Consider the following 72,089-nt stretch of genomic DNA (forward strand, 5'->3'; position numbering starts at 1 on the left):
ACATGCTATAAGCTATGCTTGGAGAAAAAATCGGGAGATTCCATGTTGGCTGCCAGTAAATCATTTGACGGTTGTCCACTTTAGTCTCTTTAAATAGCTTATTTGGAGCACTTCAAAGCAACTAAACAACCTTAGCTTAATCTTCATCTTGTTTTCAAAATAAGCCCTTAGATTTATCTTGGCTCGTAAGTAGTTGCTTTCAATAAGAAGCCTCCTACTAAAAGAGGCCTCGGCAGAATTTTTACAAAACATTGTTTATAAACTTTACATGTAGGCTCCACCCACCTCACAAAACCAAAAGCCCTAGCATGAAAGACCTTCCAAATGGCCACAAAATCAACATTCCTAACTAAATGGCAACAAGGCGGGTTCGTGGGGAGTTTTGTAAATTCTAAGCCATTTTCACCTCCCTAAACCTCCCAATCCATAGCTGCCCCAAAATCCATAGTGGTTTAGATTTTAAAAGAATCCAAACATTCCTTGCATTCAATGGTAGGGTGGGTTGGGTTTAAAAGCCACATCTAATTTTTTATTATTTCTTGTTATATATAAGTAATAAATAAGTAAATAACATAAACAAACAACAAATTTTCTAATTATTTGATTAAAACATATGAAAAAGCATATAAACTATCAATTATCCTCTATATAAAATTCAAAATATTATTAAACTCAACATCTAATACATAAAAGTTTATATGATTTCCAACACTAGTAGGTCAAGGAGGGTCAGGTTCAGGCTAATACCACATACCCTATCTATGCCCATGCGTTGTATAATCCTAAAATCCATCCCCGCCCCAAAACCCATCCTTCAAGCAAAGAAAACCTGCCCCATCAGAGGGGATATAAGGTAGAAATAGCTATTGCTATCCTTAACATCCCAAAAACCATTTTATAAACCATGGCCCATGGGGCATGGGCCCCATGTGGAAGGCCAATTGTCTAGAGTTGGACCCAACACCATGTCGTTCAACCGGACCATACTAATCAAGGCCAGGTATGTCTAGATAGTATTAACTAAGCTCTTTAATTGAACCAATAATAATACTCCACTGCAGTCATAAAATACATGAGCCCACAATCATTTAACCTAACCTCTCGGTATGGATTCCATATAATTTAGGCCATTTTAGAGTTTAGTCCCCCTTAAATTTGTTTTAGAGGAAATTTCTTAAAGTACCCCTTTTGGTTTAGGAAATTGACTAAGGGGTTGTTTGACAAGTCTTTTTGGGAAGATCTTCTGGTAGCTCTAACAATCAAAAGATGCATTCAGCTTTTTTATAAAGATCTGAGGAGCTCGAAGCTAGTTTTGCTACCATGTGTCTTTCCATGTTTTTCTGCATGAGAATAAAGAGAGAAAGACATGAAAAACTCAATTTGGAGTTTCCCAAAATCAGCCAAAAATGGGCTTCTTGTGTCTTTTCGACGCATTGACTTTTGGCAACTAAATCCGTTATGAGCCAAATGGAAAAAGATCGCGGCATGGTCTACCCAACTTGTAAACAGCCGAAAGACCATAAGGAAGGATGCGCCAAACGGACCTAACTCTGCTGTTATTATTTTCATATTGTCTTAAAATACCTTAAGTTTTTTAACAATTGTCTAAAATCTCCATTTTTGTTAACTTTCCATCACACTCCATTCACATGTGATCATATGTGACTGATATTTTTGAAAATTCCTAAAATACCCTTTCTTGGCATCTCTTATAAGAGCTGCTAGAAATGTTGGAATACCCTTGTCTTACCGGAATTCGCTTCCTATATTTGTTGGAAACGCCATTTGATTTCTCCAACAACCATTGGATTTTCCATCCACCTGGATGCCATTTCTTCACTACAAGAGAAACGATTAAAACACGGAAAACACATAAGCAATTAAGAAGAAAGAAGAGGGAAAACAGATAGAGAAGACAAGAGAAACCAGAGAGAGTTTTCAGTAGGCGTTGCGAAAGGAAGCAGTAGGTCAACAATGCATTGTTCATAGCTTAGAACAGGCTGAAGGGTGGGTAGTTCTTTAGGCATTATGGTGGTCTTGCACTTTTGGTATTCATGTAACCTTCATCTTCATCGACTCACCCAGTATAGTAAAGTATAATGGATGGGTCGATGAAGATGGAAGCATTAAATGGACAATGGGTTGTTTTGATTATTGTACAGTAACCCATGTTCCAAGGGAGGGGAACAATATTGCTCAACTCAGAGAGCTCGTAAATATGGGTTTTATGGGGTTCACTTTAGCAAAAAATTCATCCTTGACACGGTGATTGGAATGGACACAACTTCTACCCAATGACAGGAACTTGCAAAAATCCTTTGATAAGCAAATGAATGTTACTGTCCATGCTCATCTGAATGAGGACGACCATGCAAATGAGGAGGAGGAAGAAGAGAGGATCGTAAGTTCCTGATTGCTGAATCGTTCAGTTGAAGAGATTAAGACAATCACCACAAGGTTCAAAATTTCGTCGGTGGGTCATCGATACGCGAAAGCGTTCAGTTAATTCGAATTCAGGTATGTCACATCAATTGACACCGCTGGCTCTAGTGTCTGGAGTGAGCCATCAGTCCATCACCTTCGCCCAATAAAAGATCAATGTACGAATACGACCTGGTCCTGTTTGCTTTTACGCTGACTAGTTTTCAAAAAGCATCAAACAGTAGATGGCAAGTTGATCCTTTCTTCGGGTTTTATAATCTGTAAGTCTGAGGCTGTGACTCGGCTTCTTCCCGTCTAAATTTCGTAATATACGTTATATGATTCAGTCTTTGTCTCTGATCAATGGAGTTACGCGTAGTCCACGTGCCAACTGGTTTTCGGTCTATGAACGCGTAAACGACATAACACCTTATTTCAGACCTCACGAAGGATTGATTTCAATTCAACTTCCTTCCTTCCTTCCTTCTACCTTCTACTCAAAGTTCAAATATGGTGAAGTGGGCGCCATGGATGTCGTCGGCGTCGAAGAAGTTTCAGGTGAAGGTAAAGTCCATGAAGCTCGAAGGCTTCAACGCTCACGATGAGGAGGAGATGAAAGGGGAGAAAGTGGTGGCCGTTAAGATAAGATGGAAAACGCCCAAGGCAGGATTAGTCCCCTTGCCTCGACTGTCGTCGTCGAAGCACCGCCGACGACATGTTTCCACAGAGAGATCTGTAAGGAGAGGTGAAGTTATCGAATGGGACGATGAATTTGAAAATGTCTGCAACTTCTCGATGTTCTGTAAAGACAATTCATCATTCAATCCTTGGGACGTTTCCTTCAATCTTCTATATGTGAGTTCCTGTTTTCTTAATCATTCCCATCAGCTATTTAGAAAATGTGAATCTGTTTCACGTGTTCTCATCGTCCATGGTGCAGGGACAAAGAGGGAACAAGCTCGAGGTTATCGGAACGTTTTCGCTAAACATCGCCGAACTGGCTTCTCGCATGGAATCTCAGGTGGAAAGAGAGTTTCCGATCGCTTTACAGGTCGCCGGTGTTTCCAGCGAAGCTACCCTTTCGGTACGTTTTGCATTTAATATAATATTATTCGACCAACAACGTGGAAATTCAGTCATTTATAAAAACAACAAGGACCCATCTGGGTTTGAATCGGATTTGCAGATATCATTGAGCTTCATTGAGATCAGGAGTTCCCACTCACAGGAATCGTTGGGAATCGTCCATGACGTGTGCATGCTTGACAAAGAAGACGGGTTCTTGAGGAGAGTAACGAGTTACGTCTCAAAGAAGAAGAAGAAGAAGAGTCAAGAGGACGATGAGACGGCTGCAATCGACTCAGACAGATCGCCGGAGAATGATTCGGTTCCGATCCAACAGGAGTCTCTGGACCCCGACTCCATGGCTTCTGAAACAAGCGATGAGTCGTTGGCTTTCAATAGCGACGACAATTTGATGAAAGGAAGTTCTGTGACTCGGTTGGGATCGTCTCCGAGTGCAGAGACTCGCTTGGACTCTGTACCGAAGAGAAAAGATGAGCCGTTGATTGATGATAAGTTGGATCGTAATCGTCGTCAGTCTGTTGGTTCTTCGACGGATGATGACTCGGGTACCGTGGGAGAGGTATGCACAGTTTAACATTTTACAAGACAAAAATACCCTTTGTTTGCTTTGGATAAATGATTAATGAAACGCGTCATAGCCTCTTATGTATGATACGTTGGAAGTAGGAACACAAAATGAAAATGTTAATGACGGAAGTCACCTTAGAAAACGTTGACTACTTCAGAGGACTTTTCTGAAAGTCTAGGTCAAGACTGAAAAGTCAACGCGTCCTACACTGGTTACTTGGTGACCAAACTCGCGTGATGTAATTAGGATTTTTGACTGAATAGCTATATCCTATATATTTGATTTGTTGTTGGAAATTCTAACATCACATGGGACCCAAGCATTCAATCCTCCAGTCCTAATCAGCCTACCACCTCACTTTGCATTCAATGTTTGTCATTTTATGCTTAGAAATAAAAGCTTATTATGGACACGTGGCAAGTTTTTCTGGGTTGAAACTTGCTCCTGAATAGAGACCAATTTGTGGGGCCCTCTTGGACTACCAAACTGAAATGCTTGTTGAAGAATTTTGGGCCATTAAAGGAAGATCAGAGAAGACCCAACTATTGCAAATCCTTAATTATTGGCTTTATGAAAAAGGAATCATTGAAATTTGCCACATCATCTCTCCACATGGCAAACAACCCCTCTTACCGCAAGACAGTAACAAAACAAAGACCTTTTGCCTTTGCCCTTCCAACCAATATGCCTTGCTTTATTGTCCTTTATGGGTATTTTGATTAGCTGGACAAGAATCAATGGGCCTGTCTATGCTTCAATTTGGATTTGGACAGGTTCCTACACTTTTAAAGTTAACCTAGTTGTGTTTGAATCCTAACTTTTAAAACCTTCTTTCATTCTTGTAGTGTTCAATCTAAGTCTCCAACTCTAATTCGCTGGCTTCTATCTTGCAGGAAACCAATGAAGAATCAATAGTTAATGCATCTGCCGAGTCTGAGTTTAGCGATGAAGTTTTAACTGTTGGAGAATGGGAAGAGAGGGAATTTATCAGCAGAGATGGGCAAGTAAAGCTCAAAGCTAATGTATACTTTGCTACAATTGACCAAAGAAGTGAAAAGGCTGCTGGGGAGAGTGCCTGCACTGCCCTTGTTGCAGTTATTGCACATTGGCTTCAATCAAACAGAGACATCTTGCCAACAAGATCTGAATTTGACAATTTGATAACAGAAGGTTCCTCAGAGTGGAGAAAGCTCTGCAAAAACAAGGACTACATGCTTTGCTTCCCTGATAAGCATTTCGATATCGAGACTGTGTTACAAGCAGAACTTAGGCCTCTTTCAGTTATGCAAGACAAATCCTTCATTGGATTCTTCAGCCCTGAGAACTTTGAGTCCTTGAAGGAAGCTATGTCTTTTGATTGTATATGGGACAGGGTTACTAGTAGCACCAGAGATGGTGAGACTCATGTTTATATAGTAAGTTGGAATGACCATTTCTTCATTTTGAAGGTGGAGGCCAATGCTTATTATATCATTGACACTTTGGGAGAGCGGTTATTTGAGGGATGCAACCAGGCCTACATATTGAAGTTTGATCACACCACTTCAATGTATCAGTTGTCAAAGGAAGCAACAGACAAACACAAGGAAATGGTAGACAAAAAGGTAGATGTTGATAAAAGTTGCAATGGCAGCAACAATGGGGAAGATGCCCATGAGCTCATTTGCAGTGGTAAGGAGTGTTGTAGGGAGTTCATTAAAAGATTCCTTGCTGCTATTCCTTTGAAGGAATTGGAGATGGATGAGAAGAAGGGGACAGTTTCAAGTGTATCCCTCCATCAACGGTTGCAAATTGAGTTCCACTTTTGCTTGGTACCATCATCGTCATCAGATAAAGCTGAGGATGGTTTGTTTGTATAAATCAATTGTACATTTGGATGTTTAGTGGTTTTGAGAAAGAAGAAAGTTAACATCAAAGATTTCCCATCTGTCTCAATGAGAAAAAAATCTTCTGTAGATTTTTGGAATTTTAAGAAATGATCTATGTTGAGTGGTTCTAATCAATGAATCAGTCATAAAGTCTACCTAATCAAAGGGTCGTCTGCCTCAGTCATAAACCACCTAGTTGGAGCTTAGGAGGTGAGAACATAGAAATGCTCCATTTACTAGATATCCAATCAACATGTGCCACATTTATCAATAATGGGAGGAAGTCAGATGGTGATGGCTTTCTTATTTGCTTCTGAGCAAAAATGTCACATCCTGTCATAGCCAATGAAAGCAGGGTATGATGAAGACAACTTTGGCATATGGACATAAATTGAATCTGTATTAGAAGGACCATCTTTGAAGCAGAGGATCTTCACTGAAGAGAAAGATCTAGGCTAAATGGCTGATTATATCAAGAGAAAAATGAAAAATTGCCAAATAAATTCAATTTGTTGCAGGTTGAAGGGCTAAGGACAGACCAAAAAGAACATGGGTTGAAGTAGTAAGAAATGATAAGAGTGATCTAATCCAACAACGGGCAATGACACTAAAGAGAACAGAATGGCGAAACAGGACTCATGTAGCCAGCCCCATATAGTTGGGACAAGGCTTAGATGATGATGATGATCCAAAAAACATTAAGTGTAAAAGGACAAAATAAACTTACCATGTCATTATCATAGAGTAATTATAAAACTGCTGAGCGTGGTCTCATTCCATGGACCACAGACCACAGTAACAAATTTTTATATACTCATAACACAGTAGCAGGACTCAGAGCAGAAAACATGTTCCTACCAAAACAGCAAAGACAGAAATTTTGAGAATTTTAGATCACAAGGACTAAACCCTGATGTTATCAATCTGAGAATGCCAACAATCTGTTTCAAGAAAAGTTCCTGCAATCATCCTTGTTCAGTTTCCCCTTCTCTCAAGTATCAACTAAAGAAAGAAACTAAAGGAAGCTTCAGTTATTGCATCTCCATTTTACTTTGGTAGCTACCAGCCAAGCCAACTAGCCAAGTACCTAATGAAGTAACATACACCTAGAAAAAAACAATTGATGAAGTGTCTTTTATGGCTAGCCTGATAAGGTTCCTAACTTCCAAACATCAAGCTGGAATTTCCCGATATGGATTCATTGGAACTAAAATCCAACATACATTGAATCAACCCTAATATTGTGATAGTCAATGCATTAAACATGTGGTTCTCTCAGGAACTGGTTTATTGGACTAGTTCTCATTTTGGTATAGACTATAGACTAGTTTCTTCAGCCCATATTTCCTGATTTAAGCTTATTTTGAATGAGTTGAATGGTCTAGCCTGACCCAATAAGGCAATAAAAAAAAAACGGTTTGGGGCTGTGATAAAAACAAGAGTTCCCTTTTACAAGCAATGCAGGTCCTACACCATGGGCTAAAGCTGGCCCCACCCTTCCCCTCCTGGTATCCAACTATCCATAAAATCAACAACCTTGACTACCTCAAAAAAAAGGAATGGATCAGTTCCACAGAACCAGTTCTGTTTTTTTTTTTTTTGGCTTTCGGAGAAAAGCCCAAAACTGATCTTATTTTTGATGAACCTAAGTGATAAAATCCTACCAAAAGTCAGAAAAAACAAAGAAAGAAAGAAAAAGGAGCAGAATTGAGTGGTTGACACTGATTCCAAAGCTCCCCCATTAAGAAAAAGGATATTCAGCAACTTCCATGATCATGACGCCACTCTTGGCTCATCAGCTGACCCTCCATGGCCCTGAAGAATGATTTTGATCTTCACCCAGAACTTCTATAGCTGGTCTTCTGCAGCTCTTCTGAAGTCTCCAGAAACGCATGTAAAAAAACTAGAGACGATCAGACCGGTGGCGGGGCGACGGCCATTTAGGGCGGGGCGGTGGCTGACGACCGACGAGGGAGAGAGAGAGAGAGAGAGGGGGGGGGGGATGACGTCGGTGTGGTTTGGCGTTTGGGGTGAGTGAGTGGGGATATGTGTTTGAGCTGATCCGGACACGAAACCGACATTCTAATTCAGTTAATTGAGCCGGTTAGGTAACGTGATCCAAACCGTTCCCAAAATGGGCCAGGTGTCCCTCATAAACCAAATTACCGTTGCGTTGCGGCTTGCGACGCAGGAGAGAGAAAGTACTGAGAGAGAGAGAGTCTAGTGGCCAGAAAGTGGACTTGGAGTAGGAGTTGGACGACGTTCGTGCGTCGTGAGAGGAGAACTGAAGACGAAGAACAAATAGAGAAGTAACGTGTCTGTCTGTCGCTCTCGGTAAGTACTTGTCATATCTTCTCTTCTCAGAAAACAGAAAAAATTAGCATAAAAAGAAGAAATTCACAGAGAGGAGCACGAGAGAGCGAGGGAGAGCTACTTTCTTTTTGTTCACTTGCACTCGTTTTCTCTTTGTATTCTGGGGGTTAAATTCTTGCTGTTAGGTGGAAATGGCGAGCACAACAGTTGAGAAAGAGACACAGGCCGGAGCAAAAGAAGAGGTTGTTTCGGTAGAACTCCCAGCACCTCCGGGTTGGAAGAAAAAGGTCCTTCTCTCGTTTTCTCTCTACTCTTACAAGGCTTTGCAACTTCAGTTCTTCTCGAATTACTTTATTCTTGTGCTTTAATTTGTGTTTTGTTCCATTAAGATTATATTATGTATGCGTCTTTTGACTTCTTTAACTTTTCCGTGTTTTTGTTGTAGAACTTGCGCTAAGTAGTTGTAATTTCTAGTTAGGGCATATTGAAGAATTCTTTTCTTGTTTATAACCCTTTTAGAACTTTTGCTCTTCAAATTTTCGTGTTTCCGGATTTTTCTGGTTATTTTGATTAAATATATTATGGAAATACTCGAATGGTAATTGTTTGGCCGTTAGGGTTTCTGCAGTTGTCTCAACTTTCTGGGAGGAAGTTGGATCTCTGTGAAACTTTGTTGTCTTCTTGTTTCCAGCTAATTATCTCCTCTATTTGCTGAGTTGGTCCCCTTTTTTTGCTTGGTTTGAGTAAAAGGGCCTCTGTTTGAAATGTGAACTGTGGTGAAGAATTGGGAGAATTATGGTTTCTGGAGTTGGTCTTAGAGTCAAATTTACCATGTTGAAGGGAACTAATTATAGTTTCTAAAGTGATTAATTCTTAGTTTCTTTTCTATTTTCTTGGCTATGCGCATCTTCCACTCTCCTGGTACAAATTTCTTGAATTAGGATGGTTATGATTGTTATGTTATATAAAAAGATTCAACTTTAGTTTCTCTAGTTGCAAGTCTGCTTTTCCTTTTAACATTTGCTGCTTATTTTATGATTTTAACAACAATAGTCATGCTTTACCTTCTCAGTTCATCTACTTCAAACTTTTGTAGTTCTGGTGCTGAGTTATTATGTGAATTTTGCATGATTTTTTATGTGTGGTTTTAGAGTATATTACACACCTTTGGCCTTCATTTAAGGGATGCTTGTTTATGTCTTCGATTGTTTTAACTGTGCTGCTTACTTATATCACATTAGCTATGTGGGGATCTACTGCATAAGTGATACAAAAATGGGGTTTGTATAATTACTTTTGTTTTGTTGGTTTTCTTTAGGGCTGTCTGAATGTGATTGTGTGGGCACATCTTTGAGATCCATTTCTATCAATCTAATTTTGTAGATAGTATTATTTTGTTGTTTCAGTTCCTTCCCACAGGCTAACTTGTGTTAGTATGGTATGCAAAAATGTGTGGACATGTCACATGTATCTTTAGAAAATAAAATGTATGATTATGCCCTTTAGCAACTGAAGTGGAAACTGTATTTTTAGTGGACTGGATTCCTGAATCTGTATACCTGTATGGGAAACATTTAAAAAAAAAAGTGGACAACTTTGCAAGTGATTTCCCCTCTGGAGGTATACCTGGGTTCTCCTTGAAATTGCACTGTCACTTTATTGGTAATATGGTTCAATTTTCAACACTTAGCATCTCATTAGTTCATGTGAATTAGTTTCCAAGAATTCACTTGGCATTAATACATTTTGGAGTGGGAAAATTTTGGTAATAAGGTAGAAGCAACTTCTAGGCCACACAGCACTACCACCATGATGAACCCTCAAGAAAATTGATTAAAAACTTACTTTTGATGGTCTGATGGCTTGATTTGCAATTTCCTTAAAATTTGTCAATATTTTCCATAAAATTCCCCTTTTAAGTTTGTATGCAAATATCTATCAAAGAGATCCCCAGGGTTACATAGTTTCAATTCAACAATATATATGTGTTATTTTCTGCTAAAATGTTCCATATGTTAATAATTTGGGATGTATCATAGAAAAATTAATAACAGAGCTGAGGATTTACATTAGAATATTACTGAATTGTGTAGAGATGAGAGCTATTTTGAACAATACCACAATTTTATGGATATTATTTTTTATTTTGATATATCCTATTATTGGTCCTTATTAATGAGTACTTTATTATGTAAGACTTCCATACTCATTAATATTTTAGTTTTTAATATGCTTTTAACATTTTATAGTGTTATATATAAAAGGTTTAACCATCCTTAATGCTTTCCCCAAACTGAAAAGTTATGCACCTTGGAGAAATTTTCTACAAAACTTACACTTTTTTAAGGATTGGGATTTTTCTTGAAAGTGGACTTTTGGACCTTTATTGGTAGGTAGTTGAGGAAGCCTAAGGTTTGGCAGGGTTGACTTGAGTTGAGCATCCAAAGGGAAGGTTATACAATTAATTGCAAGTTCTCACAATTTAGAGTCAATTTTGGTGGAATTCAAGATTTTGCTTCTTGGGTTTGAAATTTGATATTTGCTTCCTAGAAAACACGCTTAAGAATGTCTTGTGAAATATAAAAGGTTGATGGTTGGTGCTTGTATTGGATGTTTTAGAGAATGCGATTGATAATGGTTAATCTTTTTGTATTGGATGGTTGGTGCTTGTATTGGATGTTTTAGAGAAATTTCAATATCAAAACTATCAAATGGTAGGAACCCAAAGAAATTTTGCCTCAGTATTTTATGAAGAATGCAATGGGTATTAATAGGGTAACAGGTGTGTCTTGAACAAACATCAGAGAAACAAATCTAGGTTTAATAGTGTTCAATATATTGATATAATTTAAACATGCACAAATGAAAATAATAGCTATATAGGCCCATCTCCATGAATTTAAATGATTGTAATCCATACAATTATTTAATTGATTACAATGAATTTAAATGATTTAATGTTGTTATCAGGTTTCTTTTTTAACTACTGTGGACTGGGGCCTTTCCATATAGGAACCTACAGTCATGCAAGTTTCAGGAATTAATGAACTGCTATTGGAACTGGACTTGATTAAGATAAACTAAGCTTAAGCCTAACAGATGTTTGAGAACCAAATCTGAAATCATCGTAAACTTGAATTAGCTGAGCCTGAAGTTTACGGCTCAAGCTTAGCTGCACAAAGTTTGGTTCAGTTTGGGGAATTCAGTGTTCTATTAGGTAGCATCTACCATATTGTTGTTGTCAATTACATATGCATTTATGTGTGTAGTTAAGTTCTGTTTAAAAGTTTAATTGAATTTTAGGTCATAATTTTTTTATTAGCAATGTTGAAGGTTTTATTGAATTAAATGAGTAAAGAATGAGTTATATACAGTAAACAGCCAATCAAAACCCTCAATTTAGGCTGGCAGTTTGCCCCCAACTCATTTTTTTGGTCATTACATTAGATTTGACCCCAGAAGACTTGCCCCTTGTTTTACCAATGAGTCATCCAAGTAATTAGCTGATCTATACACCCACCTGAAGATTGTTTGCAATTCTCTAGTCATACACTTCAATTTCTTTATGATGCTCCTAATCTTCCATGGCCATTTTTGCCATAATGTCTATATTAACTTTTGCTATTTTTTTGTATTACTCTTCTTTATTGGAGGTTGATGTTTTGAAATACCAGTGCTTTGTTATTTTAAAAAGTAATAGTTGTTAGATAAGGATCTTATCATGCAAGGTTATTGAAATTAATAGTTTTATTATTTGGTAAAGTAGGGGGTCATTGCTTGGTGCAATGGTAAAATCTTGAACTGACAAGTATGAGAATGAAGGTCCAAGTCTAGGAATTGGCCATTTTATTCAGAAAAAAAAAATCCAGAGTTTAGGATCCAGTGCATCCTCTCAAGACCATGGATAATCAGATCAATATATTGTATTGTGATGTAGGTGGGCATAAGAAAGCCTTATCAAAGTCAGCCTAGAAGAGAATGAAGAAGATGATTAAAGGCCAAATAGATTCATGCCTAGGTTGACTAAATGATCAACTTTGACTGGCTTATTAAGCTTAGCTAAAGTAGTTGCTTCTCACCAAATTTTAGTATATTGAAGTACTCCTAAGGTACTAGTAGCTCACCAGATTCCATGGCAAAAAGGCTTCCTTGAAGGTATGTTTTAAGAGGCATATTCGGAGCTGACTTTTTTACCTGCAGGATGAGGTCAAAGTTAAAGTCAACTGTTTAACCAGTGGGTTCCACATATAGGTTCACCACAGCCTATGGAACTTAGGATTTAAATTTAGTGTTAATTAAGCCAGTAGTTCGTGAGTTAAGGTCAATGCTTTGTTGAATTTAGAATTGGGTAGTTTCTTAATTCTAGTAACTTTCTAATTTGTAGCGTTAGAAGGTCAATAAAAGTCTGTTAAGCTGTTAAGCTCGAGTGCACAGATTTTGTATCTTTTATTTTAGTGCCTTACTTTTATTAAGATTAGGATTGTTATATATATATATATATATATATATATATATTGCACTAGTATACTCATTCTGTTCAGAGTTTACTGCTTTAGTAATGAGAAGCTTCTTTTTTCCTCAATATCATATTGCTATTGTGTGGTTGTTTACTCTTTTCTGCTTCATTTCTTCAAGACTTGATTACAAATACATATGTATATATTTGCATGGCATAAGGTCCAAACATCCAATTGAGGTATTATGAAGTTAATAAAATTAAGCATTGTTTAGAGGATGTTGTATTTTTAAATGTTCAATAATAATGGCATTAATTCAAAATTCAGATCCAGATCCACTAGTGAATTAAGTTGAGTTTAGATCTTTGATGGTCCATTACCTTTAGAAAGGCAAATCCCTGGATTGTGAAGAATAAATTGTAAATCTTATTGACCAGTTTCAAGTATCCATTGGCAAGAAGTAGTTACAGTGGAATTTGTTTCCGGGTTAAAGGTGAACTTAGCAAAAAGTGAAATGACAGCAGTGGGGGAAGTTTCTAACATTCAGAATTTGGCTGATCTATTGAGCTGCAAAGTAGGATTTCTACCCACAAGCTACTTGGGGCTGTCTCTGGGTGCCAAGTGCACATCAAAATCCATTTGAAACCCAATTTTGGATAGAATGGATAAAAAACTGCCCACATGGAAGGCTAGGTATCTTTCCAAAGGAGGGAAGGTAACTCTGATAAAGAGTGTTCTGGCCAGCCTGCCTACCTATTTTTTGTCTCTCTATCCAATCCCTTCGGAGGTGGTGAAGGCATTAGAAAAAAAGATGAGAGATTTTCTGTGGATGGATTGGAAAGGCTCGCATTAGTATCATCTAGTGAAGTGGGGGCAAATATTCAAACCCCACTCACAAGGGGGCTTGGGGATAAGAGAGATCTAAAACCCTTCAACTTAGCATTATTAGGCAGCTGGCACTGGAGGTTTAATGCAGAACTGAATAACCTTTGGATGAAGGTAATGGCTTAGAAATTTGGGCTGGACAGTAATGGTTGGGAGTGCGGTCCCCCTCCTTCAACTTATGGCCACAGCCTTTGGAAAGGAATTTATAGAGCTAACACCAAGTTCAGACAGGATATCAGATTCAAAATAGGAGATGGCAGAATGATCAGATTTTGGCTCGACCTTGGACTGGGGAGAGGTCCCTTGAAGAGTTGTTTCCTACTTTATTCAACCTGGCAGCTGACAAAGAGGTGCTGGTAGCCGATTCTTTTGTTCAAAGGGGAGAAAACATTTTCTGGAACCCATCCTTCAGAAGGGACTTTAATGATTGGGAGATTCAACAGATAGGGGATCTTCTAGCTTTGCTTCAAGATGAGACTTTGAAGTTGCAAAGCCAGGATTCAAGAGTGTGGAAATGGGAGATATCAGGAGTTCTCAGTTAAATCCTTCTACAGATATTTAGTAGATGGAAATGGTACACATTTTCCTAGCCGGGTCATTTGGGGGACAGTGGCACACTAGCACCCACGAGTTAAATTTTTTGCTTGGGTGGTAGTTTTAGAGAAATGCCTAACAAAGGAGATGCTGTTGAAGAAGGGTTTTCAATGAAATGACTTGAGCTGCAGCCTGTGCAGTGGGGAGATGGAATCAGTTAACCATTTGTTTTTACCAATGTATTCAACTTGCCATTTAACCGGCCAGTCAAACCATCACCGGCTAGGATTTCGGGTCCGGCTCAGTCAAGAACCTTCAGACAGTCAAAAACCGTTGACTTGGTCAAGAACCGTTCAACTCGACCGGTTCGACTGTTGACCCGTTTGACCCGATGACCGGGTCATGGGTTGCACACTCAATGCATGCAAAACTTTCGGAGGCCATAACTTTGCACTCTGATGTCCGATTGGGATGTTTTTTTTCAATTTTGGGTAACTTTTCGAGATCTATGTGTCCAAGGACATATAACATATCTAAAACATATTTATACATTATTTATTGCTAAAATATATATTTATTCACACACACACATATATTGTTATGGGGAAAATTTCTTAAACTACCCCTATTGTTTAGCTAATTGTCAAGCTATACCCTTATTGCTTATAAATTGTCTTGGAGCACCCTTACTATTTTTGACAATTGTCACCATAGTTAAATTGTAATGATTTTATTGAAATGTCATTTATGCCCTTCTGTTAAGTTGGACCAGAATTTGCTCGAAAAGAAAATTACTGTATTAACCCTCAATGGCTAACTATTAGGTGGGTGGGCGATCTTATTAGCTTCATTCATGAAATCTAAACCCTTCGTTGTTCGTTCCGAGCACTCCATTACCGTTGCAACTTCTGGTCAGTGACCATAAACTTTTGTCTATAGGTAAGATAGAAGAAAATGATGTTTAACATGACATATATGAGTTTTATGGTTTGTAAACCTCGGATCTATAGAAGAAAACGCCATTGTTTTTAAACCCTAGTCCTTTCGTTTTATATGGTTGTACTGTCAATATTTTATGTCTTTTTTGTAGCGAGTTCTGCTGTACAAAAAGTTTTTTTATTGACTGGTTTGCCCAAAATCTTCCATCACCAAGGCGTTTTTGTAGTGAGTTCATCTTTTTAGACATTTCACTGTGAAAAAAGTTCTACTTCTGGGGGGACCATTTACAGAGATTCAAGGTCTAAAGTCAATCTTGGTCAGGGACCATTCACAAAGATTTGAGGTTCAATAGTCCCTCGAATGTTTGTGTCATGTTTGGGACCCATGTGGATGAGGTGGGTGGGCATGTGAGCGGGCGAGGCAGGCGAGCTGTAGGGGTGGGCATATGAGATGGTGAGGTGGGTGAGGGGCTGGGGGCTGGGCATGCGAGTGTACGAGCGGGTGAGGTGGGAGGGCTAGGGGCTAGTCGTGCGAGTATGCAAGCGAGCAGAGGGTTGGGTGTGTAAGGGGGGACTTTCAGGAATTTCTTCGAACAAATGGAACTGAAAATCTGTATTTTTTCATAATCGTTGTGAAATGCTCCATTCACAACAAAAAGTTGTGTTTACATCGTTCCTAAGCTTCCACCACTGCGTCACTCTTTCATCTAGTGATGGTTTTATCTACTCATAGTTAGTTGATAGAGCTCACCTTCCATCAGACCAGTTGTACTTGAAGCTACGCCGATTATTACCAACGACACCAGAACTGTCTCGTGGCTGTAATATAACACAGGTGATGATCATGACTCCAAACAAACCTGAGACAATACCTTCCTCCACTCACAAAGGATGATCGTATTACCCAAACAAACCGAAGACAATACCTTCGGCCTTGTCGTGTTGATATTTGTGTGATGCAAGTGGCTCAAAGAGGATGGTCGTGACAATACCTTCGTCCTTGTCATGATCATCACCAGTTGTACTTGAAGCTACGCCGATTATTACCAATGACACCTGAATCGTCTTGTGGCTGTAATATAACACAGGTGATGATCATGACTCCAAACAAACTAGAGACAATACCTTCCTCCACTCACAAAGGATGATCGTATTACCCAAACAAACCGAAGACAATACCTTCGTCCTTGTCGTGTTGATATTTGTGTGATGCAAGTGGCTCAAAGAGGATGGTAGTGACAAAACTGAAAGGAACCAAACTGAAATGGGCTAAACTGAAAATGTCCAAACCGAAAAGGTGCATTTTAGATCGGTAAAGGGTAATCCAGGAATTTTTGAATAATATACCCATCACGTGATGTCACATGTCAATGGCCCATGATAGATAGTTGATGATAGGGGAAGTTTGTGACAATCGTCAGAAACAGTAAGGGTGTTCCAAGACAATTTATAAACAGTAAAGGTACATTTTGACAATTAGCTAAATAGTATGTATATATGTGGTGATGTGTCATGGTCTGAACCATTCAACCTAGCCGGTCAAACCAGTGACCCGCGACCTGGAGGCAAAAACGGTTCGGCCTCTGGGTCACTTATAAACATTGGTTTTTACATTGCAAGTTTGTAGTAGAGATATGGGACTATTTTCTAAAGTGCTTAAAGGTCAGTTGGAGTATGCCTGCCTCGGTTAAAGAATGCTTGGAGGCTTGGCACATACCAGGGACGACAAAGAAGGGGAAGTTATTAATCGGGGTTTAAATTCCACATTCATTGCATTGGTCCCAAAGAAGAAAGAGGCATCACAACCAAGGGATTTCAGACCGATTAGTTTGGTGAATAGTCTATACAAGATAATTGCAAAAGTGTTGTCTCTAAGGATCAAGAAAGTTCTTCCAACCATTATTACACCCAACCAAGGAGCTTTTGTGAAGGGAAGGCAAATCACTGATCAAATTCTGATTGCCGATGAGAGTTTGGAGAGATTTAGGAAATCCAAGAAAAAGGGAGTGGTATGCAAACTAGACTTAGAGAAGGCTTATGACCTAGTTGACTGGTCCTTCTTGATGGAGGTGATGAGAAGTTTTGGCTTTGGAGACCAATGGTGTAGATGGATCTGGGGTTGTATTAGGAGTTGCCATTATTCGATCTTGGTGAATGGAACTGTAGTGGATTTCTTTCCGGCCGTGAGAGGAATAAGACAAGGTGATCCACTCTCCCCCTTTCTTTTCACTCTGATTGCAGATGTCTTGGGGAGACTAATCCATAGAGCTGATTCTAGAAATTTAATAAGAGGATGGAGAGTTGGAAGGAGGAAGTACCACTTACACACTTGCAGTTTGTAGATGACACAGTCATGTTTTGTGAAGGTGGGGATCTAAATTGGATCAAAAACTTAAAATTGACAATACAACTCTTTGAGCAGATGTCTAATCTTAAAGTGAACTTCAATAAGAGTTGTGTGGTGGGAATGAATTTGGAGAGGGAAGTAAGTGATTGTGCAGGTGTATTAGGGTGTGCAATCTCGGATTGGCCTATCATTTACTTGGGCCTCCCCCTAGGAGATAACCCTAGGAATTAAAGCTTTTGGAACCCGGTAGTAGAGAGATTTGAGAGAAGGCTTGCTTTTTGAAGGAAAAATTATCTTTCTCTTGGGGGGAGAATCACCTTGATTAGGTCTACCCTATCTAATTTTCCTGCTTCACGTCAGTGTTTAAGATTCCCATAAAGGTCTCCAACAGGGTGGAAAAATTAATGAGGGACTTCTTATGGGAATCAGGAGTGGAGAAGAAAAACCATAGGGTGAGTTGGGAAGTGGTAACTAGGAGCAAGAAGCTAGGGGGCTTGGGATTGGGAATATCAGGAAAAGAAACATGGAATTGTTGGGGAAATGGTTGTGGAGGTTTCCTTTGGAAAGGGACAAATTGTGGACGAAGATTGTGGCTAGCATACATGGGTTGGATGAGAACGACTGGGATCCAGGAATTTTGGCAAGGGCTACTACCGCTTCCCCTTGGAAAGCAATTCATGATCTACTTCCAGTTTTCAACCCTTGGATTAGATACGATCTGAACTCTGGTAATCAAATAAAATTTTAGGAGCAAATTTGGGTTGGGGACTTACCCCTGAGAGACCAATTTCCCTCCTTGTTTGCTTTGTCAGGTTTGAAAAATGAACCCATCTCTTTCTTAGTTCCTTCTAATTCTTCTTCTGGTTTTGGGTGGAATCTGGGCCTGAGAAGGGCAATTAGGGATATAGATTTGGGGTGTATTTCATCTCTGCTATCCATCCTTGAAAATTGTTGAGCAGAAGGAGAAGGAGAAGAAGAAGGGAAGAAGGAAGAAGAAGAAGAGGCTACAGAGTTAAGGCCTCAAAAACATAGCTTCAGTCAAGTGAAGCTTTGCATTTATACTATTCTGGCCGTACATAACAATATGCCTACAAAATTACAAAAATACCCCTGCGGGTACTAAGTCTGTGAACAGTACATATATTACACCTGTTAACACTCCCCCTCAAGTTGGGGCATAGATATCAATCATGCCCAACTTGTCACAAAGACCTTGATGTCTGGAATGGTTTAGCCCTTTTGTAAATAAGTTTGCTAGTTGGTCTTCAGAGCTGATGTATGGAGCGCATACTTCGCCTGTGATGATTTTCTCTCTGATAAAATGCTTGTCAACTTCAATGTGCTTTGTTCTATCATGTAGTACCGGGTTGGTAGCAATACTGATAGTTGCCTTGTTGTCATAGAGTAGAGTCATAGGTTTACCAACTGGAAAACCCAACTCTCCCAATAGATTCTTTATCCGCATACCTTCGGCTACTCCGTGTGCCATTGCACGGTACTCAGCTTCAGCACTAGATCTAGCTACCACGGTTTGCTTCTTACTCCTCCAAGTAACAAGGTTCCCTCCTACAAAGGTGCAGTAACCACTAGTAGACCTTCTGTCACTTTGGGATCCAGCCCAATCTGCATCTGTGTAAATTTCAACCCTCAAGTGTCCATGTTTCTGGAATAATAAATCAGCACCCGGGAACTTCTTAAGATATCGAAGTATTCTCTATGCTGCTTCAAGATGGGTGGACCTAGATGCATGCATGAACTAGCTGAGGACACCAACAACATATGCTATGTCTGGACGAGTCATAGAGAGGTACAACAATTTTCCTACAAGCCTCTGAAATTGCTTCACATCCTTAAGAGGTTCACCCTGGCTGTCACTTAACTTATGGTTGGGGTCAATGGGAGAGTCAGTTGGTTTAACCCCAATCTTTCCAGTGTCCTTAAGAAAGTCTAGGACATATTTCCTTTGGGAGATGAAGATACCCTTTTTTGATCGGGCAACCTCAATTCCAAGGAAGTATTTGGCAGGACCTAGATCTTTCACTTCGAACCGAGTGGCAAGGAAGCCCTTCAAACTTTGAATTTCATCCTCCCAGTCACCAGTAACAATTATGTCATCCACATATACTATTAGGGCAGCCATTTTACCTTCTACCCTTTTTACAAACAGTGTGTGATCTGACTGACATTGCTTGTATCCCCTCTGATGAACTGCAGTATGAAATCTGCTAAACCAAGCTCTTGGTGATTGCTTCAGCTCATATAAAGACTTCTTTAACTTGCACACTTTCTGTTCACTTCCTTGAGCCAAAAAACCGGGGGGTTGAGCCATATAAACTTCCTCTTCAAGGTCACCATTCAAGAAGGCATTCTTGATGTCGAGTTGATGTAGATCCCAATTCAGATTGGCAGCAAGAGAGAAAAGTACTCTAATAGAGTTCATTTTGGCAACAGGGGCAAAGGTTTCTACATAATCAACTCCATATACTTGAGTAAAACCCTTTGCCACTAAACGAGTTTTATACCTCTACACAGTTCCATCAGCCCCATGCTTAACAGTGTACACCCATTTACATCCAACTGGAACCTTACCCTTAGGGAGATCAACAAGTTCCCACATGCCATTCTTATGAAGAGCATCAATTTCTTCCTTCATGGCATTTATCCATTCTGGTACTGAGAGAGCTTCTACCACATTCTTGGGAATAGGGATACTGTCAATGGAGGTAAGGAAGGCACGAAATGAAGGTGAGATGTTCTCATAGGAGACAAAGTTGGAAATGGGGTCTTTTGTGGTGCACAACCTAACACCTTTCCTGTGAGCAATAGGAAGGTCAAGATCATTAGCAACAGGGAGGTTAGGACTATCATTGGGAGTCAAGTTACCTGAGAGGGTATGATCTTCCCCTGAGGAGTTTGATGGCACTTGAGGTACAGCTTCTGGATTCTCCACAGCTCTTGAACTTGGTTGGCCTTTATGATGACGAGAAAAAACACGGAAAGGTGGAGGATCAGGAAGAGAAGGGGGAGAAGGAGAAGGATTAGGAAGAGGAGGAAGCTGAACCAGTTTCTCCTCATGCCTACACTCCCCCTGAGGAGAAACAGGAAAGAATGGCCCATCTTCAAAGAAGGTAACATCCATGAAGACAGAATCTCCAAGAAACAGGATCAAAGCAACGATACCCTTTCTAAGAGAATGAGTAGCCAAGAAATATACACGGGATAGCACGAGAGTCCAATTTCCCTCGGGTGGGAGATAGGTTTTGGACAAAGCAGCGACAACCAAAAGCACGAGGAGGGATAGAAAGAAGAGGGGCCTTAGGAAAGAGAAGCTGATGTGGGGCTTTGTACTCTAACCAACAAGAGGGTATTCGGTTAATGAGGTATGTAGAACAAAGGACAGCCTCAAGCCAAAATCGTTTGGGAACATTCATGTGGAGTAGTAAACCCTGTGCCACTTCAAGGAGGTGTCAGTTCTTCCGTTCAGCCACACCATTTTGTTGTGGCGTACGAGCACAAGAGCTCCGATGAAGAAAGCCATGTGAAGCAAAGAACTTCGTGAGGTCACTATGAAAAAACTCTTTTGCATTGTCTGACTGGAATATTTGAATCTCGGTCTGAAATTGGGTGAAGACCATCCACTGAAAATCTTGGATAATTTTTGGTACTTCCTCACGGGTTTGTATTGTATATACCCAAGTGTATCTGGAATAATCGTCAATGAAGGTAATGAAGTGCTTGTAGCCACTCTCAGAAGGTAAAGTAACAGGGCCCCACACATCAGAATGCATAATGTGAAAAGGAAACTCAAATTTACTATTTCTTTGAGGGAATTGAGTTCTACAATGCTTGCTTAACTGACACGTTTGACAGGAAAAATTAGAAACAGACATTGACTTACACAGTTCTGGGAAAACCAATTTCAAGGTTTCGAAAGACAAATGACAAGGCCCCACACATCAGAATGCACAATGTGAAAAGGAAACTTAGATTTACTATTTCTTTGAGGGAATTGAGTTCTACAATGCTTGCTTAACTGACACGTTTGACAGGAAAAATTAGAAACAGACATTGACTTACATAGTTTTGGGAAAACCAATTTCAAGGTTTCGAAAGAAAAATGACCTAGAGGACAATGCCACAAATACATTTTACTCTTTTTGAACCGACTCATAGACTCTGTAACATGAAGGCCAGTCGTATTCTCCAACATGTAGAGTCCATCAACTATACGACCCCTACCAATCGTCCTCCCCGAGGCCAGATCTTGAATCACATAATAGGTAGGGAAAAAAGTACAGAACAGCAGTTCAAGGAATTTGTAATACTACTGACTGAAAACAAATTCATAGGGAATTTTGGAACATGAAGAACATAAGAAAGAGTAAGGCCGAGGGGAAGAGAGAGTTCATTGACCAGCTATGGAAGTGTATGATTCATTAGCTAGTCTCACTTTATCTCTTCCATAAAGAGGGTGATAAGTTTGAAAGTAAGAGGACATACCAGTCATATGTTTTGACGCTCCATAATCGATGATCCATGGAAAGTCAAGGTTGTGTGAGGTAGCATGGAAAGCAGTGGCAGAATTACCTGATATGGATGCAAAAGAGGTGGTAGAGTTTACAATATCCTCCCTTGGGTTTGATCCAGAGTAGCTATGTTGGTTATGTGGTGTTTGAGGCACAGTAGAAGTGGATGGCTGATTCTTCTGAGAAACCATATTTGCCATGTGGTGTTTCTTGGTACGTTGTTGCCCGGGTCTTCTAATTACATCTGAGCCTTGCTTCTTAGGTAAATCCTGAACCCACTTTGGTTTCCCATGGAGATCCCAACAAGTATCTTTGGTGTGTCGGGGCCTCTGACAATTAGTGCACCACAATCTTTCCTTATTCATGATTCTGGGTTTAGAAGTACTTAAAAAACATAGGTACACTGCCTTACAGAGTTGTTACAGTCCACAACTAGGCACTTGCTGATTTTTAGTTTCACAGAGAACCAAACACAAACACTGCAGCTGCAGTACTAGGATGTATGACCTACATTGTGTACGAGTCCATAGAACAATATACGAACTGCTCTTGCAGTGTAACCAGGTTTGAATGATCTACAGTTTTGCAACTTCAATACAGTTTCTCAACCAAGAGAGCAAAAAAAAAAAAAACAGTAGAAACAGCAATACAAGTGGTGGCGCACCACACCTAGTCGGCTGATATCCACTTTCCAGGACAGCCGAACAGTCACTTAGGGTCTAGGGTTCAACCACAGTCCCTTGGAGAGTTGAATAGAGCAGCATACACTCGGAGGAAGGGGAACAATCCCTACACAGATTTTGGGACATTAACAGTCATGCAAGAAGAGAGCCATAAACAGGAAAAAAAAGTTTCAGTCCCTTTGTCACCCGAACTGTGAATAGGTAGAACAGTCATGGATTCAAACTTCTCTTTAGGACAGAACCTTCCTTTGAACATCTGGGACGGATTTCCATAGACTTCTAAGCTGAGCAACACCAGCAACCAGCACCTAAGGCTGGAAGTTGAACAGTCAGTAACAGAACCCCTTGTTTCTGCGCCAGGAAGTTGAACAGTCAGCTTTCATGTAGCAGAACCCAACTTGACAGTGGAGACAATCCACAGCACTAGAGAATGCTTCCTCTCCTTGTCTTTGAGCATCAGGACTATAGCTTCTATGCAGCAGTGGAGAGAGACCTCAGCTGGTTGTTTTCCAGGCCTGGACGGTCCTGCTTTGATACCATGTTGAGCAGAAGGAGGAGAAGAAGAAGGAAGAAGAAGAAGAAGAAGAAGAAGAAGAAGAGGCTACAAAGTTAAGGCCTCAAAAACTTAGCTTCAGTTGAGTGAAGCTTTGCATTTATACTATTCTGGCCGTACATAACAATATGTCTACAGAATTACAAAAATATCCCTTGCGGGTACTAAGTCTGTGAACAATACATATATTACACCTGTTAACAAAAATGTTTTCTTAAACCCCAATAAAGAAGACACCAGAATCTGGACCCCTTCCTTCTCTGGCTCCTCTTGTGCTTCGTTTTTTGAGACATTAGTTCAACCTACTATTCCTCTTGGATTGTCATTCCCTGTTAAAGAGATTTGGGCCAAACCCATTCCTCCTCGGGTTGGTAGTTTTTGTTGGGAAATTTTCCTGGAAAGAATTAACACAAATGATTTGCTCCAAAGAAAGAGGCCCAATTGTTGTTTACTTCCCAATAGGTGTATTCTTTGCAAAGCTGATGGGGAAACGGGTTACCACATTATAGTTACTTGTCCAGTTACTAAGACTGTTTGGGAGTGGGTGTTTTTTCTTTTTGGGTGTACTTGGAATCCCCCCCGTGAGTGTGCAATGCTTGTTCTCTCCCTTGTTCTTTAGATGGCCTAAGAAAAGGGGGAAGGTTATGTGGAGAAGCATTAGGGCTGCAGTGTGCTGGTCAATATGGGAAGAAAGAAACTCATGAATTTTTTCAGACAAGGAAAGAACCACAGAAAACCTAATAGACTTGATACACTTAAGGGTAGCTCATTGGCTGAAATCAATGGAGATATTCTCTGAATTTTCTATGGCTGACTTGTTGAGAAAGTGGAAAGAGGTAGCTACTGCTGCTCCTTGTAAGAGGACCTATAGACCCCCTTGGACCCCCCCCCCCCCTCCCGCTGGATTCATAAAACTGAATTTTGATGGATGTAGCTTAAGGAATCCAGGGCCTTCTGGGATTGGGGGTGTGTTCAAGAATGAGGAGGGGTATATTATTGCCATGTTCTCTGGGCCAATTGGAGAGGGTGACTCTCTTAGGGCCAAAATTCTAGCAGTTCTTGAAGGAATCCAAAGAGCAAGAGAATTAAGCATCAGATGCTTAGTTATTGAGGGGGACTCGGAGGTGGTGATTAGGTGGCTGAAAGGAGACAACAGTGGTTTGTGGAGCTACAGCAATGAGAAGAAAAAATTTAAATGGCTGAGTAAGGATTTAGAGGTGAAATACAGCTGGGTGAAGAGAAGTGCTAACTCAATGGCTGATGGGTTAGCTAAGCAAGGGGTGGCTAAGGATTCTTTGTTTTGGGCTAATTTTTAGTTTCTTCTTTGTCCTTTTGTTGTTGGGGAATTAAGATAGTTTACCTCCCCTATTCTGTAATTAAATTTCACAAATATTATTCATCAATAAAGCTTTCTGTTATTGATAAAAAAAAGAAGGGGAAGTTGTGCTGGTCCTCTTTAACCTCTGGCTATTTTGTGGGCAGTATGGACTGAAAGGAACAGCAGGACTTTTGATCACAAAGCCTCTACTGAAGCTGAGGTCATTAGCAAGACTATTCAGCTTCTTAGGAGCTGGTTTTCTTTACATACAGGTTTTAAAGAAGATACAACTGACTGTAATTTTTTGAAGGCGGCCTTTTTTTGAGGTCCTTTTGTTTATGTTTTGCACAGTTTCTCATTGCACAAAGGACCGGTTGTTTAATATAATTATACTTTACCTTTTCTCAAAAAAAGAGTAGTTATAGTGGAGGTTCATTTTAGTAAAGCCTTAATTCTGACATTGTTTACTTAATGCAGTCTATATTTTTCTTTTTTTCTTTCCTTCTAAATTTCAAGGCTATACGTGGTTTTGATTTTGGAAATACCAAGTTTCCCTTTCATTGAAAGCATTGATCATCAACTACTTCTTTGATGATCTGTTATTGTCAAAGGGTTAGCCCTAGGGTGTGAAGGAAAATTATGTATCTTATTAACCAGTTTTGATTATCTACTAGCATGAGTTTTTTTTTTCCATTTTTTGAGCAGTGAATTCATTATAGTGTAGCCTTGTTTCTACCTTCAGTTTCTCAATGCGCTTTATATCTTGCCAGCATGATGACTGGTTTCCTCAGAACATTATCTGATTTGGTTTGCAAGAGCCTTCTTTCCTTCTTTGTCGAGGCTCTGCTTGGGTTGGAGGGGGGGGGGGACCCCCTCTATTCCCTCTTGTTCATGACTTCACAGTAATGGTCAATGTGTTTAGTTACCTGATTCTTAAAGCAGATACCTTTGGTGATGTCGCATCATGTGCTTGTCTTGATCAGTTTGAGCCTCTTTAAAAGCTGAATAAGATGCTAATAGATTTGAAAGGAAGGAAGAAAGGGTCTGAAAATGTGTGTAGGCTTCATTCGCATTCATAGAAGAAAAATTGGCGACTACCAGCCAGAGGTTCCCAGTTCCCACAATGTCTGGATGGGCTAGCTACCTCAGCCTTCCTGTAGGACATGCCTGGACATGTTAGATGATACAATTAATAGAGAAAAAAATCAATCATCTGAGAAATGTCTTAAATCTCTCTCTCTCTCTCTCTCATTTATAAAAGATTTTTTTCTTATGTTGTTTATTATGTCAAGTCTGCTTAAGATGGAGTTTACTAAAGTTGTAGGTTTGTTACTTTTCTTTCAGCCTATTATCCAAAGATCAAAACTTATCCATTTTGCATGATTTTGGTGTCATTAGGTAGGCAATTGAGTTATCTAACAAGACCAAGATTAATCGATACTTTTTGTATTGATTAATCGATACAATATTTTGGGTAGAATTCATTCTTGGGTTGCAGTGCACAGATGTTTTACAGATATACCATGCAGCTCTTTTTTGAAAGTTCTGATTTGCTTTTGTGTAATGATTAATTGATACTTTTTTGTATAGGTGGAGGTTGTATTGGCACAGCTCCTTGCTGTCTAGGTGCAAGGGTGTAATTTTTTTTGTTATTAATAGAATACTTTACCTCTTTTCAAAAATAAAAAAGACCAAAATCTTATAAATCTGACATGTTTTGAGATAGTTATGGTATTTCACTGATAGAGTGTATTGGTAACGAGAATTAAACCTTTTTATTTTTTTAGAGTTGTAATAATAGGAAAAGTGTCTTTTGAGGGCTGGAAAACCCTCCCTTCTACAAGTCTTTTTAAGTGAGAAGTGAGAACAAAAAAAAAAGAGTGATTGATTTATGCAATAAGGTTGTATTCAGATTCAAGAATTGGTGTTCTTGAAGGTATTCTTGTTCTTAGTTAAGATCTAAATCTTCTTGCTTGTTTTGTATTTCTTTGTATCCTTTGAATATTGGAATGTTTTTGATTGATCTAGTTTACTTCTTGGTTCTTTTCTTGATTCCTTGCATTCTTGCTGGATTTTCTTGATTCCTTGCATCCTGTGAACCTCTTCGTATCTTTTTTGAAATTGTTGTTAGAAAACTATTCTTCCATGAAATTTGTGCTTGCTGAAACCTATTTTGGTACAGTATCTGTTGGCTTTTGCTTCTGTTTGGCTCTTAAAGTTGATCATAAAGGGAAAAGGAGACACTCTTTTATCCCTAGGATAAATGATTTTATCCTGTAGGTCAATAAGTATCATGTTAAACTCATCCAACACCCCAAAATTGCTATTTCTCCTGCCTTTGTCACAGACCTAAAGTTATCCTTAACCTATGTGAAAGCTACCATATGGTTGATACTGAAGTTCTCTATCAGGGGTGATTACATACCCCCCATCCCTAGGGACAACTTTTTTCTTGGGAATGTTCCAAGCCTTCCCTAAATCTTAAAACCCAGTCCTAAGTTCTTCCTCTCTCCTCTGTGCCGTTATTTAATCTCTTTCATGGCTTTAGAGGAAAAGTTACCTCACTAGTTGACCCACTTGTATTTATATCAAATAAACTAAGTTACAAGAAAGACAATATTGTCCCTTACAAGTGATGGAACACATAACTTAAACTTGAATAAAACAGACCTTTCACTCTCAAATAGATAAACCTAAAAGACCAAAATACCCCTGTTCTGTGAACTCTAACACTCCCCCTCAAGCTGGAGAGTATATGTCATATATTCCCAGCTTATCACAAATATAATCTACTCTGCCCCGAGACAGCCCCTTTGTAAAGAGATCTACCCACTAGTTTTCTGAGCTCATAGGAGATGTAGTTATCACTCCACTCTTTCTCTCTTACAAAGTGATAATTGACCTCAATATGCTTTGTTCTCTCATGAAAGACTGGATTAGAAGAGATATGTATACAACTGCTTGACTATCATAGTATAGTCTCATGGGTTTGTCAACTGAGAATCCCATCTCCTATAGCAAGTTCTTCAACCATATTAATTCACATGTGGTATGAGCCATAGCCCTGTACTCAGCTTCTGCACTACTCCTTGCCACCAATGTTTGTTTCTTATTCTTCCAAGTTACAAGATTGCCACCAAGGAAGGTACATACCCTATTAGTTGATCTCCTGTTTGATACAGAACCAACCTAATCAGCATCTGTATACCCTACTATCTCAAGAGTTCCTCCACATTTGTATAGAAAACCACGACCTGGAGCACCCTTCAGATACCTAACAATCCTTAGAACTACTTCCCAATGAGGAATCCGAGGATGTTGTATAAACTGATTCACCATACTCACAACAAATGATTTATCTAGTCGAGTAATAGTTAGATAGTTCAACTTTCCCACCAACCTCTTGTACCTTCCAGGATCATCGAACTCTTCACCTGCATCAACACTCAACATTCAGTTCCATAGGTGTCTCGGTTGGTTTAGCACCTAACAGTCTTGTTTCTTCAAGTAGGTCAAGAACATATTTTCTTTGACATAAGTTAATTCCATGCCTTGACCTTGCAACTTCTATTCCCAGGAAGTACTTCAGTTTACCCAAATCTTTCGTATTGAAGTGGTCCTGTAGGAATTTCTGCAACCTGTCAATCCCATTACTATCACTCCCAGTTATGACAATATTGTCCACATACACCACTAAGTGTCCAAGAAAAATGGGACTGATTCAAAGAAAATGACATGGGAACACACAAATTACTTATGAGAGTTAGGGTTATTGCACTTATACCCTTTTTGAGTCCTGGAGTATCCAAGGAAGATGCATTTAGTAGCTTGTGTGTTTAACTTGTCTAAACCAGGCCCCAAATTTTGAACAAAACAAAAACACCCAAAGACTCTCGGGGTGAGAGGAAACGGAAACAAAGTAGGAAACAAAATTGAGAAAGGGGATTGACTTCCAAGGATGGACATGGGCATCTGATTGATGAGAAAACATGATGTGAGGACAGCATCACTCTAAAAATGCTTTGGGACATTCATATTAAGCATCATAGACCGAGCAGTTTCAAGTAGGTGTCGATTTTTCCGTTCAGCTACATCGTTCTGTTGTGGGGGTAGGAACAAGAAGTTTGATGAATTATCCCATGGTGCTCTATGTATTGCTGAAATGGTGTTGATGTGTACTCTTTTGCATTACTGGAGCGAAGAATTTTAATATGAACACCAAACTGGGTACGTATTTCAGCATAAAATTTTTGAAAAATAGAGAACAATTCACTGCAATCTTTCATAAGATAGAGCCATGTCATCCTTGAAAAGTCGTCAACAAAAATTACAAAATACTTATAACCATTGTATGACATTACTTTATTTGACCCCAAACATCAGAATGAACTAAAGAGAAAGGACTCAAGACACGACTATCAACTCTTGAACTAAAAGAGACTCTTATGTTTCCCATGCTGGCACGACTCACAATCCAACGATGAAAGATAACTTAAGCACGGAACCAACAACTTTAGAGCCTTGAGAGATGGATGACCAAGTCTGCAATGCCATTGAAGAGGAGTAAGAGATGACTGAAATGCTACTGGCGGGCCACCACCATCAAGGTAATACAATCCACCTGCCCTTCATCAATCTTCATCCCCGTCTTGAGATCCTGAAACACACGAGAAGGGGGATAAAAGGTTATAGAACAATTAAGTGGCTTGGTTAATCTACTAAAATACATAAAGTTATAAAAGGGAACTTGGGAACATATAAAACAAATGATAAAAATAAGGAGGAAAGATCAACATCACCAACACCACAAATGGGAGATGTAGAACCATTAGCAAGAGTAACTGTTTGAGATGTGGAGGACGGAGAAAGTGGAGAAAATACGTTTGGAGTCCCAAACATATGATCTGAGGCTCTAGAGTCAATGATCTAGTGTGAAGGTTTGGAAGCTAAGCAAGCCATACCTGAATGGGCAAGAGTACCTGTGCTTTGCTGAGAGGATGTATGAAGGAACTGCTCATATACTGCACGTGGTACACTCACCATCTCCTTCCTAGAAGCACTAGTAGATGTGGTGGGAGTCTGATCAGTTTGCTGATTTTCACTAACTGTACCACTACCCCTAGTCACAACATGGTTAGCCCAAGTGTTGGGTGGACCATGTAAATTATAGCAAAAATTAATAGTGTGCCCCTCTAATCCATACTTTGTACACTTCCTAGGTACATTACTCCTTACTTTACCACGACCTCCCCTTGAGTCTCGACCTCCACTCCGACCACCAGCACGGTTAAACATAGGACCACCTCGGTTTCCTAGAAGTCCACGACCAACACCTCCACCACCTCTATTTCCACGACCTCCCCCTCTAGTCACCACAAAACCAGATCTGTTTGAGAGAGAATACTCTGTAGACTCAATAGATGTCCTCCTAAGACAGGCAAACACTTCTTCAAGCGAGGGAAGAGCAGACCCTCCCAGTATTTGTGCTCGAACAGGTTCATATTCAGCCTTCGGACCCACCTGAACATCTGGTGTTAGAGGATGATATACATTAAGCTCATTTTGGATATTTCTCATGCTTGCATAGTATTCCTCCAAGCTTTGGTTGCCTTGCTTCAGATTAAGGTACTCTTGGTACAACTGATATACCCTAGTTGTATTGTCTTGTCCGGAATAAAGTTTCTTAGCATGGTCCCAGATTTCTTTAGTTGTATTTAGGAACATAAAATTCACACCGATTTTAGGTTTCGTGCTATTCCACAACCTTGTCATAATTTGAGCATCCTCCTCCCCTCCCAATCACTGAACCCTAAAGAATTAGAGGAAGGTTTTTCCTCTCTTACATGCTTTACCTTTTTCTTGGCCTTTAAGAACACCTCCACTGACTTGACCCACGGCACATAGTTCTCACCATTCAACTTAATAGATGTCATTTGAACATTTAAGTAATTTGGAGAGATCATAACACCTGTTTTATTGTCACTTGCATTTCTGGTTGACATCATTTTCAATTAAATCTCCTCACTTCACAAAGGAATCACTGTTATAGACAAGGTATTTACCTTCAACTATTCAGAATCAAACCACACACTACTCAGAAAAGTATAAACATCACCACACTACTGCTGTCATGAACTCAGCAACTGAAAACCCTACTTTCAACGCACATACCCAGGTATAAACAGAAGAAAAAGGGACTGATATGCATACTAATCACTTCACACCACCAGAGAAATATATTCTAGACCAAAACACAGCAGTCGCAGTCCACTACTTGGGCGGAAAAAAAAAAAAAACTGTTCATACCTGTCCACAAACAGCCCTCTTCGTATCACAGAATAGAGGGCATCTAGTACACCACTTCAACAACCACCACCACAGCAACCGGAGGCATACTTACCTCCAAAAACAGAAAATGACCACTCCTTTTTGGCCTCTTGCCGAGCTTCCAATCAGTCTAGGAGAAAAATGAAGAAAACTGATATGGCTGGCGGCAAACCCAGGAAGAAGAAAGGGCGACGAGGAAAGAAGAAAAAAAAATAGAAAAGAAAGCTGGTGTTTTATTGCTCTGATACCACGTGAACAACCCTGTTCATTTCTATGTTTAAAGTAGAGAAGAAGAAGAGGAAGAAGAAGAAGTAGAGAAGAGGAAGAAGGAGAAGGGCTCGACCATTAGAGGAAAAGTTACCTCACTAGTCGACCCACTTGTATTTATAACAAATAAACTAAGTTACAAGAAAGACAATATTGTCCCTTACAAGTGATGGGACACATAACTTAAACTTGAATAAAACAGACCTTTCACTCTCAAATAGATAAACCTAAAGACCAAAATATCCCTGTTCTGTGAACTCCAACAGAGGACAAGGTTCAAAATATTGATACACCCAATACATTGGAACATTCATATCAGGGGTTTGACCAACACAATTCCTATTTGTTTAAGTTTTTTGGTTCAGAATTTTATTTATTTATTTGTTTTTTGAAGAATCAAGCAAAATTTTCATTAAAAGAAAAAGATCACATCATATCACCCTTGGTTGTCTAGATGACACAAATACATTCTCAAAGCTTTAAAACAAAGCATTACAAGACTATAAATCAAGGAAATTTCAGAAATTTTCAATGAAATCAGCTTTGGAGGCCTGATCAGATTGCCCATTCCTGCCAGAAAAATTCAAATCTCCACCCATGAAAATATATACATGACAAAATTTTGAACCTTGGTTAAGGGATTATGGATTGGATGATTATCGTAAACTTTTATCTTTACTAGAATGGGTTTTCATAGATCTCTTTAGTGTTGATTGTTAGGTCTCGGCTAAATCCAATGAAAACTTCTCATGTGCACTGTTCTTCATTGTTCTTTTCTCTTGTCCCTATCCTCCTAGGCAAGGTTTTAAAAACATTGTTGACCTGGGCGGTTGAACCGTTTGACCCACGAACCGGTCATATTACCAGTTCCATTTATCACCCAACCCATTTTAGACTAAAGAACATTGATTTGGCCAAAGAACTGCTGACTTGGAGGGTTGAACCATTAAACTATTTGACCCAGGCAATGTTTTGCAGGTTGAAATCAATGAATCATTTAATCTTCTTAAAATTTCACTTTTTGAAATTTGGTAAACTGACTCTCATGTATTTGATAAAAAAAAAACTGACTCTCATTCTCTCTCTCTCTCTCTCTCTCTCTCTCTCTCTCTCTCTCTCCTTTCACATAACAGACCTCTACTAATGTTGAAAGAAACCTCTACTGTCTATCTGTCTTCTATCACCTCTCTACCTCTAAGAGTCCATAGCCCTGTACTTTTTCAATCATTCCAATTTCAGCCTCTAACCTAGTGGGACCCAACATTGTAAATTGGAATGCATGTCTGGGGGGTTGTATGGTGACTGTGGTCAGATTATATAAAATCAACATTCAAAGGACCTAGGGTAACGGGTCAACCCATTCAATCAAAATGGTTGAACCACTGACCCAGAAATGGAGACAAAAATCGTTCCGTTTCTGGGTTGATTTTTAAAACATTGCTACTATGAAGTTAGCTCCTAGTGGAAGCAACTTGCAATTTGGGGGTGATCCACTTAAAAATAACACTTGTGAGGTCATGTAGAACAGATGGCCTCTTTGGTGCCTTTCGCCTTGTATGTTTTTCTTTTCTTTTTTTCTTGGGGGGAGGAGTGAGGCAAGTTGTGAGCTTATCATTTTCTAATCTCCTAACCTTTTGTAGATGGAATTTGGGAATACTTCCTTTCCCTGCTTGGTTTTAAATGGACAGAACCACGGGACATCGATTGTCTTTTTAGACATCTCTTTTCTCCCCTACAAAGGGAAGGGGAAATGCCATGTCATGGATGGTCTAAGAGGATATATAGTGCATATAAAAAAAAAAAAAAGACAAGCAATTCCAAGAGGTCATAATCAAGTTGATGTCCATCTGTGTAACTACACTAGTTACAGAAAATGGCTGAACTTGAATTGTCTAGCATGGATGATATATTAAGGTGTTGGCGGATTTCATCTTCTAGAAGACTAGTAAGAATTCATGATTGGATACCACCATCGTTTGATGTTATAAAGTTGAACTTTGATGGCTGTTCTTTTGATGTCCAGGAATTTTAGGAATAGGTGGTCCTTTTAGAGACTGCCAAGGCAATATTTTGGTGCATGCAAGTTCTGTTGGGGTGAATGGCACCACTAGAGAAGAACTGTCCCTCTTGCAAGGTTTATTGGGAGTTTCTTTGGGTTATATGAGGTGGAAGGAGACCAACAAGTCACCATTGAGTGAATGGCTTCAAAAAAAAAAAAAAAAAACCATTCGGTGAATGAGAAACTTGGGGAGCCTATTGGCAGTATTATTATCAAATAAGAGAAGCAAGATCATTGGCTATTAGTTTGGATGCCTCATCCTAATGGGTCCTAAGGTCTGCATGTTGGAATATGTTTTGATGATAGCGATATAGATAAAGCTATGAAATGCTCTAACCCTTGTTTCATGTCTTTTAGTAAGTTACAGGTACCGATCATATTAGCTATTATTGCAATATTCAGAAGCAATCAATGAAGAATCAAGAATCAATTTGATAAGATCAAGAAAGCAGGTTGATCAAGGCCAGATCAAGTCAAGCCAAAGTAGTGAGTCCAGTGTCCATCATAGGATCATTATATAATTGGCTCAAGTGGAAGGACCTACTTGGTTTGCTAGATTGAACCTTAGGTGGTTTACCATAGGAAACCTACCCACTGAACTGAAATAGTTAAATAACTGAAATTAGGCTAGTAGAGTAAATAATTGGAAAATCTGTCAAACTCAGGAGACAACACATAGAGACATAGAGGTGCCTCTTGTACTCAAGTTGTTCATATGGTCTTGCAAATTGATTCCAAAGTTCAAATGGACATTAATTGTTCTCTTGGTTTGAGAAATTTTCCGATATGGTAAAATATTTGAAAATGGGGTCATTGCATTGCATGTAAAAGAAGAAATCTCTATTTGGAAAAGCAAGGATTTTCTCTTTCATAAGCATTTGTAGATAAGATTTTCAAAAAGAAAAAAGCTAACTTTCCATATTTGTGAAAATCCAAGGAAGCAATCATATTTTGTCTTACACGTGCAATAAAGACAAAGTTGTCTTTGGGAGACAACAACACATCCCTCATTAATTATAATTTGAATGTATATTGATAAAAAAAATATAATTTGAATGTAATCAAAGCTTTTTGTCTTGTATAAATAAGTAGCATTATCTTTTAAGAGACAAAAAGTAATCATCCCACAAAAGATAACGTGTGGAATACAAGCTTCTTGCCATTCTTGTGAAAAAGAGAAAGTGCTTTCAAAAGCATAAAGTTTTCCTACTTAGTATAAAGTCTAGAAAGGACAAGTTTTTCATTCTTATCTAAACCATACTCGAATTGGCAAGTCGTGTGTATTCCAAATATTTGGAATGTTAGAGAGATAGAGACCTCTCTCTTGAATGTTAGAGGATGTGGGTATAAAAGGCTTTGACTTCAGAGAATTAGTTGGGATGGGATAATGGTTATCTCATAGCTTCATCTCTTCTCTACTTGGCATACCCAAACCAATAGAGACATCCCCACCCAGTAGAGTAAGGCAGCTCTATTTCCCAAGTCAAGCTTGAATAGTTTGAGCTATATTTGTGCTTCAATGTTGTAAGGAAGCTGTGTCTCATGTGCTTCAACTGTAAACATCTATCAAAGGAAGAAGTGTTAGAGAAAAACAAGAACAAGGGTGTTCTTGTTGTTGGTTTGTGAAGGGTTTGGATAGGACCTGTGAAAGGCTATTCATGGAGGGTTAGGATAGGACCTGTGAAGGCTATCCAAGGTGCATTGAGTCTTCAATGTGTAAAGGTGGAGGCATGGCGTCGAGCCCTCTTGGAGGGAAGACAAAGGCGTGGTGTAATGGTTTGAATAGGACCCTTGAAGGCTATCCATGTACTGTGATGTACATGGTTTAGTTGGCGCAGTTAAGCCCAACTAGTTAGTGGATGAAACTCTCAAGGTGGTGACCTTGGGGACAGGATGTAGCCTTGGGAAGAGCCATGCCTATATAAATTGAGATATCTCCTTGCTGTTCTTCTTTATCTCTTGTCTCTTACATTCTCCAAGCAATTCAGTTCAGGCTTGCAAATGAAGTTTGATGAGCTCAACTAAACTTTTAATTTGCATAATCAATTTATGAATGCTTGAATGTTTAGGTAATCTCTTGCATAAGTTAATTAATCTTGAATGTGTTGCTGAGCTCTTGCAAATAGCCTAGGCCGAATAGGGTTTCATGTGCTTGAATTGATTACTGAATACGATTGCATGCATTGTTTAATGATTTAATGTGTTGTGCTGTAGCTGTAAATCAAAGATTGAATCAACTTCAGGTATTCCAACTTAGAAACTAAGAAACCCAATTCACCCCCTCCCCCTCCCCCAGCTGATTCCCTTACTATAGAATAGACAACAAATCAGGACTTGTATTGGGGGTCATACAAAAAATAAGGTGAGCAGCAAAGTTGGTGGTTTTGTTTTCTTTTCCTTTCCTCTGTTTCTTGCCCTTTTTGGTATGAGTCTACACAGTGCCTCATGGTCGTAGTTCTACTTGATTCTTTGTTAAAAAATCCATGGTCAGTTATGAAGGGATAGGATATATCCATCACATAGACGCCCAAAGATTGCGGAATAAGGGGGCCAATTTCAAAAATTTTTCTCTCCCTTCAACTGGGAATCGAATTCCCTATTTAGAAAATCATATTTTCAATGATCATTCTTGAACAATGAACCGAACCAGATCTGAACCAAAAGGAGTAGGAAGGGATTATACCTGATACAGAGAAACAGTATCTCCCAATGGAGGTGTTCACGCCCAAGGAAGGATTCAAAATCTGCTCCCACTGAAAATGGCGCAGTGCAGGGTGGAGTAGAATTAACAGTGTTCTTCCAAAAGAACTTGACCCTTCGCAAGAATCAACTGGATGGCTTGTGAATACAGCTCCAACCAATCTTTTCTCCAAAAGATTGGTATCAAGATCGAATCTTGATTACTCCTGTAGAGAGGAGATCGAACTACTAGAGGCGGTGGCTCCAGGAAGGAGGCGGCAAGAGAGTATTCGCAGGGTGCAGAATTCTCTTTTCTTGTGATTTCAGCTCTGAAGACAGGAGTTGTGTATTGCATGTCTAAAGGTTGCCGCCCCCTCCTCCTTTTATAATCTTAAAGGGATCAGCTCCTAATCCCATTAGGAGTTGCTAATCCAAATCATAATTGGATAAGAAGTCCCTTTAAGTGATAAGGGATAACCCTTATCCATCTCAGAATTTGCCCCTTTAAGTGACTAATCAAATCAGCCCAGTTCGAAATGGGCTTAAGGCCCATTTAAGGTTATGTATTCACTTAGCCTTCCAAACTGCTACCCAGTTGGGCTTCCTTGTATGGCGTGGGACTCAAACATTGATCTACACATCAGCCACATGGGTTCGGCCCAGCCTTTGTTACAAGGCCTGGCCGAATACACTGTTATGGACAGTGCACCCCCTGAAACCCATCTTATTGGCTCTATGGGCCCAACACTTACCCTAAGTGGTCCTTGGGCCAAGTCACCTTGTAACACCTAGGGACTGTGGGCAGATGCAAGATTAGCCCATCGGGTATTATCCTCAATAGTCTTACACTTAACTTCTCAGCCCATAATGATCATACACTGCCCGACAAGAGAGGACCTCTCCCTCGGTTGCAAGGAACAGTGTTGCACTCTCTACTTATATGGATCCCGGGAATTAAAACCTTCTTGCAAATCATTTCGAAACCATAATATATATACTTTTATATCTCATATAAAATATATTTTGCAAAACAAATCTCAATGATTGAAATCGGCTGCCGGCAATCTTGGTTTCCATCAGTGAGAGTGCATCCCCGATCATTACTTTTGTCCGACAAAGGGGTTGATCCTGTCACTATAATCACCCACTCAGATGAATTCTCAGGTTGTCCCAACATACCCAGGTTTTGATCCCCGCTAAGGATCTCACTGATTGGTATATCAAAGACAACCCAATCTGACACCTAGTGCAACAGTATCATAATCGAGTCTAGGGGTCGGGTGTAACTTTCCAGTTTTGCCCATCAATCTCCAAGGTCCAGGGCAATACTGGAAATCTGGTTCAGTTCAAAGATTCAACTAATCCTACACTGTATGTGCCTAGGGTCTCACCCTAGCAGCTGAGATAGGCCACCTCAACCGACTTGGTGGCACCATGGTGTCAGCCTTGTCAGGATAGGTCTCCCTAGACCGACCCACTGGCTGTGAACATTCTAAACTAACACGAGTCTCATTAAGTGTCCAGTTTAAGGGTATTACACAGAAACATACCAAGGGAACATGAATCAAATATGCACTTTTATTCATTTACAATAAACTCATAAAGTACATCATCTTGATTGAAGCTAAGGGCATACAAAACTGTTTAACAAGTTACTGATAGCATGACTGATTTTCTTTTCCATCTACTTCTGGTATTTTTGCCTCACCAACATGCATGATTGATGTCAAGGTTGATTTCAATGAGAATATTTGATAACAATATGGTGGAATTTAACAAGGTCTTTCAAGCTCTGTCTGTTTCGTCATATATAAAACTTCTCAAAATCAGACAGTAAGGTGCTAGTTAAGAAGAGACGGAGTTGTTGATGGTGTTTCCATAGAAGAAGAGTTAGGCTTTGTGACTTAACTTCAGGAATAGGTCATATATTCAGGTGTTGGTGTGTTGCTGCAGTTCAACAAAAAGGAGGTTTCTAATTTAAGATGAAAGCTGCAGCTACTTTGACAAAGCTCACAAAGAAATAGAAAGAGGAAGATAGGTGCGAAGAAGAAAAGCAACCCTAGTCATGAAAATTTTATGTTCCAGTAGTGGAGATTAGAGGCAGACTGATGAGAAATACCTGGACAAGGTGTTGAATCTGAAATGTACACTAAAATTTTAAGTTTCCAACACAATGTGGCACCTTTATACAGGTTTTATAGGTATGTAGTTTGTACTTCCTAATGCTTCCTTGGCACATGGCATGGGTGCAAAGCATTCAATGTTCACAGGTGTCTGGACATGTCAACCTTCAAAAATTACATTAGGAGGGGCATGTTATAACTTATATAATTAAACATTTAATTGTATAGTTAATTTGAATATATAGTAGAGTAATAATGTTAAAAAAATTGAAAACCAAAGTATGAACTCTTTATAATAATAAAATTAAGTGGTGACTTTTTATTGGATGTGTTTTTTCTTGGGATATCTTGTTTAGGAGTTGTAGATGCTGAGCTGTTTTTGCTGACTTCAGCTTGGAGCATCGTTGAGATATTATAAGGATTGGAATGGTTTTCAGCATGCCCAGACACTAGTCTTACAGAATCCTAGTAACTAATGCATTGTACTATTTACTTACCCATTTACTAGTGGTCCAAGAGAACTGCATCTGGAAAAAGAATAGGAAAAGCTAAATTCACCATACGATCATATGTCCTGGTCTGTTTTTTTTTCTTTAACAAGGACATGAAACAATATTCTCTGTTAGGGAGACTTGGATTTAAGAGAGCATTATACCTTCCTTGGAAATACCTCTCTGAAAAACAAAGAAATAACCTTGCCATGAAACATAATATAGGTATCATGATACGAAGATAACCAAACAAGTATCAAAGTTTGAAGAGGACTAATGTAGTCATGAGATAAATAGCATTCCTGATCATGAAATTGCATACAGCAGACCTGGACCTCTAGTTGGGGGAAGACTTAATATGCCATTTTGGTTGTAGCAGAGACTTGGGATCAAATCCCACCTTCACCAGGGTTTGTCAGTATGGGCTACCCCTGGTTGTGTAATTAAAACAACATTGGAAGAAGGGTCTTCTGTTTGAATCCATGTTTTCCAGCTTTCTGAGTCAGACTCCCTAGTATGCATCAGATAGCAATTTCAGTGTTCATATCCACACAACTATTCTGTTTATGCAACATTTTCTTTTTCAAATATCACCTTAGGATACACTACAAAAAGGTAAAGTATCATGTGGGTCTCAAAACCCATAACTCAGGCCACCCACTTTTAGGGTACAATTTATTTTTATCAATACTTTTCGGTACATATCCAGCCAATTTATATGGGAATTTCTGTGTCAATACACTTGTGTTTTAATTTTTTTCTTTCAGTTTTATTTGGTATCTATTATTGTGATAATTGTAAATAGACAACTAACTGGGTGCTACCCTACTCCGAATGCTAATATTCATTTTTATCCAAAACAAGCTTAAAGCCTGTTTTTCTAGGAAGTTTAGGAGCCCCGGTTTCTCTTATTGGACCGGGTAGGCATCTCTCTATTTAGTGCCACAACTCTGTGGCCTTCAAAAACTTCCCAAGTTATATCCTTCTCACAGCCTACCTACATGTAAGGCTGTTGATCTTTTCCCTTTTGAGCTAGGGTTTGAATCAATAGTTTGAGAACTGGTTGAATTTTCAAAGGAACTGAAATAGTTGATACTTGTGGGGATTATAGTAATACTCAAAGGTTAAACACTTAGTAAAAGTGGTTTTTCTTGTAGGGATTTATTTTATTTTTATTTTTTTCTTAGCATCATAGAATGGAAAGGGGCCATTGCTTAGTGTAATGGTAAAATCTCAGGCAGGTGTGAGAGAGAACTCAAGTCTGAGGGCAGCCACTTCGTGCCAAAAAAAAATGCCAAAGGTGGTTAGGACCATACTGAGTCTACTCCTCCCAAGACCCCAGATAGCTTTTTATTGGCTGGGTAAGACCCCAGATAGCTGGGGCCAACATTGGGCAATGGCCATTTTTATACATTCTAATGTTTGGTAAAGCTAGCAACTATAATGTCTTGAATGAGTTCTTGAAGGAAAACCTCAAATGAGTAAGGATTTATAGATGGAGCATGACTTTGAACAATAATAGAATTCAAGTATTGGGGAAGTATTTATTAGTGTTGATAATAAAGGGGAGAAAAAAGAAAAAAAAAAAAGCAAAGTTTTGTGATGGTCTTAATGTCTTACCAGAAAATTGCAGGGACAGGATGGAAAACAACAGAAGATAAAAGGGAAATGAGTAATGATATTTGAACTTTGGGTTTTCTAAAGTTATTTTATTGCTGAGAGTACATTATATCCTTGTTACATAAGCATTGTATGTTTATTTCTTTATATTTTCTTTTCTTTATATAACTTTTTCAGGCTATCCTCTTCATCTTCTTTTGGGATGGTTGTGTTTTCTCTTTATATTTATTTATTTTATTTTTTCATCTTTTTTTGGTGGGAAGTGGTTTGGATAAGGCTAATCTTTTCCCTTTTTTCTGTAAATGTTAAAAGCTTGAATTCTTTTGAAGAAGCATGTGATCATTCATAGACAGTTAAATCCATGGCAATTCTTACAGTACCGTAATTATTTCTGATCTGGTCAGTGGTCACATGTTCTCACTTGAAATATTGAGGAAGGCAAGTATCAAAATGTCCAGGACTTCATTTGAGCTTTCTAAATTCCTTGACCTTTTCTTCTGTTTTTTTTTTTTTTCTCTTTTTGATGTTCAATTATCTTCCTTAATTAGGTTGTCTTGAATGATCTACCCATTTATGTGTAATCTCATTATGAGTTTTTGAAATTCATAAAATGCTTTAGGTAAGCTCTGGACATATTGACAACAGAAGATTAAGTGCTTGAGGACATTTGTCAAGAGTTGGAACTACTTTCAATTTGTGAATCAATTTGCCTTGCAGTTATTTATTTTTTTTAGCAACTTTGTTCTATTTGGTAATTTCAACTGTATGTCTTTGCTCCTGATGTTCTTTTGCAGTTCATGCCCAAGAAAGGAGGGACACCCAAGAAGAATGAGATCATTTTCATTGCTCCAACTGGGGAAGAGATCAGTAATCGAAAACAGCTGGAACAATACCTTAAATCACACCCTGGTGGTCCTGCAATATCTGAGTTTGATTGGGGCACTGGTGAGACACCACGTAGATCAGCAAGGATCAGTGAGAAGGCAAAAACAGCTCCACCACCAGAACTTGAGCCACCAAAGAAGAGAAGCAGGAAGTCATCAGGATCAAAGAAGGATACTAAAGAAACAGAAGCCCCTCCTGAAGGGACTGATGGGAGCAAAGAAGTTCAGATGCAAGATGCAGTGGAAACTGAGAAAGATAGTGCTGAAACAAAGAAAGAGAAAGCTATAAATTTAGAAAATCAAGGTGAAATTGAGAACAAAAAACAAGAAGATACAGAGATAACCAAGGATGATACTGAAGTGGAAGAAGCTGCTGCAGTGAAATCCCATGCTGACAAGGCCAAGGAGGAAAAGGAAATTCGAATTCAAGAAGATGCAGCAGTTAACAAGGAAGATGAGACAGAAAAAGAAGTGAAAACCGAGGAAGTGAAGGTTCCAGAAATGGCAGAGCAACCAAAAATAGAGACTAGCAAAAATGAGGGTCCAAATAGTGGTGAAGGGAAGCCAGAGACGGTTGTTAATGAAGTGAAACACAAAGAAGAGGCAAGGGAGAAAGAAAAGAAAAACAAAACTTCATCGGAATTCATTGGAGAAATCAAGGAGAAACACTCCGAGCATGAAAACAATGAACAGCATAGTTCACAGGTGGAAGAGAATGGTAAGAAATTGAAGGGGCCTCTGATTGAGAATGGCTGCCGTGATGGTGAGGATGGTGAGACCAAGACTCAGGAGGTCAATCAAATTGGACGAGTTGGTGCACAGCAGCCTCCTGAACCCTCACCAGTCAGCTGCTGAGTATATTTCCTCTTTACCATCTTTCTTTCACTTCAATTGCCTACACCTAGTTCTTTGGATGACTGTAATGTCAGTTTCCTTGATTGGGATCTGGTTTTCAGCTGTATCATGGTAGATTAGGCCTCGGATGCATCATCTTTATGCTGCATTGGAAAGATCTTAGGTTGTACCTTATAACAATGGCACTAGTATTGTGGTGTCGAAAACTACTACTAATATATTACTACTGTACACGACTACTAATCTCCAAACTTATGGACAATATGCATGACCCATATGGTTTGAAATTTGGCAGATTTCTTTGAAGGGAGGAGTTGCTTTGTCCTGATTAAAGAACAAAAATGGGATACTGCAACATAGCATGCTTCTGGGATGTTGTTACAAATGTGCTAAGCATCATTCACTTTCTTTAAAAATAACTTCATGAGCAGGTTAGGTATCAAAGCTGGTTGTTTGAATGGGTTCGTGCCCAAGATTCCATACCAATGCCATATATAGCGTCTTCATCTTTGGAATCTGAATCAACACATGGTCATAATGCACACTAATGCAGGTGCAATGCTTGTTACAATTTTGCTCTTATCGAGAATAGCCAGCATCTAAGGATGGACCATGGGCCTATTGGCAAAATCTATTAAGAAGAAAATTACAAGGTTCAGGAGGTATTGGGAAGCCATTGCAACACTACATGGTTGCTGAGGATACCTCATTACTGACCAAGGCACAATAGATTAGTACCTATGGTCTATGCCAAGCCAGAGCCCAGAAGGGAGGCATTAACTTGTTAGATTGAGTTGTACAACTTCCACACACCAGATAAAAACTTACAAATTACAAGCACATAATCTGCTACACTTGATTTAGGTATAGCACCAAGCAGTCAAGCACCTTTGACAAGCATGAAGTGACCTTCAGCTTAAACACTAAAGAAGGTTTACACAGGATAACTGCATAGCAAGGTTCAGAAGTATCATATCGTATTGCATAGCTCATCCCCCAAGCCAGGTGCAGACGGGATTTGACCCCAAGTCTCCGCAGTGTGATTTCATGCCTTCAAATCACAACGAGCAGCCACATAAAATAAGGGGAGCGTGTCTTTGAAACCTGAAAAAAAAAAAAAAAAAAAAAAAAAAAAAAAAAAAGAGATTTATGGCGAAGAAAACTGTACAAAGTGGAGAATGTCCTTTGAAACACCCAATACGCATGAACAATGGTCAAAACATTAAAAAAAATCAACTATTAAAATAGGGAGCATTGCATAAGTGTGAGAATACCGGTTCAAGTCAAAGAGTAGCCACATTGTGCAAAGAAAAATGCTGAAGGTTGGGTATAATGGCCTTTTCATTTTTTTTCTTTTGAAAAAAGCATTTATTTCAATCAACAAATTACAACACCTATGCATCCAAGATAACTGAGGCAATGCATTCAAGGGCCTCAATATCCCATTGCCGACTCCGGTTTTGAATATGAACTTGTTTTGTCAATTGGTGAGTTGCATTATTACCATTTCTTTTCAACTATGATGCCAGAAAAGCTTGCAGCCAATCAACTGCTATCATAAAAGAGGTGACCTACTAGGTGCTATTCACCAAAATTTATGGGGTGTTTTAATTGGTCAAAACTCTTATGGTATCATATCTTTCCGGAATTCCGGTGTCAAAGATTTTACCAAGTGTTAATTATGTATATGATAACAAGTATCTTGGATCTTTTATGCATTTGCATCTCTACCCACTTAATTAGGTAGTAGGCCCCTAAATTAGTTTAAAAGAATACTAGCAGAATGCCCCTGTGTTGTAGGGCTCGGAGAAGCTAAATTATTGTATAGAAAAAAAGAAGTTGAAAAGGTATTTTTTTGAGTGAAAGTATTTTGAAAAAAAAAGATTACTTAAAATAAATAGAATATTATGGATAATAATATATTTAATTTAATAAAATAAAACAGCAAATAAATAATTAAATAAGTAAATATTTATTTATTTAAAGAGAGTGAAAGAGGGGAAATGACTTCTGGCAACGTATTTTTATTTTATAAAGTAGTATAACCGTAAATAGTCAAATAATAACCTATTGAATTTAATTTAATAAACAAATAAATCTAGTACAGTAAATAAACGACTTAATGTAACTTAAATAAACAATGTGTGGTTTAAAAAGTGGGGTTTTAGTAAACTGATAAGTATTCTAATGGAGTTGGCACTATTTTGTATTTAAAATTATTTGAAGCCAATTGCCGCTTTTTTTTTTTATTAAATGAGAAGGTTATTAGCTTGGCGTAATTTGGCACGGCTGAACCAACAAACATTAGATGTGCAATTACAAGAAGTACTCACCATAATGCACATCAGCACACATTAAGAGAGTAATAAGTAAGAAAACAAAAAAGCAATAGCAAGAGAAGAAGAATAACAAATGCAAATGTTGGCGACAAAATGGAATAGTAAAATCAGAGGAGATGTGTCATAAATTCACTTGAACAGTCACTGCATTGATGGTGGGTCATAAATTCACTGGAACCAATGTGGGGAAGTCTAGTCAACGAGTACACGTGTAGATGAAACAAGTGTCGAGTTCGTGCGGGTTCGAGATCAAGGCACACGTGTAAATGGAGCATTGGGATTGTGTGGGTTCGGAATCAATGCACACGTGTAAATGAAGCAGCGGAGCTGGAGAAGAAGAATTCAGATCTGGCCCCACAATACATCCTTGTCTGTCATGTATTAGGAACATCTTGTGATGATGATATCATCAATTTTAATATCATCATTGGACGATATTCTCAATACAAAACGGAGATGTTGTGGGGCGCCCCTTTGTGGGACTCAGATGTGAATCGGGAAAAGAACCATAAAACGAAAGGGGGTGGCGTTGTAATTAAGTAGATGATTATCGAGAAATATGAAAAGAGGAGATGTAAAAGGGCACGAAGAGATTTAAAATATTGGTATAAACGATAGAACGAATAGAAAAAGAATGACAGGCAAGAATTTAACAATGGCGTTGTTGTAATTATGTAGATGATTAGGGAGAAATATGAAAGAGGGGAATAGCCTATCATTTCGTCTGTCTTATTCAATGGCAAAATTGTAAAAAACTAAAGAATTAAGTAATCCGCAACCCAATGCAGAATTCTGAATGACAGCCCCCCATAGTCTATTAGTAGTCCATTGTAAATCGCATGCCATTTGTCAAATTGTCATCAATTCATGCTCAGGATTTATTCTTCTTGTACTGTTGTGTTACAAAATTCCAACGGTCAATCATTCTCCCAAAACCAAATGTAAAAGGCAAGGGATGCAAGCCAGCAAGGCACTATTCACACTGCCCTAAAGTTTTCATTCAACCTAATTTGGAAGAGAGGCACATTTTATATTCTTCTTTCTCGCTCATTTTCTCTTAACTCTTATCTCTTAAGAGTAATCTTTTAACTTTAAGAAAAAAATATTTATTCGTTTCCTCTTATTTATTATCTCTTAAAGCGCAATCATACAACATTTTATTTTCTAATAATACCTCCAAGAAGACAAACAAAAAGAATTTGATCTATTGTTGTTGGCACTAAAAATAAAACCTATACTCGTGAGAATAAAATGTAATAGTGCGAATAAGAATCATTCTTATAGAGAGTATCTAATCTGAATTATGTGCTAGGTGAATCAAAGATGAAGGGGGGGGTGTAACGATCAGATTTAAAATAAGGAAAATCACAAGTAAAGAAAGAATGAAATTTAAATGAGAAATTAAGCAACTTCGAGTGCTGAAATTAATCAAGGAACAAATCTTGGTCTAGGATAGCATCCACCATCAAAATTACACTACTGTTCATCGATGCAAAAATAATTCAATTCAGACTTCAAATATTCATCGTAGGAGTTAATTTCCTGCATTTTCCTATTATCAGTTAATCGGAAAACAAGCGATTCTCTTAACCCTTACTACTAAACAACCCCTAAACAAGTGTTATAGATTTAATCAAACAATAGCATTAAGCATTAGAGATCGATGAAGCTAAACAACACAAGTACAAGCGATTGCATTTAATTCAGTCGAGTGGCTTTCCTAGGATCTAACAATTTCTGACGTAGCAAATCATTAAACCCTAGTTGCTTTGCAGATTAGAGGAACCAAACAATTATGGATTTGATATCTAAACTAGCAATAGATTGTAACGAATAATAAACTAGTAGGCCTTCCTAGCAATCAAACGAAACAATCATAGATATAAACAACTAAGTTATACACGACTCATCCATCAACCACTATTTGAATTGCTGGTTAGTAAGTGCATTTTATGCTCCATCCTACTATTGAATTGCTTGGTTGGTAGGTGCATTTTATGCTCCATCCTACCAATTGAATTGTTTGGTAAAATATTTATCCTATTTACTTAAACCTGGATTTAGGACTAGCTTAAAAAGGGGATGGTTTCAGGTGAATCCTGTATTGCCTAATCATATTTCTTTAATCAGTTCACAAGAGTTGTCCCAGAACACTGTTTCAATTGATTCTAAAAGAGTTGAGTTTTTTTTTTTTATGAACAAATGCAGAACACAACCTAAATTCTAACCTAAATCCTAAATCCCCTCCCCCCACACTTAAAACTTACATTGTCCCCAATGTAAGGTGAAATGCAAAGAAAAGGTGGAAATAACTAATTTGTAAATGCAAAAACAAAAAGAAGAGAAAAAGAAAATAAAAAACTTCCCTATTTTTAATCACCATAAACTGGATCCTCTAACTCTAGTTGTTGCAACTTCCGATGCTTTCCCCTTCCATCCATCATGGGTGGGTTCAGCCTTCTTTGTGGTTGATAGGAAGGTTTTGCTTGCTCTTCAGGTAAGATGCGATGCATGCATGTAGACGAGCTGCTTCCTTTGATATCCACAATCGTCCAACCAAATCATTTACTTTCACAAGAGCATCCTCAACTACACCCTTAGGATAGGCATTCGATCTATCAGCCAATTGAATCACTACACCAGTCTTATTCAAAGGTCCTAGTTTCAAAGAAGCATATATAGAATATGGCATGACATTAATAGAAGCTCCTAAGTCTAACATGGCCTTCTCAATTCTAGTGTTACCTATCATGTAGGGGATAGTGAACATACTTGGATCCTTACATTTTGTAGGGAGTTTTTTAATGACTGCAGAAGCATTCTCCCCTACTCTCACATTTTCACATCCTTTTAGTTTTTGTTTCCTCTTATATGTACACAATTCTTTCAAGAATTTAGCATAATGAGGTATTTGTTTAAGAGCATTAAAAAGGGGAATATTTGGCTTGCATCTACGAAAAGTCTCATAAAAATCTTTATACTGCTCATCTTTTCTAGAACTTGCTCATTTAAGTTACCTTTGATTACAACATTTAATAGCATCATTAAATGTTATTTAAGTGAAATAACTTGTTAAAAATCACAAATCAAATGTACCAAGTTTTGAACCCAAGTCATTTGCTTATAACAATAATTAATTAACCATTATGCCAACATTAATTACTTATTACAAAGACATGTTTTTTTTATTTAAAGTAATATTTCTTGCCTTGGTGGATGTTTCCCAACAAATGCTATAAATTTGATTATTAATATTTATATAATAATAATATGAATACAAATTATATTGATTTATTAAAAATTAAGGTATATATTAACTTGTATACATAATAAATATTATCTAATTCTATATAATAAATATTAACTAATAAATATTAGTATATATACAAACATTTTAGTTTTATTATTTTGCAGTGGTTACTAATTATATTCCGATACTTTATATAAATCATTAAAGAATGATTTTTATGTTTAAATAAATTAGTTATACTCACATAAAACTCATTTTTATTATTGTTCATATTTTTAAGGATTTTTTTTTTTATTTTCTAATGTATACATGTGTATCTTGATTTTTCGTCTGTATTTATATGTTTCCAAAGCGCATCTCGATACATCTCTTAAAATTACCTTTCTGATACTTTGAACCTTGATATATATATTAATTGTCCCCAAGTCCCCAGCAACTCATTAAACATTTAATGGGCTTATTGCTGAACCCAATTTAAATGGGCAGTAAAGAGATGGTTTCCCACTTCTTTAAATGGGATGTCACTTGCTTTCTCATAGAGAGGTCTCCTTTCCTAAGTTCCTCTTCAAATGGGATAATTCATAGCACTTAAGAAGGGGAGTGAGTGTTCTGATTAATAAATGGATTGCAAGGTGCCAATCAGCTGGTTGGTAATTCATAGCACTTCTCCTATTGATCGTAGTGGAGATTTGGAATCTAATCCCGACTCTACCTGGGTTGACGGGGTCATGGATTGGGGAATGCCCCCTCCTCCGGTTGTGTAGCCCTTCAAAATAAAAAAAAAATAAAAAAAAATGAATTGCATAGCCAGGTTGGTGCTTAACACTGGCATGTTCATTCATGATTGGTCACATAGGTTTGCACATTTGTATTTGCAGCAGATCCTATACCAACTGGACCAGGCCAGGCTGAGCACATAGGCGCTGCCGAGTTGCGACAAAGGAAGTAGGAACAACCCCTGTTTTGGCACAACTTATGAAGTCGTTCCTATGTCTTTGTCTTGAACCTGAAACTTGCTGGCCAATGGTGGATTAGCTAACCTCTACCCGTTTACAAATTTATTCTTCTGACTTCACAGGCTGCAACCTATTTTCAGAATTGACTTCTGCCTAGTAAATCTATTATCTATATAGTGAGACTCATTTAAATGGTGGGGCCTGATCTAACCTGATGGTTGAGATAGTCACTCAACATCACTCTCACTGTGGGCCTCTTGTGCATTTTGCTCTGTCTCCATCCCTGAGCCCTTGACAACCTTTATGAACTTTTGACCACCGACTGTTATGAGATACCAAAAAGAAGAGTGGGTCCGGATGAGGCACAAGGCAAAATTTAGGGCCTAGAATGCTTTTTTTTTTGGTCTTGTGGCCCCAGATCCCTATCAAGTTATTTATCCTTAAGAGCCTGTTTGAGAGGGTCAGTTAAGCTGGTTCAATTGCTTTGAAGCGTTCTAGATAAGTTATAAGTTATTCAAAAAGGTTGAAGCGGATAATCCATCAATTGACTGACTGACAGCTGATTAGCCTGATTTGTGTTCTTCAGATTTTTCACAAAACATAATTTATGGATTGTTCATGTAGGGTCCACTTCAGAAATTGGTTCAGATTCTTTGAAGTACTCCTGACTCAAAAAGGTCGAAGCTGACATCCCTTCAAATAACTGACTGACAGTTGATTTGGGTTCTCTATATTTTTCACCAACATAGCTTATTGGTTGTCCGTGTGAGACCCACCTTGAAAAGCAAGAATCCATTGATTTTGAACCCACCCAAACGGGTATTAATGAAAAAAAAAAAAGAAAGAAAAGGTGGTAGTCTGAGCATACCTAATAACCAAGTGCAAGAGATCAAAGAAAACCTTTAAGCACTTCTGTTATAGGTCTACTTAAAATTTTCTCAAGCCAATCTCTTTCACTCACGGATTAAAATAAGAATTGAAAGTGATCCAAAGGTAGTCAAAGTGAGACTGTTTATTTGTTCTAATATATACAAAACAAAGGTGATCAGGACTGAAACTGAACTGATAATATGTAAAAACGAAGGAATGAAAGTGAAGAGTTGAAAGGAAAGCTACCTCAAACAAATTTGAGTGGAAGCTAGGCAGATCCTTCTTATATCTTAGCAAGACTCTTTGCTTGTGTTGATGTATGGGTCATTTTAGCTTGTAGGCTATCTCACTAAGATATTTGGACTGACTCTATCTATCTATAGTGAATACTTGCCTTCGGTATCAATCTTATTCAAAAATGTTTATTCGATATATATATATATATATAATTGGAAAAAAGTACAAATATAAATATATACTGCAAATCTGTATTTTGTAATAGGTCAAAAATTCCAAAGATAAAGACCATGTTCAAAAGGTTAATTACATGATTCTTCTTTCTGTCAGTCGCTTTATCTATGGACCATATTTGTCTGAAAACTTTTGTTTCCATTAATTAGTTGTGTCCTCTGACCCTTCTCGAATGTAACGATGCAAACCAGGGAGGTTCTTCGCATTTTAAATTGGCTCAGTTGAATGAAATAAATGAAATTTTGTTATGAACATTTTATTTGAATATATGCCACTTTAATTTTGATTTTCCTTTCTTGGGCCTTTGCCTTTTCTTTTGTAATAGGTTTGGCTACTTTGCTGAACCTGACCCTCTTTTAGACTTTTACTTGTTAACCTGGATAATTTGTTCATTGTTATTGATTTCATATTTAGGGGTTCTTTAGTATGGTGGGCATTTAATAAAAGAATAAAAGAATTCTGAATTTCATTGCAAATCTATAATAATTTAATATTTCAAAAAACTTCATCTATAACATTAAATCCGCCTACGTATTGATATCAATTTCGATCTGACACCTATCTTAATTGTACGGTAAAGCTAAGATTTGCGTGGGTGGACTGAACATTAGAAACCCCTTTAATAAATGTTTAATACATTTTTATTTTGAAAAACAAAAAAATGGGTGATAAATGTTTTATACTTTTTTATTTAGTGTTATTTGATAGATAGGGGACATTAGGCATCACATAAGTTCAACAGTAAATAAACAGTTGGATGTTAGGAGAAACATTAAAAATTGTGTTTCCTCTATTGATTAGCTATCACACAAACCAAGAAAGCATTTATTTAATAAACGGTCTTACCAAATAATAGTATTTCCTCTAATGCCTACATGATGATGACATAGTATCCTTTTTCAAATAAGTAGCCACGAAACAAAACACCATCTTAATTAGGCTTTTAAAGCTTGGTCACTAGTTAATACTACTCTTTCTGCCTGAAATAATCAGCCCCATTTCCACATTTCCAAAACTCTGCACACATCTATTTTACAAAATTAATGCACCTCCCCTTCGTAGATCGATTAGAGAACTGTTACAGACTTCATAATTATAGTAACCCCAGCTACAACCTCCAAGCCCGGGTCTCTTCCTCTTTTCACTTCTTTGCCTTGTTCATGTGTGCATTTACATGGACAATGGATCGTAGGGACGCGCATGAACACGAAGAAAATTGTCTCACAAAGTAATAGTTTTTGTGGAATCCGTAATAGTTAGAGACAAAGTATGTGTTTGGTGTCATTTACGTTTATTGAATAAATGGTACCACATAGGTGCCCTATCAGCAAATGCCTCATTATGCACATCTGTACGTATCGATGTTTATTTGATTTTTGTGCACTTCTCCCATATCAAGAAGTTTCATTTTAGAACTTCTTGAAACGGATAAACATTTATTGGCACCTTGCTGATGTAGTTCCTAATGGCGCCTATGGATCATAAACGCCTTCATTAATTGATTTTCTCAGTTTTGCAACTACACAAATACATTTACTCAAACGACGTAAACAAAACCAAACACCCTCAAAATCATAAGCAGCGACTTAGGCAATTTATCATGAATAAATACGTCAGTATTTAATATGCATAAGGTGTGGGTCCCATGCGTATAGAGCACCGGCATGTCCACTCAGAACAATTAGATTGCCCATCTTGCTATGCATGATTTTGTCTTTAGCCCATGCAATCTCATTTTTGTACACCAACAGCCCTACAGCCACGAGAGCAAATGAAACATTTCACTTTGAACATACATGGAGTTAGGGGTGCAATTTGGGTGGGTTCAAGTTAGAATATTGTCAAAATTTGAATTGAAAAAACAGAGCGAGATGTAGTGTAAAATCCTAAAATCGGGTATCCAACTTGTACCCTTACCGGCCTACATGGGATTCATGACGAAAAAAGCTACAAGAGGAGGTTTGCTTGTTTGAAGAATTGCTTATAGGCTTTTTAAGGAGAGCCTTACCTTCTAAAAGACTAAAGCCCACTTGGGACCGGTGCAGGTTACCTATGACTATGAGCGAGATCCCTTGTTTGGAAGTTATCCTTGAGGGTGTAAGCATAAACTGTCCTTTGATTATGTAGTTTGTATGTACACACTCAAACGTGGATTCTTATATTGGGGATCCGGCAATGAATCCCTCGGATAGTTAACCAATATAGCTTCTGACACCTTAAAACCAAAAGTGGTGGCATGAAAACCCACCCTAAGAAAAAAGCCCCCTATTGTAGTCATGGTTCAATTCAAAGTATCAATTCGGTTGATACTGTTTTTTCATGTATTGAGGCAAAAAAAGAAGGAAAAAACATCGATACTCAATGTTTTTCATGTTTTCATGTGGTGTATATAATACATATCAATGCTTTGAACCTTGATTGTAGTTATAGAATTCAGCCTTGGCATACACTATAGGTAGGGGCGTATTTGAGTCAAGGTTCAATTCGAGCTTGAAACCTGAGCTCAAATTTGGTTCAATTTAAAAGTTTATATGTTCAAGTTCAGCTTAGTTCGAGTTTGATAGGCTTACAAGCTTCACAAGCCAAATTTCATTGGGCTTGAGCTAAGTTTAAACTAAAATGAGTCAAGCTTTTCACAAGTTGAGTTTAAATAATTCATAAAAAGATTGATTCATGTCCACCCCTAACTACAGGAAAACCAAAGGGCAACAGAGGTTGAAATGATTAGATGGATCACTCATCCATCCTCTTAGTAAAAATCATTTAAATTGTTGTATGGTTGGGAAGTCATAAAACACCCAGGATCAAAAGATTCATACAACTATAAATGGAAGAAAATTTGATTCTAATTGATGATTGTTTGGTGGAAGAACCCCGACTCCTTAGAAAATCTACTCAATTATCAAAAACACACAAAGGATGGCCCAATATAACAATACTTAAGTGAAAATTATGCACTACCCCAATTCCCAAAATGAGTAAAGGTGCATTCCCCTTTTGACAGGCTGACTCAATTAGGTAGAATACACTATCAAGGATCATGTCCCTGTTTTATTGGAAGCCTAAGAATTTGTGGGGCAGTGGTGGCATTACATCATGTCACACTGAAAGGGATTTAACAAAACCCCAAAAATCATCTAATCTAATACAATGTGCTCAAAGATACAACATGTTAGCAACTTCTTTCTCATGCTCAGTTGCATGCACTTTTTTGAAGAAGGCCCATGCACAGTGAATGCCAAAGAGGCCTTAAATCATAGAAAAAGAAGGCTTACCAACCCCTTAGAGTCCTTGTATTTTACTCAACAGAGAAACCAACATACTTTACAGGGGAGTCTAGGGTGGATGCATTTGAGGCCCATACCATGGAGAGTCTGTTGTTTCATGGATTTGATCCCATGCCTCCTTTTTTTTTTTTTCAAGCGACCCCTGAATGACTAACTTGATTCATTGGCTCAATCAGGTTTGGTTCGTTTCTTAAAAGGATCAAAACGATCAAAATCTAGGGATTGGATCATCTGTACTAATCGTCGGTTCGACCATCAGCTCACAAAGTGATTGGTTTAAAGGGTGCGAGTGGTCATTTTGAGTAAGTTGCAACTTGGATAGGCTTGGGTTGACCATATGCCAAATTTGAGTGGGTTTGGCCCCACGGCGGGGGACCAATGCTGTGTGAATTCTTCAAGTTGGATGCCTAATTTGCACCTTTAATAAACAACTATATAAATTATTGTTGTTCATCAATCGTTGGTCCAAAAAAAAGAGGCACTTAAAATTGTGACAATATCTATGATGTTGAAAGAACATTATAAATTGATCCAAAAACGGATCTGCTTTAACCTTTGGTTTTTGGGTTAGTGGTTCAATTGTCTGGGTGAAATGATGATGATGATAAAATAGATGAACCATTTGCACATATTATAGTTGTTCCAACACCCTACCAACATCATCTGACACCTGACACTACACATGCACATCTAAGATGTGTAGTGTCAATCAAGTTGGTACTTGGTAGGGTATTGGAACATGTTTTGTTGGTGGGAGATCCCAACTTTGTTGCAAGGCCTAGGTTGCCATTGCAAATGCAATTGCTAAGCAAGAGGTAGGAGGACTAAGGGAGCTGATGGTTGGGTGTTGTTGCAAGCCCTAGGTGACGCTGCAAATGGTAGTTGTTAAGCATGAGAGGCATTGAAAGAGTTGGTAGTTGTCATTGGGAGCCTTGAGTTGCTGGTAGGGATGCAAGGCATAGAACTGGAATGGGTTTTAGCTCAACCCAAGCCCAACCCTAAGAATTGGACCTATAGCTCGAGCCTGACTGAACTCGAGGTCAAGCCTAAATTATCCAACCCAAGCCTAGCTTGTATACTAAAATTTGATTTACTCAGGTTGACCTTGGGCTTCAGTCAGGCTCGAGTTGGTCAATTAGCCCATACTAAAAATTGATATACATGTATGTCTATATGCATATAGACATGTATATATATGCAAACATGGTTTATTACAAAAAGTTATGCAAATATGTGTCTTTATATGCATATATACATGTATATAATCGGGTTGGACTTAGGTTAGGATAAGGTTAGGCTAGATTCCGAGTTACCTGAGGGCTAGATAAGCCCGAGCCCAACTTGAAAAATTAAAAGACCTGAACTTTTGGGCCCAAACCCAACCTAAGAACCAAAAATCCAAGCCTATTCCATATAAAATTGCAGGCTAGGTCGGTTTGAGCCCGCCTAAGTCGCAACCCTAGTTGTTGTTACAAATGGTGGTTATTGGCATAAGAAATGGAGGAAATGGGGGAATTGGTGGTCGCCGCTACAAGCCGTAGGCCGCCATTGCAAGCCCTAGCCCTTGGGTTGTTGTTTGAGCCCTAAGTCAATGAGTAATTCTTCTCCCTCAAGAAAAAAAGACTCAATAAGGAAAAGAAAGATCGAAAACCATCGAAATGGATTGGTATTGTGAGTCTTTTATTTTTGCTTTAAATTAATATATTAATCTTAAACATGACATGCTAACCACTACCATACTAGGATCAAACAGTTAAAAAATCCATATTAGCATTCTTTGACCAGTTGGATGTTTTTTTCTTTTTTTTGTGTGAAAATTATAATCTACCCCACCTCACAATTATTTATTTATTTTTTATTTTGCAAAACCCTCACTTATCACTCACCTACTCTTAACTTGTGTTAGATTCCTCCACTTGTCACTTATATAAATAGTGACAAATTTGTGAGGTGGGGGAATCAATAATTTGCCTTCTTTTCTTTTTCAAAAAAGCGGGCACAAGGATAACCGGAACTAGGAAACATGATTGGTTTCTAAGTTGAATGGTTCAACCATTCAGTTAATGCCATTTTTTAAGCCTTGCCAATCACAATCCCTGTGAATTTTTATTCATGAATATCGATCGATTGATTATTAGTTCTATGATATGAATGAATTTTTTTTTTAGAAAAATACGAATGGATTGATTATCACTTTTTAGGTATCATAGCCAAGGATTAAAATATCGATACGATACATCTGATACAAGGTGTACTGTATTGATATCAGTAGTGGACGATACTGGATATTCTACAACTGGTATTGTATTGTGTCAGTCATGCGTATCAATATGATATGGTGCTATATCAATGCATATCGCATCATATCAACCGATACAGGTCGATATGTGTCAATACACAAAGATATGTAGCACAACTCCTATATTAAAAAATGCAGTTGACACAACTTGAACCCAAGCTTAATTAAATAAACATTAATCGCTAAGTTGTCCTTTAATTTGTAATAATAAGTGAAATAAAATAAATTTTATAAACTTAATCGTAAACATACAGTCTAAATAAAATGCCATATTAAATATTAATATGTTCAACAATTTCAACTTAAAATTAAATAGAATAATACTAAAAATTAATATTTATAATTATAAATGAAATAAAAATTCTACCAATTTTATATTTATATTAAAAATTGATTTTCTACTCTCAATAAATTTATACAAAAAAAATATTAATAATAGAATAATTATTTTAGTACTTAAAATTCATGCATTTATACATGTATGTATGTGTGTGTGTGAATATATATATATATTATAAATAAATTCATACATTTTACATGTATGAATTTGTTATTATCTAGTGTAAATTTAAATATCAATTAATAATTTATATATATATATATAAATTATTAATTGATATTTTATTTTACACTAGATAATAACATATTTATTATTTATAAAAAATAAAAAAATTATTTAAAAAATATTCAAGCATACAATATTATATGGAATCTATCAAATACACTAATTTAAATTTATATAAAAATGATTTCTTATTTCGTAAAATTTATTAAAATAAAAATGTTAATAATGGAATAACTATTTTAGTAATTAAAAATAATGAATTTGTGCATGATATGTATTTTAAAAAATTTTAATATATAGATATGAAATATTTTAAGTTAAAATTATATATTTTATCAATAAAATTTATTATGTACAAAAAGAAATATATTGTTTATCAAACATTTCAAAATTTAATATTTAGTTGACTTTTTTTTGTTAATGTTGAAAAGTAAAAATAGTAAAATAGAAAATAATTGATATAGTAATTAAAATATAATAATTCCATATATTTTGTTTCTTGGACTTAAATAGAATATAACATAATAATGGTTTTATGCATGTATTAATTTGTAAAGATCTGTATAGTATGAGTCTTAGACTCTTGATTGATGGATTATCAACAAAATTGTATGATATCTATGCATCCCATTATATTAATTGTGGTCATTTTGACCTTAAAGTTAGTGTAATTAATGTATTTATGAAATTTGTATGTATTTTTCTAACATATTTATGTTTTTTCATATATTTCGTCCATATCCATGCATTTCCGAAGCGTTTACGTATCCGTATCGGTATTCAAATTATTTGATATGATACTCGATACCGATATTTTGATCTTTGATCATAGTCGGACTAAAATTGTAGTAGCTTTTTCATTAATTTTGGACCAATGAATAATCAAGCATCATTTACTAAAACACCCTTCATAGTTTCAAGTATTTACTAAAACCTACTCTATAGTTTGTAGTTTACTAAAACACACACACACCTATAGTTTACAATCAATTTTCTTAATCAACCTTCCATTAGATGGAAATGGAAAATAATAGTTTTGACCTTATCATCCTTGGGAGCAAATCTATAGAAAGTAAAAATGAAAACATCATTATTGTCCCTAGTAAAATGTGGGAAGAAACTCTATTTAGTAAAATTTGTTATTTACTTAAAACGGAAGACATGCCATTAATGATGAAGAACCCTAGATGCCATTATTCTCTTGAAGTCAAACATTTTTTTGATAGATTTTAAAATCAAACTTTGTTTCTTTTTAGAAACTTGTATGAAATTTTAGGGGTATTTGTGCCTTTAAATACTTATATGATCACAAAAGATCGATCAAATAAGTTGGTTGCAAAACGTAAAGAATACTTTAATAAAATGCTAACTATATGATATATTTTAATAAATTCATGAAAGTATAGGAGTATTTTAATAAACGACCCCATAACAAATACAAATGAAAACACTTCATTTACTCAGGGACAACGTTTCGCTGATTCATTACCCCCAAACAATAATATCGTATTTTAAAATGTGTTGGCTTTACAAACTTTAGGAAAAAATAAATAAATGAGAAAAGACATTATCTATGATGCCGGAGGGTTTATATTTTACAACACGCTGAACCAATCATGATACGCCACATCAGCCTAATAGGACCCACGATTGGTCCAGTACTACGACGATTTGAACTCTGGTGGCTCCCGCTGTGAGACTCAAACTCAAAAAGCAAAGAAAAGAAAAAAAGCAAAGCTCCCGAAAGAAAACCACCAGACAAAACCTTTTCCAGTTAAGTCAGGCCGGCTGCCCCAGGTGGCGGCGATGGCCGTGGCCCGGTGGCGCCGCTGCTAGTATTGCCATTCGCCCTCTTAAACTTTTGAGACGGTACACGAAAGGTATAAACTAACAACTATTTTCACCACGGAAAAGGGAAACATAAACTACAAAGAGAGAATTACACTAAAACGAAACAAAACGAAATCAAAAGTTGAACAGAGAAAGGAAGAAGAAAGAAAAGGCATACTTTGAGAGAGGGAAAGAGTGAAAAGGGAATTGATTCGAAGCCCCCAAGAAGCTCTCAAGCCATCTTTGGAGGGGGGGAATCTGGTCTATGGCATGCCAACAGAAGAAGCATTGCATCGAAGGAACTGGAATTGAGGTTGTCGTCGTCGTCGTCGAGGTTGGTGCTTTTCTTCGCTTTGTATTAGTTGTTCACGCTAATTGGGGTCCCTATTACTACAAATGGAATCCTCCTTCGCCTTTTCCTCCTCCAAAGCAATGGGGAGTTCTTCTTTCTTCCTCTTCTGGTCTCCTCTCCTCTTCTCACTTATCTTCATCTCTCCTATAGGTACGTGCTTACTTTGATTGGCCTTATTTGACTTAGAATTCTCTTATGGATTAGATAATTTTGCTATTCTTGGTCCTGTTTGGCTTCGACTGTTCTAGACTTCTCAACTATGCAATTTAGTGTTGGGCAGATTTAGGATACCTAGCTTGGGAGGTTTTGATGGATGAATTGGAGATCATGTTGCTGGATCAATATTATTATGATCCACAGTTTGGATAATTTTATGTAGTTGTCTTTTTTTTTTTTTTAATTTTTAATTTGAGATGATCTTTTTTGTTATGGAGAGAAGTAATTCAGAAGTAAATAGAGTTATTTCTAAATTTAAGTTGTGCTAGCACTCATTCATGTAGTTGCTTGTCGGCATCTGTTTTAAATGTTCATAGAGATTCCATTCCCCTCATTTGCTTTTTGCAGAATGACGAACATAAGATAAAAGAAACATATTTGTTTAATTTGATACAGTTGTGGGGGTTGGTTAACTGGTGTAACAATGGAAATTGTATGGCACTACAGATTTGTGTGACTTATTGTGAATTCCCTGATCTTCCCTCTGTTTTGGAATCTAAGTTTGTTATTTTAGTGTTGCTTCAATAGTTTGAAGTTTGTAACTTGGATAACCTCATTTTGTAAAGAATTCTTGTGGTTTCGAAGATAATAGTGGTTAACAGAGCGATTTCTTTCATTTCTTTGTGCAGCAATAATGACAGTGCAAGCATTTACTGGAACTTATGGAATAAATTATGGCAGGATTGCTGATAATATCCCTCCTCCTGAAAGCATTGTGACCCTTCTCAAAGCAGCAAAAATCAAGAATGTTAGAATTTATGATGCTGATCACAGTGTCCTCAAGGCCTTTAAAGGTTCAGGCCTCGAAATAGTGGTTGGACTTGGCAATGAATACCTCAAGGACATAAGTGTGAATGAGGAACGGGCCATGGATTGGGTAAAAGAAAATGTTGAACCATTTCTCCCTGGGACACAAATCCGTGGGATCGCTGTGGGGAATGAAGTTTTAGGTGGGAGTGATCAGGATCTCTGGGAAGCTCTATTGGGTGCAGTAAAGAATGTTTACAATGTCATTGAGAGGCTTCATTTGACTGATGTGATTCAGATCTCAAGTCCGCATTCAGAGGCAGTGTTTGCAAATTCCTTTCCTCCATCCTCGTGTGTTTTTAAGGAGAATATCCTTCCATACATGAAACCACTTTTGGAGTTCTTCTCACAGACTGGTTCTCCTTTCTTCATCAATGCATACCCGTTTCTGGCCTACAAGAATGATCCTGAGCATATTGATCTTAACTATGCTCTCTTTCTGCCAAATCCTGGGATCCATGACCAGAAGACTAATATTCACTATGATAACATGTTTGATGCTCAGCTGGATGCTGCTTATGTGGCTTTAGAGGATGCTGGATATGGAAAGATGGAAGTCATTGTTTCAGAAACTGGCTGGGCTTCTCATGGGGATGAAGATGAAGCTGGGGCTACAGTTAAGAATGCAAGAACTTATAACTATAATCTGCGTAAACGGCTAGCCTTAAAAAAGGGAACCCCATTCAGACCAAAGATGGTAGTAAAGGCATATGTCTTTGCTTTGTTCAATGAAAATTTGAAGCCTGGACCAACCTCTGAGAGGAATTTTGGACTATTCAAAGCTGATGGAAGTATTTCATATGATATTGGGTTTACAGGACTAATACCTTCATCTGCAGCTTCATCTCTTCTATCTGTGAAGGTATGGGATTCCTCAGTACCTCTTCTGTTTCTTTTTCTATTTAAGTTTTGAAGGTATTGCTATGTTAGATTAGCTTTTTTAAATTGGGAGTCTTTCCTTGATATATTTTAATTCCCCAGGAAGTAGCAAATCCTTGAAAATAAAAGAGAAGAAGAAAAAAAGGGTTTGCTATTTTCTTCTCCCCTCTTCCCCCTTCTTTCACTAGTAATACAATGCTTTGAAACTATAGCAGCAGAATGTTAATAAGATTTAATATTCTAGCTGTTAAATTGAATTTATGAACCAGTGTAGCAGATATTACAGAGTATCAGTCAACTTTCTTTTGCTAATTTTGCACCAAAGGATCTAGATTGTCTTAGGATGGTATTTTTAGATTACTAAACTGCCAAAGTAATCAATATTTCATTCAGAGTCAGTTGGTGGGAGATCCATATTAAACAAAATAAAAACCTAGTCAGGCTAAGTAGGAAACATAAGAAGATAAGAATGCTATAAATGTTTTTCCCCTTATGTTTATAGTTTTATGTTACATAGAGAGGAATGATTAGATTTCTTTAGATTTATATTTCTCCTGTGATTTGGAGAAATTATTTGATGAGTATGGTTTTCCGTATTTATTGGGTCAGACATCCTAGCTGACCCCATTAAGGACGAGGCTTAGTTGAGTTGAGTTGGGTTGTACATCCCATGTCCATGTTAATAACATGTACCCTTGTTCTACAGTGCTAAAGTTGAAATAATTCATCAAATGTCTTAAGTAGCTTGAGGATAAAAAATCCCAACTTGTAGGAGTTTAGAGCTATCCATTGCTGACATGCATGAACATAAAAACAGATGGAGATATTCTTCTTCAGCCAAGCTGGATTAATTAATAAGATCATGGTAATATAATACCATTTTAGTGCGAAGGAACACATATCCCTTTCACTAATTATCCATATTTTGTGCTCAACCTAGCTGTAATATTAGCTTTAGTATTCTGGATAATATATGATTCTACAACATCATCAATGATCTTGCTCATTGCCACAGATTCTCTTTAGCAAGTGCACTTGTCATCCAAAAAAGTTTCCTTGTTAAACATCTGAAAACTTATCAAGACATAATCCTAATAATTTATTTTCTAGTTCTCATCATTATCCTGACGTGTTATTCTCATGGTCCCGCCTCAGCAGCTTTATGTTTTAGAACTACAATTCAGGCATCCCTTATCAAAATTATGAGTCAGGAATTGTTTTCAGCATTGGTGAATCTACCAAGGAGGCATCCATTGCTATAATTAGTCACCGCCATAACTGCAACCCAGGCCAGGTTATGTTGGGTTATGACCCACCCTAGCCCAACCTGAGGTCTTAAAACCCTCAACACTAACCAAAGGTTTTTTTTTTTCTTCTCTCCAACCCGATTTATAAGGAAAAACATTAATTAATTAAAGGAAAGCTACTTGTAGTCTCTCATATCCTCTCTCTCTCTCTCTCTCTCTCATTCTACAATTCCTGTCCTACTAAACTGTGTACATTCAATAAAACAATGTTGCAAGTGAAATTAGCATGCAACAAATCATACTTTTTTTGGTATGTTGTAAATCATACTTTTATTATTTGTCTATACAATAAATTCAAACAAACACATTGGCTTCACATGGGTTTGGGTTTCCTGAGGCCTCAACTCCAACCCAACCAGATTTTAGACTGGGTTGACATATCTCAACCCTAATCCTTACTGTTCAATCCATCCAACCCCAACCCTACAGCATAAATCCACTGGCATTCTAGGCTAATTCTTATATTTGTATATCCTACTTTCAGGTAGAACTGATAGGGTCAAAGACCTTGCATTCTAGAATTCCTTGGTGTATATTTGACTTAATCACTACTAATAAAATCCTTTTTAGTTACTGCTAGAAAGGACTAGCCAATCATTTCCAACATCTACCTCCAGTCCACAAGTCCCACCTACCTCATCAACCAATAACATTGACATGGAGAACTCCAAAAACAAGGTGTTTGATAAGTATGTGGTGTAATTGGAAATGCTGTTGTTGTATCCATTAGTGTTCATTTGCAAGATGCCAAAATACAATTTATTGCAGTAGTTTCTGTGCATCAAGATGCACCCTAGAGTTGGCTATCTTCCATGGAATTGGATGCCTGATTCAATTAGCCAACATGCTCTATGTAGCAATGAGGTTCAATTACTATGACATGGGCTGGTGACTTTGGTGATATTTGCACCAATTACACCAATGTTTGCCTTAGTTTTGGCATTGACATGCTTAAAATAGGAATATTCACCACTATGTTTTAGTATCTCTTGCATGAACTACTCTAGTAAATTCTTGCACTTCATGTTACCTTCTACTTCTCATTATTATCCTTCTTTTATCTGATGTTTAACATCACAGGACATCCAAGCTCGAAGCTGGTTCGGACCGTACTCAATGGTTTTGATATCATGTGCTTTATTGCTGCTTCAAATTTTAATATCATGATTAAAAAAAAAATCAGAGGTTTGGTGCTCATTATTTCCTTTCCCTATTTTTTCACATTTACTGTCAAAATTGGCATGTGGAAGCACTCAAAAGTTTCCAATTTGATAACATACTTGTAACATTTGCATGTATACCCTTTTGTCATCAATTATTGTTTGTAGATGTGACTGGAAATTGCTGATGGTTTTTATTTATTTCAGCAATGTATATTGGTCTTGTACCAAACACATATGTCCCATCATGATTCTAGTTCCTTCCAACTTGCATGTTCAATTAAGGCATTTTTAGTTCAACAGGCATAGAGGTGTGAAGAAATAGAACCTCAGTCTCTGTGAGGGGTGATGCCACAGATTGGAATGATTTTGTTCTTCTGTCTGTGTATGCGTAAATAAGAGAGAGAGAGAGTATCATTCATCCTATATGTTGCTTATAGGATGAACATAAGATTTGAATACCAGTGCATACAACGAGGTTTAAATCCCCTAGTTGTCCTAGGATCTATGACATCTTGGCTCTGCATGAATCATTTGATTAAGGTGGCATGTTGACTTTGAAACAGTTTCTTTTGCATATATTGTTGCCAGTTCTTTCACCATGTGGAAGACAGGTAGACCAGGAGAGGAAGAGTGGTGGACAAGCTCTTCCAAGTAAAATGATACATCTTAACCATGTTGAAAATGCAGAGGGCCTTCATTTGATCTATTTGGATGTAAGGGTGCAACTCAGGTGGGCTTGGGTTGGGATTTTGTCAAAATTTGAATGGGCCTGATGCAGTGTAAAATCTTAAAATCAGGTACCTGACTTGCACCACTAATTGGGTGGAAATATCTCCTCTGTTGGATCAGTGTGATCATAGATCAACTATCCTATTGATTGTAACCTTCCTTAGTTCCATTTTTTCCTTATTCAAGATGCTTCATTATTTAATATTTTGGTGGTCTGGGTATCATTCATGCAGGATTGGTTATTCACTATTGGTCCTTGATTGGTTATTTTTCTTGCATCTTCCCACCCAGACGAGGTATCATATACCCCTCAAAATAAAGAGCCTTGGGTACTAGAAGAAAAGCACCTATACCCAACAATATTAGTGAATACACAAAATTGTGGTCTTTTTATTTCATTTTCATGCAAAACCAAATAATGGAGAAGAGAGTCTCAGGTTTGAGAGGAATGTCAACAAATCCCAGTACTAAAGGAAATTACGTGAAAATACCCCAAATACAAAGTATGGAAAGGTGTCTATAAATTTCCCACCAGGACGTACTCCCCAACCTAAAGTAATGAGATGAGGGAATACTATATATTTTTCCTTTGTAAAGAGTGTTTTTCTTTTTCTTTTTTTTTTTTTCTTTTCCTTTTTCTATATCACTTTGTGAAGATTGTTATAATGGCTAAAGTAGTTAATCTTTAATTTTCCCTTTTTTCTGCTTACTTTTCCTTGTAGAAAGCTTACTTCCAGAAGAACCATTTAAGTTCCGTAAAAAGGAGGTTATTCTGTAATATGAATGTAAGCTTGAATTTCTGTTAGTTGAGTTGGTAAAGGAGGTAGTGGGACTGAACAGGTTCACATCACCCTTTCTCCCTTTGGGTATGAACCCATTGCATGTCAAAAGAGTCTTCTTTATCAAGGGTTGTAGGATCTATTGAATTTTGAGTCTGTAAGTCTTTATTGTTATTTTTAAAACATCCTACTATTTCCTTTTAATTATTCTTTTTTAACTTCAATTTTTATGGACAGAAAAAAATATGTTATTATCAAAAAGAAACATATGAAAGATGTAGAGTATTAGATCAAACTTCTTGGCTAAAAGGGAGAAAACTCCAATTCTCAAAGAGGATCTTAGTAGTAGAGATCAGAAAACTATAGCAGAAGTTTTTGTGACCTTATTTAAATATATACAAAGAATAGCAAGGGTGATTAACATAGTTGGATCAAACAGGGTCTTAAAATTTATGGAGTATTAATATCCCTACTTTTATTGGTACAAATATGAATCACTAATGTCCCTTTGTTCTGCTGGTTGGATTCTGGGTTAACACTGCAGTTTAATGAATAAATAAGTTTCCTAACAAATTGAAGTCAACAAGAAACTGGTAATACAAATAGACAACCTATATAGAGAAAGCTGATCTTTGATGCAAATCTGTTGACAAATTTATGGATCAAATTTGATGAGCCATTCTGAATACTAAATTTATTGCCTGTGTTATGTTGTGCCTCAAAATCTGGGTGCCTCTTGAGCCATCATTTATCTGATCAGAGCATTTGAACAAGTACCTTCTCTATTCCAACGCACTTGAAACCTAAGGAATACATCAAATGCACTGGATAAATACCTACTTTAGAGGAAGTATCATCTATGATCGGATAAGTTTTCAAAGATGACCCCCTAAAAATATTTCTATTGACTAGGGACAGCACAAGGATAGAAGAAATACCAAAATTTATGGTCGATTCCTCAAGTTGGTGAGCCTTGGTGAAATGGTTAGGTTGCTCCTTTGTGACCTGTGTGGCCAGGGTTCAAATCTTAGAAACAGCACCTGTGTATCTCCAGGGTTAAGACTGCATACATCTGTCCCTCCCCAGACTCCGCATTGGCAGGAGCCTTTGCACTGGACTTCCCTATGGTTGATTTCCCAGGTTGTTACTTCTGCGAATATAAATTTTTAAATTTTCTGTTTCGATATTTTGATATCTACTGTTTTCATTTTATGAGCATATTATATTATTTCACCAACTGAAACCTTTTTAAATATTAACTGGTTGAGAATGTCCAACTAGGAAAACTGACACAAATAAGGGGCATATCAAAAGCACATCATCATCATCCATGCCTTATCCTAACTATAGGGGTCAGCTACATGAATCCTGTTTTGCCAATTTGTTCTATTTAAAGCCATATCATCCTAGCATATCTATTAAAAATCACTACTTTTATGTTCAAGGATTTTTCAGAATAGTCATCTAATAGGCTTTACCAGCTAGCTTGCTGGTAAAGTCTAGCTGGATGCTGGTTGTAGTGGAGACCTGGGATTGAATCCTGCCTTCACTAGGGTTGGGAGGTTTAGGGGTTTGCTCTGGGGAAGGGCTACCAAAATACTGAGCATGGAAGTTTTGGGGGGGAGTTGCTACCCCATGGTCATTAGGCAGTTCATCCTCTTAAAATTCCTAAACAAGCTTTTCTGTCATTTTTAATAAAATATTTAAGTGACTAGAACATCTTGTTGTGTTAGAAGACAGATTTAAAATTGCTAAACCTCTGGTCTGAGTGCAATTTCAAATCTTAATTGTGCTGTTTGTTTGACACAGCCAACTCTATATAGGGGTTTTTATTGATTTCTCCATTACCTACAAGCACCTTGGACATAAGGCATGCTTAGTGGTGCAAGTCAGGTTGCTCGTTTTGAAGAATTTCAACATTGGGCTCAGTTTTGGGTTTGGACCTATTCAAAATTTAGCAATTTCTCAACCCAACCCGACTTAAGTTACACCCCAAACCAGATCATTTAGGCTGAGTTTGGTTTGAAAGTTCAAACCAAACTCAGCCTTATGGTATGTTTGGTTGCCACGACTGGGATGAAAAAAATAGGAATTTTCACATAAGATTCCTATTTTCTCTTGTTTGTTTTGGTCAAAACAATGGGAAGGGATGAAAACTTACATACCAGAAGTAGAGAGACACGGGGTCTCACCAGAATGGTGCGACCCCGTTGAGAAACGAAAACAATGAGAAGTTGGTGAGAAAAAAATGTCGAAGACGACATCTCCATTCACCTCCAACCACTGTCGAAGGTGACATCTCCATTCATCTCCATTTACATGTCCCTATAATCAAATCTCCAACCACTGTTTTCTTCACCTCTAACAAATCTAAGACCTCCGTTTACCATCTCCATCTATGTTTTACATTTTTGTGCCATTTTATATTTTTTTCTTTGAAAAATCATTATCTTTTATCTTCCAAGTCAAGCTTCAGACCCTATCGTTAGGGTGTTTGATCCGTATAGATTACACTAGTGAGTGCACTAGCCGATCAAGTAATACAATGATGAATAGAGTATCGTTCCTACGAGGATTGATCCAACAACTACTAGTAATGAATCAGCTGTTTGTTATCTGATAAACCAAAATATTAAACAAATCAAAACCCTAATTCCTAATTAGCAAGCTACCCTAATCAGTTTCGGATCAAACCACCTTCATGCATTGAGAAGAAAAGTTGTATGTAAACACTAGCAGATTCGGTTCAGCAATTAAACCATTAAGTTATTCAATTGATGTGGAATTCAGCCATGGTTTGGCAAAACCCTAATGGCATGGGTAGTCTCTCTTGAGCATAACCCACTCTATCTATGGGTGACAATTCCTATATCTCTATCAAGAATTTAATCCCCATAAATGCATTAAGAACAAGGAATTCGAAGGGCATCAATTCAGGTATGAACGAATACCAAACGAACCATGCATATTATCTCTAAGATGCATTAGATCCGTTTTCTTGATCAGATTATTTGATTACCTAAACTTTTTCTCAACCAATTCAAGCAATCCAAGAAATAAGAACAATTCGGCAAAGATTATTCTAGCAATTAAAAACCCTAATCAAGAAAGTCCAAGAATGAATCCAATCAATTGAATAACATAACAGAATTAATTATAGATTTGAATCAGCATTTGACATGGTTCGAATTCTAGCAAGAAAGAAAGATTCAATGACAAAATCCATTAAACCCTAGTTGAATCTAGGTTTTACCAATTGCGTAGGACCAAAGAAGAAGACAAAGATTGATTCTTGAATCAATCTTTGATCTCCTTGGTGTGATTCTTCTTTAATTCGCATTCAACAACCTCCTTCTTTCTCTAGCATTTCTCTTCTTAAGTTTGCTTTCAAGGGTTCGAACCCTCATCTCCTCCTCTTTTTTTTTTTTTATTTTTTTTTATTCTTCTCTTTAGCCTCCAAGAGAAGCCTACAAAATCTCCAAAAATTTTTCTAGATAACAGTCTCTAAGTCTGATTCATCAAGAAAGAATTCAAAAATCAGATAAAACCAAGTTCTCGTGTAAGTGGGAGAGTGGTGAATTCCCGAATGAAAATTTGCAGGCTAAGGAATGGCTCCAACACATCAATGCATCTTGAATCATCTCAATCGGAGTCCAGATGAGAAAGTTATGCCCAAATTATGACGCAGTGCCGAAACTGTCCATAATTACCCGATTAACCTTGTTTTTCACTTAACGCCTCCTTTCATGTCCTAAATCAAAATATAAGAATAATGAATCCATTTAGGCACTAAATAAGTATAAAAGACTAAATATTAAGGGATAAAAATATGATAATTTTCATTCTCATCAGTGTTTCATCTTCAATGAAGTTAAGACATGGAATCTCTTCCATTTTCTTTCATTGAACCTTTTCTTTTTGTATTTTTTCTCAAAAACCTCATTGTTTTTCTTCCTAGCTAAGCTTTAGAACCCCAACTGCCAAAGAGTCCAATCATTGTTCTTCATCTCCAATGAAGGTAAGACCTATCCATGCTCTGTTTCTCTCCGGTAAACTATCTTTTGTATTTTTTCTCTAAAACTTCGTTGCTTTTTTTTCCCATCCTTGATTTCTTAGCCTTTCGACAACCAAATGTTGGTAGATCTTCTTAAACCTCTGTTCTCATCGTTGCAGATCTAACAAGTTTATAATTTTTTTCATAATATATTGGTTAGATTTCTTAGGCATCCCTGATTTCTTGGCCATCACCATCGGTGCAGATATGCTAAAACCTCTATTGAAGATTTGTTATCATTGAACCTCTGTTATTAAGTAGAACGATTTATTGTTGCAGATCTAAACCTTGCTAAATGGTTGAAGAGGAATGAAATCAAGCATCTTGCAAAATTTTCTCAACAATCAAACACTGGAAAACATATTTTGCAGAATAATTGGTCTCAACAACCAAACATAGGATGTCAAAATGAGAAAATAAAATTTGCTTTCTCATCCAATCCCTTCTCATCCCACTATTTCTCGACAACTAAATGGACCATTAGGGAAGAAGCTGTAAGGAAACGTTATAAGAAGCTCCATTGACTTGGATGTCTCTCCTGGTATAACATTGATTGGCAATTAGGTCCAGGTCCACCGGTTAAACCATGTTTGGTTAAAATTCTGCTTCAAAGAATACCTATTTGAAAAATGAGTTTTGAGCCAAAAATTACTTTTTTGGAGCTAAGGTTTTTAGCTTCAAAGAATCAATACTTGGAACGAGTTTTTTGAGCCCCAAAAAATAATTAATTCTAGCAATTTTCATAAATTTTAGAATCACAAATTTCATAATCTTCTAAATGAATGCCAAAATAGCCTTAACTTCCCTCGTATTTTGTGGAGTGGCTGGCTTCAACATTGAATCTCTGCTTCCCAAGCTAAAATAAACCCTTGTCATGGCGGGGTGTCAATGGTATTCTAAAATCCGATTTTGAATTTGAGATTTGACATAATCGAATCGAATTTGGATATCCTATTCATAGCGAATAGCTAATCGGATTCGAATTTGGATATGACCTGATTCGATTCGATAAATATCCAAGTTCGACTGATTATTTAATTCTTATATATAATATATAAAAATTTTAAATGTTTTATACAATTTATATATATATATATATAATTAAATTATATAAATAGTTTATATATTTATATAAATAAAATATTTATTAATTACCTAAAATAATTAATTAGTCGAATTTGAATCGAATCGAATATTTAATCGGATTTGAATTCGAATATTAATTTTCAATATCCATCAGATATCAAATTTTTTAATCAGATTCAAATTCAGATATTACCTGATCCAATTTAAATTCTTTCTATTTATACCCCTAATCATGGAGATAGGTCCAACAATTACAAAAGTATCAGCGTACTATCTGTACTAGCAGTATCAGTAGTAGTTCCCACCACTGCAACCGAACTAGCAGTCGGTTCCACCCCAGCACCTAGGGTTGCGTCAGGGCCAGAACCCCAGTACTTTGGTTCTTTAGTCCCGAACCGGATTGGGTGTCGAGGTGTCTCTATGTCAAGGTGGTTTTTGGGCCAAGGTGGTTGAACACCCGAGCTTCGAATGTTGCGGGCCGGGATCGTTTGCCTGAGCTATCACCCCTCGTGCCAAATCACCCTTCATCAATTGCCCCCCACTCCCCGTGCCAGGGGTCCTGATCCAGTTCGGGGAGTTCATGACGAGTCCAGGTGGGTTTGGCATGAAGTCTAGCCAGCTCGGAGGGTAGAGTGCCAGTCAGCCAAGTACGTCCTCATAAACAGACAGCTGTACAGAAGATCCTTCATACTCCCTTACCTGCACTGCTTGCAACCCTCAAAAGTTGAGCATGTACTTCGCGACCCCCATGAAGGCTTATGTGGTGGACACTTGGGGGGCAAAGCCCTCACATAGAAAGTGTTAAGGCAAGACTATTATTGGCCCACAATGAAGGCAGATGCACTCGAGCTCGTCAAAAAGTGTGACAAGTGTCATGCCACCACCAACCTGTTGTTGATTTGAAATACCTTACCAGCCCGTGGCCCTTTGCGTAGTGGGGAATCGGCATTCTCGGTTCTTTCCTGCTAGCAATAGGGCAGAGGAGGTTCTTAATTGTAGTAGTAGATTATTTTATGAAGTGGGTGGAAGTCGAACCCTTGGTAACTATCACAGCCCGTAACATACAGAATTTCTTCTAGAAAAGCATAGTATGCCGCTTCGGACTACCTTGGGTGCTGATTTCCGACAATGGGAAGCAATTCGAAGATGTTAAGTTTCAAAACTAGTGTGCCGAGATGGGAATTTAGCAAAACTTTACCTTGGTGGCACACCCCCAAGTGAACGGACAAGCATAAGTAACTAACAGGGCGATACTTCGCGGACTGAAAGCTCGCTTAACTTGAGCCAAGTGATTGTGGGTAGAACGGGTGAGACCCCCTTTAACCTCATGTATGGCACATAGGCGGTGATCCAGGCAGATATCGAGGTATCGACGTTACAATTGGAGGCTTACGATAAGGAAACAAACGATGACGATCTCCATACCAACTTGGACTTGGTAGAGGAGGTGCGAGACCTGCCCTACATTCGGACTGCAACCTAACAGTAGAGAGTAGCTTGGTACTATAACGCCTGGGTTAGAAAGCGACAGTTCCGTGTCGACGACTTGGTTCTTAAAAAAATTATGGTACCTGAGCCCGGCGTAGGTAAGCTTGGACTAAATTGGGAAGGTCCATATCATGTAAAACGGGTATTCGGGGAGGGCATATACGAGCTCGAGACTTTGGAAGGGAAGTAGGTACCTCGAGCATGGAATATCGATAACCTAAAAAGGTACTACTTATGAGCCCGTGATTCCAAGGCAAAATTTCTCTAAGTCTATGCGACCACTAAACTGATAAAAAAAGACAACTGATTGGAGAGAGGACTGTTAGTCACTCCCGGAAGCCTAAGGGCTATGGCATCGAGCTGACAAAAGATATCGGCACTACAATAAGTCCTAGTTGCCTCTTCGGCATAGGCAGACAAGTCCTAGTCGCCTCTTCGGCATAGGCAGACAAGCCCTAGTTGCCTATTCAGCATAGGTAGACAAGTCCTAGTTGCCTCCTGGGCATAGGCGCAACGATCCCCAATCACCTCCTCGGCTTAGGCAAGTATGTAGCCTGTGCATAGACAGGTCGGGTATATACCCTACAGTGTCTATCCACCTCGGCATACAACAAAACAAGGATTGTTCCTACTTGGAGTCCAGTTTGCTAGACTGGTACTTCGGGATAATCAATTGCCTTTAAGTAGCCCGTGCATAGACAGGTCGGGTGCATACTCTACAGTGTCTATCCACCTCGGCATACAACAACGTAAGGTTAATTCCACCTGGAGTCCATCTTGTTAGTTTGGCACTTCGGGATAACCAACATTTAGAAAATTATTAGAAAGATTATGCACAAGATTTTTTGAATCATTATATTTCAATAATATAAAGGTTCCGAGTACATGCTTACTATATCCGGGCTCAGAGGCCCGGGACATACACTATATGGGGGGGGGGGGTCCAAGAAAAGAGGCATGTTTAAACATAAGATCTACCAGAATCCCCTCCGGCAGGTGGGTCGGTCTCCATGTGATCCTCCTCCACGTCATCTCAGCTTGCCTCCCCTGACGGTCTCGCCTCGAGAAGTTCGTCATCGCTTTCTCCCTCAAAAGAGTCAGGTTCCTCGTCAGCCTCCTTCGCCATCTTAGGAGTAATGGTGGAAATGGAGATAGATCCGAAGTTGAGCTCGGGAAACTTCTTCCGCATCAACCACTTGCAAAGCTTGAAGCCCGACCGTTACAAGCTAGAGCCATACTCGACTTGGAGGTTGTGAAACTCAGGGGACTCTTTGAACTCCTTGGTGGCGCGATCTCTTTCTTGAATCCTCGCCTCCTGAATGGCGGTGTCAAAGATATCGGTGCGGTCCTTGATCATCGTCTCAATGTTTTCATTCTCCCGAAGGTGTCTAAGTAAAATACTGGGATTTCGTTACTAGCAATGGAGCCGTCTGGTTTGTTTGCTCTTCGAACTGGTCTGCAGGTGTCTAAGTAATGGTTTGTTTGCTCTTCGAACTGGTCTACAGGTGTCCTATAGGTGTCCCAGTAATGGTTTGTTTGCTCTTGCTCTAAATGTAGGAC

At 37.9% G+C, this 72,089-nt stretch overlaps 3 protein-coding genes across 7 annotated transcripts; all 3 read left to right on the forward strand.

Moving 5' to 3' along the window:
* Positions 1 to 2,865: 2,865 nt before the first annotated feature.
* On the forward strand, positions 2,866 to 6,030 carry LOC148869418 (uncharacterized). 2 transcript variants are annotated; one of them, XM_088969314.1, is made up of 4 exons: positions 2,866 to 3,276; positions 3,362 to 3,505; positions 3,650 to 4,066; positions 4,969 to 6,030. In XM_088969314.1, exons 1-4 carry the CDS (start codon positions 2,932 to 2,934, stop codon positions 5,932 to 5,934), a joined length of 1,872 nt encoding a protein of 623 aa, XP_088825440.1. In that variant the 5' UTR covers positions 2,866 to 2,931; the 3' UTR covers positions 5,935 to 6,030. The 2 variants fall into 2 exon arrangements, with proteins under 2 accessions (XP_088825440.1, XP_088825439.1); XM_088969313.1 differs by having other exon boundaries at positions 2,867 to 3,276; positions 3,608 to 4,066.
* Positions 6,031 to 7,718: 1,688 nt separating this feature from the next.
* On the forward strand, positions 7,719 to 42,089 carry LOC148869419 (uncharacterized). The gene is made up of 3 exons (XM_088969315.1): positions 7,719 to 8,277; positions 8,442 to 8,543; positions 40,858 to 42,089. Exons 2-3 carry the CDS (start codon positions 8,448 to 8,450, stop codon positions 41,800 to 41,802), a joined length of 1,041 nt encoding a protein of 346 aa, XP_088825441.1. The 5' UTR covers positions 7,719 to 8,277; positions 8,442 to 8,447; the 3' UTR covers positions 41,803 to 42,089.
* Positions 42,090 to 57,539: 15,450 nt separating this feature from the next.
* On the forward strand, positions 57,540 to 63,783 carry LOC148869420 (glucan endo-1,3-beta-glucosidase 14-like). Of its 4 annotated transcripts, none has more exons than XM_088968016.1 (4): positions 57,540 to 58,171; positions 58,867 to 59,906; positions 62,311 to 62,415; positions 63,356 to 63,783. In XM_088968016.1, exons 1-3 carry the CDS (start codon positions 58,066 to 58,068, stop codon positions 62,395 to 62,397), a joined length of 1,233 nt encoding a protein of 410 aa, XP_088824142.1. In that variant the 5' UTR covers positions 57,540 to 58,065; the 3' UTR covers positions 62,398 to 62,415; positions 63,356 to 63,783. The 4 variants fall into 4 exon arrangements, with proteins under 4 accessions (XP_088824142.1, XP_088824143.1, XP_088824144.1 ...); XM_088968017.1 differs by lacking the exon at positions 63,356 to 63,783 and adding an exon at positions 62,982 to 63,000; XM_088968018.1 differs by lacking the exon at positions 63,356 to 63,783 and having other exon boundaries at positions 62,311 to 62,622.
* Positions 63,784 to 72,089: the final 8,306 nt, after the last annotated feature.

This window comes from Nelumbo lutea, chromosome 2 (assembly GCF_056320005.1).
Source record: "Nelumbo lutea isolate HS-2025 chromosome 2, American lotus-T2T, whole genome shotgun sequence".
In the NCBI taxonomy this organism is placed as follows: Eukaryota; Viridiplantae; Streptophyta; class Magnoliopsida; order Proteales; family Nelumbonaceae; genus Nelumbo; species Nelumbo lutea.

Excerpts from the sequence above, each read along its gene's own strand:
- LOC148869418 (XM_088969313.1), top strand. The coding sequence starts at position 2,932 with ATGGTGAAGTGGGCGCCATGGATGTCGTCGGCGTCGAAGAAGTTTCAG. Across the intron at positions 3,277-3,361 it reads TTTCCTTCAATCTTCTATAT|GGACAAAGAGGGAACAAGCT; the intron begins GTGAGTTCCTGT and ends TCCATGGTGCAG. Across the intron at positions 3,506-3,607 it reads CCAGCGAAGCTACCCTTTCG|ATATCATTGAGCTTCATTGA; the intron begins GTACGTTTTGCA and ends TCGGATTTGCAG.
- LOC148869419 (XM_088969315.1), top strand. The coding sequence starts at position 8,448 with ATGGCGAGCACAACAGTTGAGAAAGAGACACAGGCCGGAGCAAAAGAA. Across the intron at positions 8,544-40,857 it reads CTCCGGGTTGGAAGAAAAAG|TTCATGCCCAAGAAAGGAGG; the intron begins GTCCTTCTCTCG and ends GTTCTTTTGCAG.
- LOC148869420 (XM_088968016.1), top strand. The coding sequence starts at position 58,066 with ATGGAATCCTCCTTCGCCTTTTCCTCCTCCAAAGCAATGGGGAGTTCT. Across the intron at positions 58,172-58,866 it reads TATCTTCATCTCTCCTATAG|CAATAATGACAGTGCAAGCA; the intron begins GTACGTGCTTAC and ends TTCTTTGTGCAG. Across the intron at positions 59,907-62,310 it reads CATCTCTTCTATCTGTGAAG|GACATCCAAGCTCGAAGCTG; the intron begins GTATGGGATTCC and ends TTAACATCACAG.